The 72,089-nt window shown below is 44.5% G+C and overlaps 2 protein-coding genes across 2 annotated transcripts; one reads left to right on the forward strand and one right to left on the reverse strand.

Annotated features, from left to right (window-relative positions):
• Positions 1-29,148: 29,148 nt before the first annotated feature.
• Qdpr (quinoid dihydropteridine reductase) lies at positions 29,149-46,169 on the reverse strand. The gene is made up of 7 exons (XM_041636629.1): positions 45,989-46,169; positions 43,518-43,610; positions 40,433-40,529; positions 39,406-39,546; positions 34,756-34,864; positions 33,029-33,112; positions 29,149-29,746 (listed from the first exon to the last, which is right to left on the reverse strand). Exons 1-7 carry the CDS (start codon positions 46,082-46,084, stop codon positions 29,641-29,643), a joined length of 726 nt encoding a protein of 241 aa, XP_041492563.1. The 5' UTR covers positions 46,085-46,169; the 3' UTR covers positions 29,149-29,640.
• Positions 46,170-49,651: 3,482 nt separating this feature from the next.
• Clrn2 (clarin 2) lies at positions 49,652-56,206 on the forward strand. Its single transcript, XM_041636236.1, has 3 exons — positions 49,652-49,904; positions 54,781-54,960; positions 55,941-56,206. Exons 1-3 carry the CDS (start codon positions 49,652-49,654, stop codon positions 56,204-56,206), a joined length of 699 nt encoding a protein of 232 aa, XP_041492170.1.
• The last annotated feature ends 15,883 nt before the right edge of the window (positions 56,207-72,089 follow it).

The raw sequence follows: 72,089 nt of genomic DNA on the forward strand, positions 1-72,089 counted from the left end.
TAGAATGGACTGAACTAGCCTTGAACTCAGAGATCTGCCTGCCTCTGCCTCCCAAGCACTGGAATTAAAGGTGTGTGTCATCACCCCAGCTCAATAGATACATTTTTAAGAAAAATAAAGAGAATAAATTTAACTAACATCTAGTAATCACAGATAATTCATGGTTATATAACTTTTCTTGGGGAGGCATGATCAAATATCCATTCACTCCAGATTAAGCAATAACAGACAAAAGAAATAATTCCACCCAAGTATACATGATAGTATTACTGTGTGTGTGTGTGTGTGTGTGTGTGTGTGTGTGTGTGTGTGTGTGTGATTAAAATACAAATACAAAGATTTAAGTATGAAATGATTTTGGCCTTAATTGAAATTATCTTCAGGAGAAATACTGAATCTCTAGAGAAAGAAATGACCCTGTCCTGATGCAATTTTGTTAATTATCCAAGAACCTTCCTGTAACTTTTATGTTTGCTGATGTGCCAGATTACCATGGTTCCTTTGCTACTTGAGGGGAGTTCTCTATCCTCAGTCTTTGCTCAGGGGTTTGTCTTATCACCTATATGTCAAACTATAGTTATTACATACCCTTCAGTTGATACTGTATGGTTGTGAACTTTAAGAAGACACACACTTCTCTGATTATGCTGTGTAAACCATCCTGGTGCAACAAGCTCTTTATCATAAATGAGGTCAAGGATTAGACTAATAATGAGTTTAGATAAAATAACAACAACAGTAATAAGAGTAATAGATACTTGGAAATCTGTCAAATATTCTGTCCTCATCTGCAAGTATCAGGGCTTCGCTTTCTAACAAATGTCCCCACTGATGACGATGATGGTAATCAATAATAAGGGCCACTTAAACAGCACAAATAAGAGTCGAGAAATGGATGAGGGAACTTCCAGGCTGCCATTGTGTTCCTTCAGCCATTCAATGAAACTTTACTAATAATTTACCAAACACTGGGTACTAAGCTAGGCAGTGATGAGCAAGCTAGATGTGGTTTATCGTCCTGAGTTTTTCAATTGTACAAGAAATCGTCACACAGAATAATAATCACAAAGTCCAAAAAGACCTATGCCAAGAGCTAATAGAAATAATAGCCAACATGAGGTGGGATGTGATACAGATTTGGAGGATAAAGAGCATGTATTCAGGCTATAATCAATAAGATTATTATGATCAGAAACTAAGTGTGTGTGTGTGTGTGTGTATGTATGTATGTGTGCGAGCATGTGTGTGTGTGTTAGGGGCCCCTTTAAGAGAAAGGATGACTTCTAGGGACATTCAGAGAGTGAACACTAGTGCTTATGAAATGACTCAGCATAAAAGGTATGTAACACTTTCTGCGGTCAAGGATGGACTGGAATCTTAAGACCCAGCTCATGGCTCCTCACATCTTCCCTTTGACATGGCAGTCATCAGTATTCCAGCAGCAAGCCGCTTCACATCCTGAGTCCTGGAGTGCAGATGACACAGAACAATCAGAAACCATCCCATAATGAGCAGAAAATATGAGCGGGAAGTAAACCCTGGTAGTTGAAGCCCTTAAAGCTCCATAGTCTATCATTATCACAGCATGACGATAGTAGTGGTTGCCAAGTGTGGTCCTCAGACTCTGTCGACCCTTGTGCACCTTCAGACCTTTTGTGAGTCAAAACTACTCTCATGGTGATGCTGAGACACATAGACATTAGTGGGAGAGAACTGTGACATTAGTGACATTTATATTAGTGGCAGAGAACTAATTGTGGTTAAATTGTCGGCCCTTACATGTGTCAAAACAGCAACAACTGTTGTAGGAGGCCGCTTGTTTCATTCCCGGCTGCTCAGTCCCAAGATAATCACACAGAAGCTATATTAATTAAATCACTGCTTGACCCATTAGCTCTAACTTCTTATTGGCTAACTCTTACATATTAATTTAACCCATCTCCATTAATCTGTGCATCACCATGAGGTCATGGCCTACCAGCAAAATTTCAGTGAATCTGTCTCTGGCGGAGGCTCCATGGCTTCTTCCTTACTCTGCCTCCTTTCTCCCAGCATTCAATTTAGCTTTCCCCGCCTAGCTCTGTTCCCCTTTAGCTTGCTATAGGCCCAAAGTGGTTCCTTTATTAACCAATGATATTCACAACATACAGAGGGGAATCCCACATTAAACAACAAACTGTATTTAGCACCATTGTCTTCTTCATCCTCGGCTACAGTTGCAACAATAGCATCTTTACTTCATAGGTTAGAGAGGCACAAGAAATGACCACTTTGACTAATTAAAAAATTTATTGATTCTTTGGGAATTTTGCATCTTGCACCCCAATTCATTTTCTAGTCTCTTGGTGTCCAACTTTTACTCTAGGAGCTTACCCACCCCAAAAGAAAACTTAAAAAGAAATAATAAAATTTTTTTAAAATGAGAAATAAAAAATAAAAACAAGAATATTACTTTAAAAACGAACAAAAAATCCAATCAAACAAAAATCATTTAATTCCTCCATCGTTCCTGCCTTCTTGCCTCTTCATTCATCTCAGCGGCACTGGGAGATGCTGCTTCTCATGCAGTAGTAGATCCCTTTGTCCAGACAGCTTTGCTTGCAAATGTTCACTGTGAAATGAGCTGTTGGCCTGGTTCAAGTCCTCCGACTTCTGGTACACAGCCAATACTGAACCCTCACCAAAACTCTTCTCAGATAGCTTGCTGTTAACCCTCTTTATGGAGATCTGTGGCTATGGTTCTTCAGGACCAGTCTCTTCACATCCTCCAGCAGATCACAAATGGGATAGATGCTGGAGAGTGGCAACTCAAAGCCCTGGATATGTGCATAAGTGACAGGTGAGTTGGTCAGTCCAGCCCACTGGGACAACCACCACCCCCCCCCCAGTCGGGCTAGGGGCAGAGCCAGATCTCCCATGCCTGTAGTGAGGGGTAAAACCAGCCTTCTCAAGTGTGGGAGGGGCAGCTCTCCTATAAGGGACAGGACCAGCTCTCCCAGATCAGAGTCATTGGGGTCACTATCCCAGGGCCTGCAAGAAGATGTGGTCAGCACTCCAGTGAGGTATGGGACCAGCTCAGTACGGCCCTCATACTTCAACACATAGTTCCATACATGGCTCACATGGGTCCCTGTGATAACACAGGCAACAGAAACCAACAAAGGCCCCAGATGGGGCAGAATCTTAGATCCAGACATGGCCTCCAGCAGCAGTTTGTGCCCAGATGTCACCATGGCCCCAGATAGCAGCACAGGCCTCCAAGATCAGCACCACCCAGCAGCAGCATGGTCACCAGACTCCGACATGGCCCAGGTGGCAGCCCAGATCCTGGACACCTGTTAGGCCTTCAATGGTAACAGACTCTATGATATCAACACAGACCCTGGCTATGGCAGGGCCATGGACCCAGACATGGCCCTAGGCTGCAGCTCAGGCCCAGACATCACCACTGTCCAGTGGCAGCATGACCCTCAGGCACCAATATGGCCTCAGGTGTTGGCCCAGACCCCAGGCATCTGCACAGCTTTGGTGGTAACAGGAGCCAAGGACATCAATGCAGACCCTGGCTACAGTAGGGCCACAGACCCAGACATGGCCCTTGCAGTAGCTTGGTCTGGATGGCACTGTAGCACCAGATAGCAGTGTATGCCACTCAGATTGGCATGGCCCCAGCAGTGGCTCATCCCTCAGATCCCAGTATGGCCATAGAAGTCGGACATCCTTGTGGCCTTTGGTGGCACCACAGGCCATGGATATTAACACAGACCGTGGTTACAGTAGGGCCACGGATCCAGACATGGTCCTCAGCATCCTGATGTCACCACAGTCCCGATGGCAGCACAGGCCACTCAGATCAACATCACCCTGGCTGTAGGGTGGCCAAGGTGGTGGCCCAGACTCCAGGCATTCACACAGCCTTCAGTCATAGCAGGTGCCATGGAGATCAATACAAACCCTGGCTGTGGCAGGGCTACGTTAATTCTTAAAGTAAAGCTCTCACTGCATATCAAAATACTCTGGTTTGTCTTGATGAGCACTACTGGGACCATTGACTGCAAGACAAATTAGTCATGTTTTCATTTAAAAATTATTTTCATATTTGAGAGGGCCCACTGACAAATGGTGATTATTTGAAATTAATTGTTTGAAAATGTTTGCTTACCAAAAATAAACTACAGGTTCTTGGGTAGTTTGGGAAAAATTACTCCTGCCACTCTAAGACTAATAACTCCAAAAACTTAATTTTTAAAATTATAGCAGTTGTAACATAAATGGATATTGTCTTAGCTAGGGTTTCTATTGCTGCAACAAAACACCATGAGGAAAAAATAAGTTGTGAAATAAATGGTTTTTTTGGTTTACTCTTCCATATTGCTGTTCTTTATTGAAGGAAGTCAAGACAGGAACTCAAACAGGGCAGGATCCTGGAAGCAGAAGCTGATGTAGAAGCTAAGGAGGGGTGCTGCTTACTGGCTTGCTCATCATGGCTTACTCAGCCTGCTTTCTTTAGAGAACCCAGGCCCACCAGCCCAAGGATGGCACCACCCAGAATGAGACGGCCCTTCCTGCATTGATCACTAAATGAAAAAACACTTTACAGCTGAATCTCATGGCAGCATTTCCTCAGTTGAGGCTCCTTCCTCTCTGATGACTCTAATTTGTGTCAGCTTGACACACAAAACCAGCCAGTACAGATATAGTATGTTTGTTATAAAAAGAAGCATAGCAATATTAAAATATCTGTGAAACTCAATGAACCAATATTTTCTAAATGAGCAATGAAAAATATCACAGTTATTAGTGGGCAAAAAGCATAATAAAGTACCAGATAGAGATGAATTTTAGTTTCAGAGTCTATGTTGTATTAGTCTGTTTTCTATTACTATAATAAAATACGTTATACAAGCTAATTTTATAAAGAAAAGAGCTTTGTTTCACTTATAGCTCTGGGAGGTCACAGGGGCATGGCTTCTACATCATCTCAATTCAGCTCTGGCAAAGATCTCAAGGTGGGTGGTAGAGCACATGCAATATGGAGAGGTCAAATCCCAAACAGGAATCCAGCAAGACTCGTAGTAATTCAGTTTTCTTCTTGAGCAGTTACTCCAGTACACGAACATTCCCCAGTGACTGATGCTCCACCTCCAACGTTCCTTCACCTTCCACATTCCCACACTGGAAACCAAGCCAGTACATGAATCTTTTGTTGACAGTCCGTCTCTTTTGCCTTGCTACCAACCTTATAGATACTACCACTGTGGTCTTGTGTTGGATTTACAGCATAATTGCGGGGGGGGGGGGGGGGACACACTTCACAATCAAAACAAAACTCTCACTTGTTGAGTTTTGATGTATCATCAAAGAAAGAGTCCACACTTACCTAATGGGCTATTAATATCCTCCTCCATTTATAGCACATGTCTGTGAAGATCTAGAGATTTCTTACATAAGCATCAAGCTCAACAACCAACCCCAACAGATTGCAGAGAGGCTATGAGAAGCTATCTGTCTCCTATCGCCAGACATGAAAAACTTTTTGCAAAAATGAGCACTACTATTCCTCAAACACCTTTTGTGTTGAAAATGTGCTTTTTTTCCCCAATATTGCTTAGCATGTAATAGGTTTAACTTCTTTAAGGTATTAGCTTTAAAACATTCTTAAAATGCCTTGATTCTACTTTCCTATATTACAAATACTGATAAATTCAACATACCAATAGCTAAATAGAAGCTCTTTGGGGTCTTTAAGAATATAAATGGATCTTGTTACATATTTGATAGTCATTGCTGTACCCTGACTGTTAGTAAGAGCCTAGAGAGACTTTATATAAAGCCTAAGGAGAAACTTTGTATAGAAACTTGAACAGGAAAAGTTTGACACAAATACTTATACACCACAAGAGAGTAAGTATAAAGATGTAAAATGAATGCCAAATATTACTCTGAAGCCAAGAGAAAGTACCCAAGGAAGGACAGGCTTCGAAGCAGCGTTCTTCCTCAAGGCTAGGATTTGGATGTCATTAGAACATGCGAGGTTGAGGCCCTCCAGATAGCAGAAGGTCCTTGAAATGCCTGATCGAGGTAAACAGAAAATCTCCCTAGAATACACGTGCAGGGTTGAGCTGCCATTGAGAGCGCTGTAGGCTGGGAGTGTCTGGTTCTTCCTTTCTCCTGCAATGTCCCTCCTGCGCCCTCTACTGATGAAGTTTAAGTTTGCTGCAAAGGAGAAAGGCTTTATACTTCCTTCTGAAAGGGAGAGTGTAAAAGTGAGAGAAACTGCACTCTGGGGGAAGGGAAAAAAGAAAAACAACTAAGCCTCTCAGCATACAGTGCACCTACTAATATTTCCAAAACCGTTCCACGGAATCACAGTTTAGTAAACTGATCTTTGTGTGACATAGAAGATTGGCTCTCAGCCTCCTGCCTCTCTTACACTCACACATTATTACAGGATTCTAACATATACATGTTAAAAGGCACATCTGGAGAGGACCACCACATCAGGGAGGCGGTCAAGAGCCCAGAGCATGGCGCTGTGGGTGAGTTAATTCCACAGCACTCTTTGTGATAGTGCAAGAAGCAAAGGGATTGATGACTCTATGAGGGCAATTTAGCAAAATATATCAACAAGACGTCGCATTCGGCGACAATATTGTGACTATTTCCGCATTAGTCTAGATCTCTAGTCATGTGGGCTTTGAAAATGCCCAAATCGCACACATGTCCTGAGCTGGTGTATCCATGGCACAGAGTCAAATCTCAAAGCTTCGAAAAAGACTGGCTGCTTTTCAGAGCTCACAGAAAGCTCCCAGGGTCTTGCTTGTCCTTCAAGTACTAGCTCAAGTACTATATAGTCTTATATTTGCCCAAGTCAGGATCGAATCTCTGCTTCCTCTGGACTTTGCATCTTTTGTCTGTTTACATCTCCCCTGGAGCACTCCCCAGGGCTAACTTGTTTTGTCTGCCTGGCCCTTTCCCCATAGGCTGTGAGCATCTCAAGGGCAGGAAGGAAGCCTCATCCATCTCTGTGTCCCGAAAGCCATGCACAATGATTTGATGTGAACTAATCTCCCACCTGTGTTTGTTGACCCAAATTAGCTAACATCAAGTGAATGCGAATCTTGTGCTTATTCCCTGCCTGCCATGGGGTGGGCCAACACACTTAGCTAGTTTTCACTGTGAGCAGCCTTTAAGGCATTTTGAAAACAGCGGTCTTCAGGGGCAATCACTTTGAAATAGGCAAAGTGCTCAGAATTTGTGAATCTGGAATGCAGGAAGATTAGAGGCTAATTCAAACCCCTGGAAAATTATCAGGCGTTACATAGTGCATCTGTTGTCACTTGTCTAAGTGCAATGCTTCTCTTATCTCCCACCTTTAGTCTTGATCGTTCATTTAATACAGTACGATCTGGTAGACTCTTAAGATAGTTAGTAACATGTAGGTTCCAGAGCTTCTTTCAAACCTCCTGGGGAAGGTTACACTGGTTAGGATCAATGGGGTTGAAAGGCAGCCACAATGGTTCTCATGTTTCAGTCCCTTAATTCCATCTGAGTTTATTTCCCATACTTGAAGAGTCCACTGTTCATCAGGGCAGCTCTCCAGGGCTGTGATTCATTTGTCTCAGTGATGGAGATGACGCTCACATTAAGACTCTGACTTCTCAAGACAAAATTGAAGCATGTAGGGATGCTGAGTCTTTGTGTCCTCTGCTTAGGCTCAGAAGTGACATTATATAAGCCATAGTACTGTAGACAAAAGCAGACACAAGCACACACCTCTGCTTGCCTCACGAAAGCTGAGAAGCATATTCCTCTGTGGTCCAAGAAGAGAAGGAAGCCAGATTGGTGAGCTCTTAATGTCCACTTAGAATGGGTCACTCAGGTTTTATCAGTTAACGATGCACAATTGATTCTCCCTTGAGCCCACTCACTTGGACAGCAGCCCGCATATGCACCTAACAGAAAGAAGCAGGCAGAAGAAGCCACTTGCTGCTCCTGCTGAACGCTCACCTGAGCAGAGGACCTACGGCAGGTCCCCCGACATGTCCTGAGGCAGAAACCCTTTGCACAGAGCAGAGGGGAGGTGTAGACACCCAGCCTTTCTCACCTGTGACCTAATTTTTTAATTTTATTTCATCTCTTTTTTAAAAGATTATTCGTTTGCTGTGTGTGCACAACTGAATGGACATATGTGCACCACATGTATGCAGGTGATCATAGAGGCAAGAAGAGGTCATGCCCCCTTTACCTGGATTGGTTGCCACCAATAACTGGAGTTAAAGATGGCTGTAAGGTGGATGATGCAACTATTTGGGAACCAAACCAAGGTCTTTGGCAAGAGCAATGGTGCTGTTAACCACTGACTTTTCTCTCCAGATCCTCATTTTTTTCTTTTCTTTTTTCTTTCTTCAATTGGCTTACAGAGTAGAGATTTCCCTGTGGCATTTTCGTAAGTGCTTAGCTTTGGTTGACTCTTCTCCCACCCAGTCTGCTCTCCTATTTCCACACTCCCATCCCTGCTGAAACCCTTCCAGTCATGGTATTTCCCCTTCCACACTCAAGTCACATGTGTTCTGTTACCTTCCCTCATCTCCTCTAAAGGCTCTTTCTTCTCCTCTCATGGACCCTTAACCAAAAAGCAAAACAGAAGTCAACTCTGAGAGGTCTCAGTTCTCTCCCAACCTGTCAGAACACGGGAATGGGGCTGCATGGGGAGGATGCTCAGTGCTTGCGGGAACACTCCGAGAAAGCAAGACAAGAGTCTTGTGACCTCGGACCTTCAAAACATGGAATTGTTCTTGGAATGTGTTTTCATGCTCCTACCACGTGTAGCGGAGAGGAGTGATTTTAATTCAGATTATTCATCATTGCTTGTTGTTTCAAAATTAAATGTTTAAATGTTCTCTATACGCCTCTACGGAAAAAAAAATTCTTCCCAAGTGTGGCTTGTCCTGTGATTGTGCACAGCTTGAACTCGTAAGAACTTTTGCTCATGTGACTTCTCCTAACCTTCAGAGTATAAATTGTCTGATACTCTGTTTGCTACTGCATAAGACTTCAGTCTGCCTCATTGGCTTAATTATCCCAGGTCCCACCACCTCTGGAGTGGTACAAAAAGCAACTAATTTTATTTTTCTGTTTGGTTAATAATATTATAACTCAGCATCTACAGCAATTCTCTTAACAATTCCATAAATCCTTAAAAGAAATCCAAATGCAAAAAAAAAATGGCAGCTCAGGTACTCTTATATAACTACGGTGCTCCAAGTTTCACACTAAATCCTCTTTCCAAAGAGATGGCTTCTTTTTGTAGCCTATTGAGATTATTATTACTCCAGTTTTATAGTCAAGTAAACGGAGGCTCAAAGAGATAAGTCAAATGAGGTAGCCAGTGGTTACCTCAACCCTCCTCTGTCCCACTCACAGGAAACCCCACACAGTCACTTCACATCAAGTAGAACTTGCACATGCTGGCTGGCAGCTAGAATTAGACTCTGTATTATGTGAGAAGTGTAACCAGGAAACCAGTCATCAACATGATCACAATACATGAGGACTAGTGTACAAAGGACGTGACTAGAACTGGTGGGCTTGGTCACCAGACCCAACTTCATTTCCTAGTAACTCACTGATCAAAATGCAGCCTTGTCACATGGTCTAGCCCCTGATGAGATAAGCACTCAAAATATTCCCATAACATTTAAGGAAGTGTGTATATAAAAGAGCTATTATTTTGCTTGATAAGTTGTAGAATACTTGTTATTACTCTATTATAAAAAAATGAAAACTTAAAAGAAAAATGCTAATGAATATCAGACAGCTAATAGAACCGAGGTAAACAGGAAGATAATTCTATCCATATGGCTGAAGTGACAGACCCTTAGCTTCAGATGAATGCTCATAGAACTTTACATGATCAATTGTGTACAGCTATGGAGAAAAAAACTAAACGGAGACATTCAGGAGCCAGGGTGGTGGCAGCACACACCTTTAATCCAACACTTGGAAGGTAGAGGGAAGTGAATCTCTGTGAGCTCCAGGCCAGCATGGTCTACATAGTGAGTTCCAGGCCAGTCAGAGATACACAGTGAGACCCTATCTGTAAAACAAGAAAGAAGGAAAGAAAGAGGGAATCAGGGAAGAGGAGAGGAGATAGAGCTCTTAAAATTATGAGCAAACAGAAAGGCCAGTTATAAATGGTGCTTTCTAACGATTTTAGTTGAGAACAAACCCTCTCTCATCTTATATCTGATTTTATGCATATTGTCAAGCATTACTGTACACAGCGTTCATATAAGCAGTGTAGGTTTATTGTTGCTGCTGCTGCTCTGCCCAATAAACTGCTTAGTTAACAGTGCTCCAGGACTCAGCGCAATGGCTTGCAGGCAGTCTCTCGGGAAGTATTTATTGAATGAATAAATGCATAGGGAGTGAGAAAAACAATTCCAAAACTGAAGCTGAACCCCTCTGAAGGGGAGATCTCCTTTCCCTTGAATATTACACTGTGGTGGTGAATGTCACATATCAGTTTGACCTAGCCAGGGAAGCCAGGCATTTGGTCAAACATTCTTGTGGGTATGTTCGCAATGGCACCTGTGGGTGAGATGCACATCCCAAATGCACAGACTAAGTAAAAGCGATGTTTCTCTCTGAAGTGCTGGGCCTCCCACAGTGCCCTGAAGAGAACCCAACAGTGGAATAAGACAGGACTTGTGGCAGGCCGTGGGCTGGCAGATGTGGCTGAAACATTAGCTCTGCTTAAGTTTCAATCCTGCAGCCTTGAGACTGAAACTCCCATTGGATCCTGGACCTCCAGCTTCCCCACGGCGGATCTTATGCCTTTCAGTCTTCACAATCACGTGAGCCAATTCCTCTCTACATCCTGCTGGTTGTGTTTCACCGGAGCAGCCTGACTAGTCCCTAGCTATAAGACATATTTCCATCAATACAGTGACTGAGTTATTTACCCATCCAATGGAGGGGGGCACTGATGGACCCAATGTTAAAATGAAGATGCAGATGATTGTTGGGGGAGATTGCTGGCTCATTTCCCATCTGCTCAGACTCGAAATAATCACACTGAAACCATATTAATGCAATACTGTTTGGCCAATAGCTTAAGCACATTTCTAGCTAGCTCTTACATCTTAAATTAACCCATTTCTAGCATTTTATATTTTACCACAAGGCTCGTGGCCTACTGGGAGGTTCCAGCTGGCAGCTTATGTCTTTCTCCTCTGGCATCTGCATGGCATCTCACTGGCTCCACCTTCTTTCTCCCAATATTTGGTTTAGGTCTCCTACCTAGTTCTACTCTGCCCTATCACAGGCCAAAGCAGCTTCTTTATTCATTGCCAATAAAAGCAATGCATAGACAGAAGGACCTCCCACACCAGGTGATTTAAAAAGAAGTAAAGAAAAATGAAACAAAAAATGTAGGCCACTGAGCTGGCTGGAAACTGTGACTCTAAGTCACCCAGTAAAGATCTGTAGACTAGGAACATTAATGCGTGTTGGGTTGGAGTGTGAGAAGGGCTGGGAGAGAAAACTGAGGGTCATCCCAGGGTGTCCTCCTCTTCTTGTTTTTTTTTCCCCTTCTGATGCCAATTTTCAATTCTTACCCTCATTTTTGCTGAAATAAAAGACTCATACTCCAAACGGCCATACTTCACTTGTTAGGAAGGAGTCCTTCTTGTTCAAAAGACTGAGCACAAGGGCTGGTCTGTCCGGCCCTTTCTGAGGGGCACTTTCCGACTCTCAGTTCAGAACGCCTGCAGGGTCCCTGTTCACAAACAGTTCAACCCTTCAGTCAAAGGACCACAAAGCACAACAGTATCTTCTATTTAAGGAAGCTAAACTTTATTACAAATTCTCCTTCTTCACTCAGTCATAAACTGTAAAGTACTACCTGCTCGGGGTTCTTTCTATGTAGCCAAGCTGTGCTGCCCTTGACTTGAGTACGGAGGAGCTTCCTCAATAATGAGTGTCTGCCAGCGTGCCATGCTTGCCCTGGCATCATGATCAAGGTATGTTTGAACTCAGCCCTGAGTTTGGCAAGTAGTTTTCTCATTACAGTGGAGAACTTCCATCCCCATAATGTGAAGCTGACTCGGTTGGGACTTCTGAGACAAGGGTTACAATGACCATTTCCTCCAAACAACCAACTTGAAACAAATAACAGGGAAGAAATGGCCATGCCAATGGCATTTTTGAAGGGGAATGAAGCTATATTTTCAAGAAGCATCAGAAAATAATGGAGCTTTCAGTTCAGCTGAGATAATAAAGTATCTGATACAGATCTGCAAGTGTAGGGGCAGGACTGGACACCTAAGAAACAGAAAGACAGTCAATAGCCATATGCATCTTCCCGTATCTGATTCTTATACAATGATCAGGATTACAACATCCAATCTCATTTCTGTGTGAATGTTCTTATTGAAGCATATCCTTCACACAGACACCTTCATGAAAGCATAACTCAGTTTGCACTAAATAGACGCAACCTGACTCAAGAAATAAAAGTGTCAAAATCTGCTACTGCCTTGACCTTGATGCCTTCAAAAAGCTAATTTTGAAAATAGTTTTTCCAGCTTTTATACTTTTGACATTGGAAGGATGGCCAACTCTCCCCTTCCCTTTACCCAGAAGCCCACTGTGAATTTTCCCAAACACCCGTCTAACAAGAGCATCCCCAGCACATGCCTTCTCCAGACTCAACATTTTTTCTCCCACTTAGGAAAGGCTGTTCCCCTTCCTACACAGCCAACCTGTCCATGGATGTTGCACATAGGAAGATATGATGGATTGAGTATCAAACTGCCCTCCAGGAATATGACTTCCACTTGGAATCCACAGCTCGGGAAAATGCCCAGCCTGCTCACATTCTCTGCCTTGATAGAGAAGCTCAAAGAAAAACAGAGACAACATAATCCCTTCCCTGGGCTGATATCCTCATTTATATCCTCACCATATTAATTTTCTTTGTTTCAACTTGATCCTAAAGTCAAGGAAGGTTTCCTGCACAGGCTGAGGCATGCATTGGATGGCCTATCATGTCTAAATGGTCTAATACCATCCACTGATAAAGTCAGTATGACACCAACACTAAGCTGTTATTTTTCAAATAACAACAGTAACATTTAATTAGAGTTTAACCTGGCAGCCTGCTTTCCCCTAATGACGTACAAGACACCACGGTTCCCTGAAACATGAAAGATCTACATCCAGAGTAAATACCACATGTCAAAGAACTGAACAGTCCTAGTGACTAATTATGCATCTCACCGTCATTAATTCGATGCCATTCAAGTAGCTTGGGCAGGGGGGACAGTAGGATTTTGGTCCTTCATATATGATAAAAAGTTAGATGATGTCTTTGTTAGGCTATCACAACTGCTTTATAATAATGATTTGACTGAGTGAGGTGAGGCCCCAAAAATTATCTCCTCAATCAGTGAAATGACTGATTATGTTTCTTGATCCCATTTCAACAAAAAAACATAATAGAAGAAAGCCTAGCATCATCTCTGACACATAATAAGTTCCTTGTAAACTGTAGTTATAAGAATAGTAAATGTCCACAGTTTTAAAATGTCTATCTTATTTTTAATTATATCTGTGTGGTGGGGTGGAAGGTGATGACCTGAGTACAGGTGCTCAGAGAAATCAGAGATGTCAGATCCCCCTGGAGCTGGAATTTTAGGCAGTTGTGAGCTGCCCAGCATGAGTACTGGGAACCAAATGCTGGTCCTTTGAAAGAGCAGTCTGTGCTCTTCCCTGCTGAGTCATCTCTCTAGCCCCAAATGTTATAGTTATAAATTCAATCATCGCCATAGCCCAGGCTACCCTGGACTGTGGGGGAAATCGTCCTTCTCACTTTAGCCTTCTGAAGTCAGTCATCTATTACACGCACTCATTCACCCAAGCCACACACATCACAGGGTACTTGCTCAGTGCTAGGCATGGCTTTCATAGATTGGGACAGCCAAAAAACTCCCTCCTGGCTACTACAATGTACAGTATTAGAGGCTCTGAGAAATTCTTCAAGGGAAAGATTGATACATACATGCAGCTAATCATACACACACATATTCATAATTATACTCACATGCATACATGATAAATAATTACAAATAAAAAGATAACATGATACATATTTGAAGCTCAGACAATATATAGATATAGATCAGTTCACAGATGATAAATGATAGAGATTAGATAGGTAGGTAGATAGATGATAGATAGATAGATAGATAGATAGATAGATATTAGATAGACGATAGATAGATAGATAGATAGATAGATAGATAGATAGATAGATAAAATTTTGGTATTTTCCTTGGCAGTGATACCTTGCTGTCACAGTCTTCTGTTCCCACTATGACACAATGGTATATTAAGGAACACTCTCAATCATGGAGCAGGATCACACTGAAAATACCCTGACCAAGATTTTCTCCCTACCTACACTCTAGCCAAGATCTGAAGCCTTTCCTGACTTTATATCAAGCTTGGCCCATAAAGACTTGAAAAAAAAATCACATAGTTTCTAACAGCTCGAGGCTCCATCCTCAGGATTACTGACCCTTGACCATCCTCAGGTGCCTTCCAGAGGAAACTCGAAGCTTCCAGAAGAATGTCTTGTCTGTTTGAAGAGTCTCTATAGACAGTGTTCATCTCCCACACCATATGGGAGGGAGGAGACTGATTTCATTGGGTATCACTTAGCAAACCCAGGCAGGTTTCACAGAGGCCAAGTCCTCCATTCCACCTTCTATAAACTGTCACTTTCCAGGCTGTCCTGATCCTCCCCTGACTCCTTCCTACTCCTCCATCCTCCCTTTAAGATGTCTAGCCAGCTCTGCACAAAGTTCGGTTTTTCCATCTATTGCGCTAGCACATGGTTGACTGGATCTGTGCTTACCACTTCGGTGTCTGTTTTGTTGATCATTCTCCACACCAAAGCACCATCCGACAACACTTACCCAGCTTGACCCCAAAAGATTAACTTGATACAATGCTGAGGCTCTGGCAAGGTTTGAGATTAGCCTGTCCCCCAAAAGCAGTCACCAATATAGGCTTGTTACAAATTCCAGAACTCTCTTGGAGTCACACAGAGCTAGCTAAAATTCTAGCTGGTCCTTTTAAGGTCACTGTAGAATCTCTGTGGATCCAAAGGGTCATGGTACGAATTCCTAACTGTGAAGAAGGTGGGGGTTCCCCCTGATGCTTACTCTCTAGCTCACCTCTGTCTGTGTTGCCTCTCAGCCTTGTTGTTGCTCTCTGTCCCTCAAGATGCAGATATAGAAATCAGCCTTCCCTTAACTGGGGAAAGGAAGGGACCAGAGAGAGAAACCTTAGCCAGCAGGAATCAGTCATTTCTTTGAAGCACATATGATGTGTGTGCAGAGACACACACATATACCCTAAATATTTTTCCAAGCAAAGGAAACATTGTGTGGCAAAAATGGACACTCCAGACAAATCATGAATGCCCTAAGTGTTATTCACTCTTGTTCCACCTCAGCAAAAGTGAGTGCTGTCTTTACTATAATTCTCAAATTTGTGTGGACAGGTCAGCTCTTTACACCTTTAACTTCAGGGTTAAACTCCCGGTCACCAGTTCTCCAAAGGGGATCTCATGGCATGACCTACGATCACTAGCAAGTGATTACACTTTTAGACACCGAAATCTTCCTCTGCCTAAACCATATCCACAAGGATCCCAAGAAAAATGGCCTTAAAAAGCAGCTGTGAGGTAAGGAGGTATTCCCAACCTTCACCTGGCAGTCCGCCCTATATATTCATTTCTCTCTACTGTAGTATACAATAATGCCCCCAATGTATCATTGGAGCCTAACTCCTAGAGTCTGAGTATATGATGTCATTTCACGAAATAAGATCTTACAGATACAATAAAATAGGAATAAAATGGTGAAATTACTCTGAATCAGACAGTTGGGCTTAATACAACTATAAATAAAAAGACAATAAGAGGCTGAGGAGATGTCCCAGTAGGTGAAGCATTTGCCATACAAGCATGAGGACCTGAGTCTGAGCCCACAGCTTACGTTAAAAACATAACGGGTGTGTTGAGGCTGAAGAGATGGGTCAGTGGACAGAGCCCTTATAGTTCTTACAGAGGATCCAGATTTGAGTCCCAGGCCCCAGGCACCCACAGCTCCAGTTCTAGGATACACATGGTACACAGACATACAAAATACTAATACACATAAAATAAAATGATAAAAATGTTAATGGTGTGGTGGTGTGCATTTGTAGCCCCAGGTCTGAGATCGTGTAGGCTGGCAGACCTTAGAGCTTACTGAATGTACAACCTAGACTGAATAGCAATGAAAGATCCTAGGAATGTAAGATGGATAGCATTTAAGGAATGATACCCAAAGTTGACCCACCTTCCACACATATACATATGAGAGAGAGAGAGAGAGAGAGAGGACATGATCTAAGCCAGAATAAGGGAAGCATGACAACAGAAGCCGAGGTCAGAATAAGATAAGGGAGAGGCCTCAAGCCAAGGAAGGCAGAAGGGACACAGCCCTGCTGACATCTCCTTCATAGCTGTGAGGCAGTAAATTTGTAAATCGATATCCTTCATAGAACATACTCTTTTTTATATTTAAATTTATTTATTTATTAAAGATTTCTGTCTCTTCCCCGCCACTGCCTCCCATTTCCCTCCCCCTCCCCCAATCAAGTCCCCCTCCCTCGTCAGCCCAAAGAGCAATCAGGGTTCCCTGCCCTGTGGGAAGTCCAAGGACCACCCACCTCCATCCAGGTCTAGTAAGGTGAGCATCCAAACTGCCTAGGCTCCCACAAAGCCAGTACGAGCAGTAGGATCAGAAACCCATTGCCATTGTTCTTGAGTTCTCAGTAGACCTCCTTGTCCACTATGTTCAGCAAGTCCAGTTTTACCCCAGGCTTTTTCAGACCCAGACCAGCTGGCCTTGGTGAGTTCCCAATAGAACATCCCCATTGTCTCAGTGTGTGGGTGCACCCCTCGCGGTCCTGAGTTCCTTGCTCGTGCTCTCTCTCCTTCTGCTCCTGATTTGGACCTTGAGATTTCTGGCTGGTGCTCCAATGTGAGTCTCTGTCTCTGTCTCCTTTCATCACCTGATGAAGGTTAATATTCAGGAGGATGCCTATATGTTTTTCTTTGAGTTCTCCTTCTCTAGGATCACTAATTATAGGCTCAATGTCCTTTGTTAATGGCTAGAAACCAAATATGAGTGAGTACATCCCATGCTCCTCTTTTTGGGTCTGGCTTACCTCACTCAGGATAGTGTTTTCTCTTTATATAATATTTAAATTTATCCATTTTTAAACTTACTATCTATTTCAACTCATCCAAAAAATGTTCATGGAATTGGGGCTTTGACAAAGTTGTTAGTGTATTTTTCTAATACACATCAAATGAACATTATTATTAAGTCTATTATCATTACCCCCTAATGTCATGCAAACGGCAGTGTGTGTCTTGCTTTAGAAAGCTCTGGACAAAATGTCCAGGTCCTCAGGATGGAGAACCAGAGTTCTACATAGGCTCTCCCTCTCACCTTGGCTGGACTGTATGATGTGGATTCCCATCTGTATGCTATTAATATGCTTTATTAGCATTGGATAATAAAGAAGCAACTTTGGCCTATGGCTGGACAGACTATAGTTGGGTGGGAAAACTAAGCTGAATGCAGGAAGAAAGAAGGCAAAGTCAGGGAGACGCCATGTAGCTGCTGAAGGAGAAAGTTGTCAGAATTTTACCAGTAAGCCACAGATTTGTGACAATATACAGATAAATAGAAATGGGTTAATTAATTTAACTTAATTAATTTATGGAATACGCCTAAACCAATGACCAAACAGTGCTCTAATTAATATAGTTTCTGTGTGTTTATTCAGGTCTGGGCAGTCAAAAACCAAAAAAGCAGTCTCTGTCTACAAAATGGCTCCAACATGGTACAACTACATCCACATAAAACCTGAGAGAACTTCAGAAGGGATTCCAGACACAAAACAGAGTTAAGCAGGAATTCTTAGTAGAATTATTTTCTCTGGTGGGCTCTATTTTTCTAGGGGAAAGCAGAGACACAGTTCCTTTGAGAGAGGCTTCCTGACTCAGCGTTAACAGTTAAAAAGTCCTGCCATCAAACACTTAAATGGTGTTTATATATAGTCACCAGCTTGCTTCTCCACCATGAAGCTAGACTCTCAGGAAGTCAAGGTGTGGGGTGGATCCAGCCACCAAAGCCACAGCTTTAATTCTAGCCATATTGCTTAACAAATAAGACTCATGTGGCCAGAAAAAGAGAGATACACAGTAAAGACAGATTCAGATGAAAAAAAAAAAAATAAAACCTCTAAACGGTTTATAGTGTATTTAAAAATATATATTTGCTTGGAAGAGAAAAAGAAAAAGGTGACCCGAATCGGGAGGGCAAAAGGGAGGGCGGTAGTTCCTTTGTCTCCATAGCCTGCCTGCAGCAAGCAGGGTGGGCCCTTTGTTTGCGAGCTACCCAAGCAGCACAGAGTTTCAATCTGGGAGACCATCATTGGGAACCTTCATCTGGTGATGGATGGAGATAGAGACAGAGACCCACACTGGAACACTGGACTGAGCTCCCAAGGTCCCAATGAGGAGCAGAAGGAGGGAGAACATGAGCAAGGAAGTCAGGACTACGAGGGGTGCACCCACCCACTGAGACAGTGGGGCTGATCTAATGGGAGCTCACCAAGGCCAGCTGGACTATGACTGAAAAAGCATGGGATAAAACCGGACTCTCTGAGCATGGCGAACAATGAGGACTGATGAGAAGCCAAGGACAATGGCACGGGGTTTTGATCCTACTTAATGTGCTGGCTTTGTGGGAGCCTAGCCAGTTTGGATGTTCACCTCTCTAGACATGGACGGAGGGGGGCGGACCTTGGACTTTCCACAGGTCAGGGAACCCTGACTGCTCTTTGGACTGGAGAGGGAGGGGGAGAAAAGTTTGGGAAAGGGGGAGAAGGGTGGGAGGAGGGGGAGGGAAATGGGAGGCTGGGAGGAGGCGGATACTTTTTTTTTCCTTTTCTCAATTAAAAAGAAAAAGGTTAGAAAAAGTCTTTAAAAAAGAAATATAGTTGGGTATGGTGTCACATGCCCTTAATCCCAGCACTCTGGAGGCAGAGTGAGGCAGATCTCTGTGAGTTTGAGGTCAGCCAGGTCTACAGAGTGAGTTCCAAGACAGCCAAAGAAATGCAGAGAAACCCTGTATCAAAAAAACAAAAAATAAAATAAATATAATAAATATTTATATATAAATAATATAATATATTATATAGTTACATATAAATTATATCTATATATTGTATTATGTATAATATAATATATAACTAAATATACATAATAAAAGAAATAGAGGGTTTTTTTTAAAAGCCATGTAAAGATGAAAATACACAGAGTCTAGATACTGTGTTTTGGGGTTGTCTTTGAACTGTTTGACTGTTGGGAAAGGAAGAACAGCTGCTAAAAGACTTTTGATTATAAATGCTGCCAGATTAATCTGATATACATATTTTGAAAATGCCTTGACTTCAAAATGTAAGTCAAAATATATGCTACTTTGGAGAAGAGGTTTTGCTTTTGTTTCTAAAGGAAATGAGAGGCTGTGGATTCATTCTGGGTTAAGAAAATAAGGTTTGCTCAAGGAAGAGCCCCTGAAAATTTTCTAAGGGGAACAGATGGCCCAGATGATCCAACATTTCAGAGCACCCACCTCTGTTACAGTTTCCTCTGAGTTCTCCATCCAGAACAGCCTCAAGACTTCTCGCTGAGATGATCCAGGCTCACAGAATACTCCAGTCAGGACTTTACCATAATCCTAAATTTCCTTAAATCCCCATAAGGTTATCAGTGCCTCCAATTACCATGAAGTAGCCTAGAAAACTATGGCCACATTCCCCACAAAAAAAAAAATGGACTATGGATGTTTGTCTTTGTTTAGATTGTTGGTTACAATTTATTATTGATATTGGTCAGGAAAAAAACAAAGGAGATTTGATTCAGAGTTCTTGTTTTGAAAAGAAAAAAGGGGAAGTGCTGTGGGATAATGCTCCTGTAGGCTGTAAAGACTTGTCATCGTATTGTTTTAATAAAACACTGATTGGCCAGTATCCAGGCAGGTATAGGCAGGGTGATCAGACTAGGAGAATTCTGGGAAGAGGAAAGGCTCAGTCTGTAGTCACCACCCAGAGAAAAAGGAAGCAAGATGAAAATGTTGCACTGAGAAAAGGTCCCAAGCCACTTAGCTAAACATAGATAAGAGTTATGGGTTAGTTTAAGTTGTAAGAGATAGTTAACAATAGGCCTGAGTGAATAGGCCAAACAGTTTAAAATTAATATAAGCCTCTGTGTGTTTCTTTGTGACTGAACGTTTGCGGGGCCAGGCAGGACAGAACCTTTCATTTATACCTGCACACAGACTCTCCCACTCACGGGGACTGGCCTTGAACTCGGACTCACTTTGATACTCTTGGTTCTTTGTTTCCTCCTCTGAACAGGTCAGGTAGAGCTGCCGATACAAGGACTCTGTGGGACAATCATGGCTGAGCAGAACACAGACCTGAGTCTAGTACTAAGTATATCCCTTTCAATTTCATTCTCGAGCAGGTGTGTGACCCGGGAAGCTGAGCTTGACAGCAACAGCAGTAGCAACCCCGTTTTCCCATTCTCGTGTTTCCTGTGGTGGTTTTTATGTGTTGGGTTTAGTGGACATTAAAAACAGCTGCTTAGCATGTCACTCCTCTCCTCATGGACCACTGACTTATGCTCCTAAGGCACAATGATAAGTCAACAGTAACCACCAAGGGAAAGTCCAAAACATGTGTCTTAAATGATGCCTCCAGGAACTGCCAATGGGAGCATTGAATGTTCCAGGACTCAATGACTTCGTCTTTAAGTGGTGAAGATTCTAATGCATTCAGAGTATTTGTCAAAAATGCCATATGCTCACCTGATGATGTAGTTCCATATAAAGAGTGTGCCTAGCATATGCAGGGGCCTGAACAGTTTCTTCAATATCACAAAAGAGGGGTGGCGTGTTAGCTCAGTTGGGAGAGTGTTTGCATCCCAGGACCACAAAAACTGGACATGGTTGGGCACACCTGTAATCTCATCACTAGGGAGGTGGAAGGCAGGAGGATTATGCTGGAGGTCATCTTTGGCCACATAACAATTTTGAGCAGAGATAGAGAGGGAAATGGGGAGAGAGGGGAAAGGGGAGGGGAGAGATTTCTGCTGAATTTCCCAGCACCAAGCCTGACACTAATTAGTCAAAGAATGTTAACTGAGCCTAAACTGGGAGCAACAGCCATTTTCTAAGTATGCAGAATGACAGAGCCTATACCAGGGATCCTGATACAAACAGCAGGGGACCAGATCTTTTTCTGGGGCTGGGGTGTGTCCTTGAGGAGTGCACTGATGTGGAGGATAGGACTGTTGTCTGTGCTGTGTTGTGTTTTGTTTTGTTTTGTTTTCAGGGATTGAACTCAGGACTTGCAAGGGTGATGGTTTAGAACAGTGTGGTTCTCAAACTTCCTAATGCTGTGACCCTTTAATACAGTTCTTTGTGTTGTGGTGACTCCCCCCCCCAGCATAAAATTATTTTATTGCTACTTCGTCACTGTAAATTTGCTACTGTTATGAATCATAATGTAAATATCTGATATGCAGGATATCTGATTTGCAACCCTCAATGGGGTCACAACCCACAGGTTGGGAACTGCTGGTTTAAAGGCACTATTTTGAGATATTTAGGAAGCATTTACTGTGTTTTCAACCAGTTTTCATTTCAGTGAAAGAAGTAAACATAAGGAATGTGGTAGGAGGGCACAGGGACAAGAAAAAGTCCGCAGGCACAGGGAAGGGTTTCCAGCGTGCGAGCTGTCTTAGGAACCCCAGGTCTGCATAGACAGCTTGAACAGGACCTTGTTTCTCACTGCACTCCCCGACGCTAATGTGCATCTGCTGCCAACGCCTGCCCCCTTGTGGAAATCTTTCAAACTGCATGTAGCCTTCACAATGCTTTTGAGTAAATGGTTTCAGTGATGATTCAACAAGCCCTGTGACTTACAAAAATCACTAGCCCAGGATATCACAACCAACGTAGCAGACAGCAAGGAGCGGGGCCAGTTCTCCTGCTCTCACACCCTCGATCCCGCTCACCTGCACCGACACCACCAGGGCTAGCTCTTCTACTGTTTTGCGCAGGCGAGGTGCAGGACCTTTCTGCATGGCTGTCCTTAGTGAGGGGCAGCACCAGCTCTTTTGTTCTCGTGCCCCCGCCCCCCGCGAAGCCGGCTCTGCTGCCTGTCAGGACGGCAAGGGGTGGGAAAGAGGAAGGCATATTTCCCTCACCCTTGCCACCCCATGGCATATGAGGAAGGGGGTAGGGCCTGGCTCACCTGCCCCACGCCCTCCCCGCCCCCTCCCCAGCCCCCTGGCAACAAGGTCAGCTAGTGTGCTGCCCCAGCAAGGTGCAGGATTCTCTCTCCCATATGCTGCAGCTGGTGAGGGGCAGGGCCAATTCTCTCATGCTCATGGCCTGTGGCCAGCTCTCTCACCTGAGGGAGCAGTCCTGGAGAGCTCTCCTGGGTGGTGAGGTAAAGCTGAGGGACTGACCAACACCGCTACCGCTCAGGCCCAGAACCGGAATTACAAATTAACCTATCCCAGCATCCACCTTGTCTATAAACTGCTGGCGTGTATGAAGGGACCAGACCTGCAGTTCCAAAGCTACAGGACTTCCATGACACAGGACAACAGCAGCAAGTCCAGAAGGAGTCCCAGTGAGGGCCCAGGATCAGGGGTGTAGCTAGTGGAAGCCAGAGGCCTTGAACCAGGCCAGTGACTCATTCAATTAACAAGTAAAGATGTGGAGTTTGACTCACTGGGCCACACTATAGCTTCTATGCTGAGATTTTTGTTTGGTTTTGATATTTGTTTGTGGGGAGGTTGCAAGGCCAGAGGGTATGAGAGAGGGGACGAGGAGATGAGTGGGATCAGGATGCTTGATGTGAAATCCATGAACAATCAGTAAAAAGATTTTTTTTAAAAAAAAATCACTGAGCAAACACATTTCGTGATGTGGCACCTGCCTCCTGAGTGTGCTCCTCTGGCTGTATTTCCATCAGCCTGCAATCTCCCAGAAGACACCGCCAGGGGTCCTTGGTAATTAAACAGATGAGGTAAACTTGGGAGTCAGACTAGAGTTCAGAACTGAACCAATTCATTCGCAAAGCTGTGAGATTTGGGGGAGGTGAACCAATCCCTCCCTTCCTGTTCCTCGCGTGCTAAATAAGCACTTAACAACATCTGCTGCCTAGAGTCGTTGCAGACTCAAGGGAGAAATCTCCCCAGGAAGGTCACGGCCCCAGTGCCTACCCTGCTGGCTACTACAGACTCTGGAACTTTCAGCTTCTGGATTAATCATTTGTGAGCCACCCCACAACCGATGAAGCTGCCTCTGCTGTCGAGACCCTGCAGTCTGAAGCTACAAGAAAACAAAAACTTGGCGCACACACACAGTTTGACAAAGACAACGGTAGAGTTTTAAGCCAGTTCACCCTGCACCCACCTGTGGTTGTTTTTCACTCGTTTGGATCTGTCCTCTTTTAGGGGGCCCGCTACGCAGCTCCCAAATAAATCACACATGGAGGCTTATTATTACTTATGAACGGTCAGCCTCGGCTTGGCTTGTTTCAAGCCAGCTTTTCTTAAATTATCCCATCTATCTTTTGCCCCTGGGCTTTAATCTTTCTCTATTTCTGTATACCTTTCTTTACTTCTTTCTCTGGGGCTTGCTGTGTAGCTGGGTGGCTAACGGCTGGTGTCTTCCTTGTTCTATCTTGCCCGCCTTTCCTTCTTTTTCTATTTATTCTCTCTGCCCGCCAGCCCCACCTATCCTTGCTCCTGCCTTGCTATTGGCCGTTTAACTCTTTATTCGACCATCAGGTGTTTTAGACCGGCAAAGAATCAGAGCTTCGTAGAGTTAAACAAATGCAGCATAAACAAAAACAACACATCTATCTTTACCTCCTTAAACAAAGCATAAACAAATGTAACACACCTTAAAATAATATTCTACAACACCCATCCTTCAAAAGGAACACTAAAGATAAGGGTTTGGGGCCACTGGTTTATTTGGAAAACTGGTCCGAGGGAAAAGGACTGGGGACAGAGAACCCAGGAAGAAAATTGGGGAGGCAGCAGGGAGCCGACATATTTCACTTTATGCAGTTGGGTCAGTCCTAGGCAGTTGACGAGGCTCCCCCACCCCAGGGTCAGCAGACAGTAGTGGGGTTGCCTCTCAATTGTTTAAACCTCTGCATGGAGTTGAAGCAGTTCGGTGCGCCCCAATCCAAAGAATCCCTCGAAGGGAAAACTCCAGGAAGGAGAACAGAGAATGCGAGATGGTCCTGGGAGGAGTGCATTTTGTCACTCACAGGAGCATGCCAGGTGTGTGGCCCACCCTCACTGGACCTGTCCTCCCATCTGGAAAATGGGGAGTTGACAGAGCCTATCCAAAAGGGCCATTTTGAGGATGAGGTAAATGGTGTGAGGAGTTAGAATGGTGCCTGATGCATGGTGGTCACCATGTGATTTTCTGTCGTTTCTGAGACCCACGAGTGAGAGTATCAGTCCCCGAATCAGCAGCTGTGGCACCTGGCCTGCCAGCCCACTTAGCCAGATCCCCCATAACAGGGTGCAGAGTTTCATCAAAACAGACAAGGTCTGCTGTTTGCTCAACAGCTAACAAGAAAGATGGACAATATACAGATGAGGACAAATAATTAACTAAATAAGGAGAAACTAAATGAATCTGATTTCTCCAACAGAAGACGACGGCATTGAGGATTAACTCACACGCATAAACTTAACCTCCACAAGGACAGGAGAGACGGCTCAGGAGGTAGGAACACTGTGGCTCTTCCAAAGAACTCAAGTTCAAGACCCAGAACTGACTTCAGGCTGCTCTCATCTGTCTGAAACTCCAGCTCCAGGGCCATCTGGTGCCCTCTCCTAGCCTCTGCAGGCACTGCACTCAATATTCACTCAGACAGACAGGGAATATAAAATAATGAAAGCAGTTCTAGCTTTTTCTACCTCTGCATGCACAATATTCCACAACTATGTTGTAGCCTCACAAATCTCAGAGCACTGCTGCAGTGACCATAACAAGACAACAGCGGTTTCAGCGATGGTGAAATCTTCAAAACCGTGTCTTCATGATGATACCATGTGTAGTGTAATTGGGATGACATCACCTGTCATGTGTACCATACAACATTATGCTGTGAGGACTTTCTGGTATCGCTAAGAATTATTTCAAAATGAGATTCTTTTTTAAAATGTTTTCTTTATTATTGATTATATATACAGTATTCTGACTGCAGGTACACCTGCAGGCTAGAAGAGGGTATCAGATCTCTTTACAGCTGGTTGTGAGCCACCTTGTGGTTGCTGGGAATTGAACTCAGGACCTCCAAAAGAACAGTCAGTGATCTTAACCTCCGAGCCATCTCTCCAGCCCTCAAACTGGGATTCTTAATAGCACCATCATGTTTATTATCAGCACAGATGTGCTGATTATCTGCACTGCGTATTGGCAGTCTGATGGAGCGCAGTGCTCTGGAAGCTCACCCAAATGCTGGCCTCTACTACTTCAGAGCTGTGTGACGTGGGGTCAGGAACTGTCCTCGGCAGAACAGGTAGAGGAGCAGCATTTCCTTGTGGAGTTGTGGAGATGAGGGAGGCTCACGACGTAGATCCCACACCAGAGAATGCCAGTGTTGTGCTTATTCAACAGCATTACTGTGGGTCCTCAGGGCTATTTCCAAGATTCCAGTCATTTATAACACAGAAATGACATTTGTTACCACTTTCCGACCTGGTGTCTGGCTCTTACCTAGCATTTAGTGGGACTTTTAGCTCAGGTGATGTGAAGTTTTTAGAGTACTGATAGGAACCACTGAATTACTACCCAAAGAATCTCTGTTAAAATGCCTTTCGATACACACACTAAAATAGAAATCGCCCTACTCAGACATCTCCCACTACTACTGCCTCCTTGTTTCAGGGCATAGCTCTGAGGTGACTGATGAGATGGAACATTCTAGATTCACAGCCCGTATTACTTATCCATGGATAAAAATAATTTGGAAAAAGTAGTGTAAAATTCTCCCAGAAATAAACAATACATCCATAAACTTGAGGAAATTAAAGCATAGAATCTGGTTTCTTGAGAAACTTAGGAAAGGGACTTGATTAACTCAAGAGTGTCTTAGGTCCCACAGATGATTTCTTAATGCTAAAAATATTGTAGAAAATTATCAGGTTTCTACCCACAACCCTCTTCCCAGAAATGAATCCAGAGCCCCCCAGACAGGGGATATTAACATTCTCATTTCACTGACCAGCCTGAACACATGCCAGCAGAATTTAATATAAGTGAGTCATGGCAAAATACAGAATTCAAATGAGATGAAATACCACATTTAGCCATGGCCAGAAGCCCCTACCACCCCAGGCTGAGAGTTAGAAGGAAGAGTAGACACCCCAGAGAGCGGCTCCAGAAGGAGGTGCTGGCCAGTAGGAACTGGGGCTGGAGATGCCACCACAGCAGGAGGCACTGCCAGTGAGCAGGGTGCAGGGCACAGGGCACTTCGTCTCCACCCCTCTCCCTCCACTCTTCCACCAGGGCTCCCACCCCAGCATCCTGACGATTAGACAATGAAAAGTAACATAATTTACAATGGGCAAAGGAGAAAAACAGACATTTCACCAAAAAATATATCCAATGGCCACCAAGCATATGAAAAGATAATATCATCAGCGAGGGAAATACAAATCAAAACTGCAGTGAGAGAACGTATGATATCCACTAGGATGACCATAACCAAAATGAAAATGACATGTTAAGTCTGGTGTGTAGTGCAACAGAAGTAAGTGCAAGATCTAAGTCCCACGCACGCTGACTTCTTCAGACTCCCTGTTTCTCTCTCCCACTGCTGTGGGTGAGTTAGACTCAAGCTGAACGCTGCAAGACAAAGGTCTCAATTGCCCACCACAGGCTCCTTCCTAGCCTTCTACAGCCACGCCATGCAGCTCTGACCATTCCCAGAAGCTGTGAACCAGCCCGGATTCCAGAGACACGCAGGCCAACCTCCCAGCCAGCAAAACCCATTTTGAGAACAACCAGGCTGAAAATGAGCACCTCGCGGCCACAGTCAAGACAGGCTGAGAGAACCTGAAAGCCAAAATTCAAAGTACATCTATCAGTCCAGCTCCTCTTAACTTTAACAGTAGAGCCTACCTGTGAGAACAAAGCAGGGCCCAAACCTGATAGAGCCTTCTAGTTTACATTCAAGGACTAAATGCACAAGACTCCATCCACCAAGAGTTCACAGTGTCTGGACAGCAATTGTTCTCCACCAATACTAAGGCTCATTTTCTTATACCTGCTGCCCTACTGAAGCATGCCAGTGGCCACTAGCTGGTTCAGCCTTCATTTCTCTTCTTGGCAGCTTTTAACATCCCCATTCACCTCTCCTTGACACATGCTCTTCAACCCTAGCACACTGCATCCTTAGTTCTCCTGCCTCCCTGCCTGTTCCCCATCAGTGCCTGCTGTTCTCTAGATATGGACAGTGACCTCTGTTGATGTGCTGAAGCTTTAACCCCTCATTGATGATGTGGGCCCTTGAGTCTCCGGAAACGTGAGCAACATGAACCTTTTTGTTTGTGGTTACCAGCCTCCAGTATCTCCAGCGCCGTGTCTCGGATTGGACTAATGTTGTTTATATTACTCTCTCTGTGTTTAAGCTCACTTTTATGTGTATGGGTGTTTTGCCATCATGTATGTCTGTGCATCACATGTACCTGGTACCCACAGAAGGCACCAGATCCCCTAGAACTGGAGTTACGGGTAGATGTGAGGCACCATGGGAGTGCTGGGAATCAATCCCAGAGCCTCCGAAAAGAGCAGCCAGTACTCTTCACCAATGAGGCATCTCTCCAGCCCCTCTATACTTTAGCCAACTCAAGCCTTGGTCTTCTCTGCCTAGCTCTAGTGCCAGTTACCAGCTTGTTTCCTTGCTGCTGTCGTCACCTTTATCGCCTGCACTGGCTGAAGACAGACATACAAGGACTTCTAGATGGGTGTTTACAGCACGGGTTACAACAGCCTAAAGGAGGAGCCCAAGAGTGTACACTTGTCAACAGGATGAACAAAATCAAAATGTCTTTTGGTACAAGTGAATAGCATTCCTCCATCAGCAGGAATACACAGTCTGCAAGGGAGACTGTGAAGACCATGCCATGTGTGAGCTGGACCTAAGATGTCAGACGTTAATAAAATACCAGAAGAGGAAAATCCACTGAAATAGAATGAAGATGAGTGGGGACCAGGAGCCAGAGGGAGGAAAGCACTGAGACCTGCTTAAGAGCCCTGGATTTGACTTTGCCAATGAAAATACTTTGGGCCAGGTGGTGGTGGCACACACCTTTAATCCCAGCACTCTGGAGGTAGAGGCAGGTGGATCTCTGTGAGTTCAAGACCAACCTGGTGTACAGAGCGAGTCCCAGGACAGCCAAGGCTACACAGAGAAAGCCTGTCCCGGGGGCAGGGAGGACCTCTGGAATTAGAGGCGAGGTGATGGCTGTATGCCAGAGTTGTATCTTACAAGCTGAAACTCTTGCCTTAAATTAGCTAGTGGTATATCATTTCATGAAAAGAGAAAGCAAACTAAAGGTCTTTATAGTAGGTGACTCTCTGTTGAGGGGATTCTGGCCTTATGCAAGTCCTAGCAGCAACGACAATGCTACTTATCTCTCTGGGCCTCAGTTTCCCCATCTATAATCCAGACTGGATTATATCACAACTCCTTCACCACAACAGTCTGAATCAGTCACATGGAGAGTTGCTCTGACCTCACATGCGCATATGGCAGACTGGGGCCTGCTGCCTTGTGGCAAACACTCGTCTCAGATCGACTCTCCCCTCTTAATCCACCAGGAGAAAAGACCCCCATATCTCACGGTTCCACTCTCCTAGGACCACTGTGTATAAATCAGGACTTGAACCAAAAAGACAACACAAGACATGAAGTGTGTTTATTAGGAAATACACACTAAACACGCACAAGTGGTTCTTCTGCATACCTAGCTTAGGCTGGGACACAAACGGACATCATGACAGAGTCCATTGGGTTTGTTTATATCACAAAACAACTTTCAAGGCAGTTCAGTTTCAGGCCACAAAAATCACATCTATGGCACCAACATGGAATTCAAAAACAGGCTTGACTTCAAAGTGCCCCAAATGCCAACAAACGAGAGGACTATCAAGGGTCGCCAGTGCCATCCAGGATGCCGTGACACAGGCTGCGCACACACCTCTCGAGGCCTCAGCACTGGAACTGCTACTTACAGTCCTCTCTGCTCATTTCTCATAACCATACCGTCCAGGACAGCAAAGGAACACTATGTAGGAGACAAACAGGACCAAATACAGAAAACGTGGGGCCAGATGCAGCCACACCCAGGTTAGTGATGTTTCAGGAGGGCCCTCCCAGGCACTGAGATGAGGCTTAAAAGTATGCTGGTGTAAGCTCTGTCTTCCCTTCTGTGGTTACCACCTGGATTAGGCTTCCTGAGTTCGGCCGCTTGTTCCCAGTGATCCAGTCATGGAACGTTCTAGAATAAGAAGAGATAGTTTACATTCTTAGAGAAAAACTCTGGGTACATGCTAATATTCATCTGGTGGCCTTGGATGTAAAGGGGCTTCTGTGGGGAGCTACAAGAAGGCCACTGTACATAGAGATATATACTATGACTGACAAGGAATTAATGTAATCTCTGCTTTTGTTTTTGTCCTTTTCTACATGGTGAAAATGCTCCACAATACAGTAGTATGGTTTTAACTAATAAACAGATTTTAGGTGATTAACTGTAAGAGAAAGATAAATGTACCATACAGGCATCCCTGAGTAACTATGGAGGTCGAGATTCCCAGACTGCCAAGGACCCCAGCATCCCAGGAAGTCACCCAGGCCTCCTTTAAGTAAGGACCATGCTATCTGCATATAACCACACATTCTCCCATGTACTCCCACATCACCCCAGACGAATGACAGTAACTCACACCACACACATACTACATCAGCTGTTAAAACTGTGCTGTCTTTAGGAAATAACAAGGAGCAGTCTCCACCGACTTAGTACAGAAGCATCTCTTCCAGTGTTTTTATGTGAGGCTGGTTGAACTGGCACATGAGAACCCACAGTAAAGAAAACCAGCTTCTGCTTTATTCCTTCTCAAGTTTAAAAGGATGAAAACTCATTCTTTAATTTCAGCAAACACATGTGGGGTAGCCAAGACGAGATACAAAAAGCGGGCTACTATCGTAAAATATATTGAGACTTAAAACATCTAGCTGTTTGTGGAGATGGGCAACTAAGCCTATCTGGAACAAAGGAAGACCCTGGTTATGAAGTTTAACAACCAGGGAGAAGCCGGACAGTGGTGGAGCACACCTTTAATCCCAGCACTCAGGAGGCAGAGGCAGGTGGATCTCTGTGAGTCTGAGGCCTGATCTACAAGAGCAAATTCCAGGATAGGCTCCAAAGCTACAGAGAAACCCTGTCTCAAAAAAACAAAACAAAAAAAAAAAAAAAACAGGGAGAAGACAACAACAAGCAGGTAATGGTATCTAACAGTGAAGCATTTATTTACATTTGAGTACCCTTAAGTACCATCCACCTGAGGATCCACAGCCAGGATCTCAGACTTCTAACTGGAAAACACTCAACTCTTAGGATGCTCTGTGGTCCCAATGTGCAACCCTGCGGACCAGATTTGACAGTCATCTACTAAATTTTTAGGCTCCTTCTCTGGCTATTGTACAAGCCAACAAGGTATACAAGGGTCTCAAAACAATTGCTAAACCACCTTGAAATGCTGCCACTAATCAAGGTCGCATCCCTGGGCTAGATGAGCTAGGTACCTTTGAGAGAGAGAAAGGGGTCTCTGTGTTCATCACACATGTCTTTCCTGTCTTTGGCCTCTCTAGCAGTGTGGAGTGGATGACAGACAGGGCATGCTTACCACAGCAGGTAAAGAAGGTAGTGTGCTCACAAGCATCTTAAACAAATTTCACTCTAACTTGTCAACTGAGCTTCAAGTGGGTAAAGGGACTGCTAGAGCAAAGGGTGTCTGACAGCCCTTGTTGGCTGACTTGTGGCTGGGTGTGAATTCAGGCCCAGAAGCCTCAGTGCTGGGTCCAGAGTCTAGATTCTAGGTTAGTACGTCACTCACTCATCATGGGCACATTGGCTTTTAAAGAGAAATGTAAAAGCAATCACAAACCAAAGCATGGTGTCTTCTGCAACCTCCTTTCTCAATCAAGTATCAAAGCATGACCTCCAGGTTACCATGTGGTTAGCAGGCCCACAGGCCCACAGCCACACTGCCTAAGTAAAAACCTAGGTTTGCTACTCTTTGGGCAGATTGACTACTCAGCCCCAACTCTTAAATAATGAAAATAATTTCCTATGTGCATTAAATAAGGTAAAAGGATTGTGAGCTAGGGAGATGACTCATTCAGTAAAGTGCTTGTCACAAAGGCATGAGGATCTAATTTAGGTCTCCAGAACTCGCACAGAAAAATATTTCTGCACATCCTATAACCCCAGCGCTGGGGAGGCAGAGGCAAGAAGCTCTCTGACGTTCACCTGCCATCCAGTGGAGTGGAAACTTGAGTTTCTGATTCAGTGAGAGGTTGTCTCATAAAAAGAGGTGAAGAGGATAGAGATACAGCTGTCTCAGGGGCTAAGAATGCATACTGCTTTTGTAGAGGACCTGAGTTCAGTTCCCAGCATGCCATCAGGCAGTTCCCAGCCCTCTGTAACTTCAGTTCTGGGGAACTCAAGCCTCTGGCCTCTTCCAACCCCTGCACTCATGGGCACACACCTACCATCAGACACATACACACAAATAACTAAAAATAAAACACATCTTTAAAAAGAAACGTGGAAAATGACTGATGGAAACACCTGATGTCAATCCCCTGACTTCCAACGTATGCACACACACACACACACACACACACACACACACACGTAAGTATTTAGAATACTTATTTAATAGCACATAACTAGAACTATGTAGGTACTTATTTCAAACATAAATACAAGTTTTCTCCACTTAATTTAAATGAGTTCTAACATCAGCTCAGAAACAAACACCCACTGCAGCCGTCAGAGCAGCTATGGCATTGGCACTCTGGGGAAGGCCATCTCCTGTAGGGACTATGACCCAGTCATCCCATGCCAAGGCAGCACATGGCCACAGTAGGCATCCAGCGACCCCAAACTTACTAAATAGAAGGCTTTGGGAACTGAGTAAAGCATCACCAAACAGTAAAACCAACTCCCTCTCCAGTGAGCTTCCAAGCTGTCTCTAGATGACTAGGAAGTGTCACTTCCTGGTCAGTGACTGTTGACTAGGACCTTAAAAATGAAGACCAAACATCTGGGGCTCAGCATTGGTTAAGACATAGGACTGAGACTTCCTCCCTGTCTTCCTGCCACAGAGTTATCCCTGGATACATTGCTGATTTATAACCCAGAGATGGGGATTACTGAATATTTGCTATGGGTCAGACACACTGCCAAGCACTTAACACACTCTACCACTGTTCGTTCTCTGCACCGTCATCATGGACCTCATCACACACAGGCAAGCTCTGTGTCCGAGGGCAGTTTACAATCGTGCTTACTTTGGTCAGACAGGGAGAGGAAAAGACATCCAGATTCATGTCAGGGCTATTCATCCCTCCACACAATTGCTGCTCTCCAAATTCAAGTGCATCAGGACCTCAGAACCCCAGAACCTCACCCAGGATCACGGAGAGTCCCCAAAGGGCAGGGGACAGAACCTGCAGGCTGCTTAGTCACTGCCTCTCCTGTGATACTCACTCAACCAGGAACTCTAAGGGTGTCCAGGAGCTGAAGTCTGCCTCAGGCATTGATTTCCTGTTCATCGGCGTATCCAGGGTAACCCTGCAATGTAGAGATAAGTGTGTCATTTGTGCATCGCCTCTGTAATAACAGGAGTCTGGTCCTTGGCCATGAAAAGACAAACACAGCAGCACCACTGGGAGCCTCTGGCACTGAGCACGACATTTACATGGAGTGATCAGACAGGATAATCCGAGAGCAGCAAGCTGTCCACATTAACAAAAATCACAGCTGAGGGAAATCCAATAAGGCTCTTTGTGGCTCACACTAGGGCAGGCAAGAACAAAACAGGGAGAGTCACACTTTACCTTTACGTCAAACACAGCCTTTGTCGAAGGCAAGGGCTTTATTGAGTTCTCGTGGACACTCTGAAATGCGGCAGACTCATTTCTAAGCATTTATGTGAAATAACAGTCCTCAAAATATCAAAATTGCAAAGCATTATTTTTAAGTATATGGCTGCCTTCCAGGAAACTTAGGATTTTCAGGGAGAGAATATGAATTGGCACAAAACATTTGGGCCTGAGATATCAGTCAGAACAGCTGGGAGGCAGCTCAGTCATAAAACCTCACCAGTGAAGGACTGGAAAGCTAACTAGTTCCTGAGCTGCCCCAGGGTCCTTTACAGACTGGAAGCAAGAGGCACTGAGAAAGAACACGCCAGGCCCAAGGCAGCAACCTCTGCCTCTGCCTGAAACAGCTGACTAGGGATTCACTTCCTGGTCAGCTAGAAATGTTCCCATAGGACATTTGTATGATCTCCTACCTATTCTCCCCCACACTGTTCCCATGCCTGGCTACACATACACACACACACACACACACACACACACACACACACACACACACAACTTTAACAATGTGAAAACAGAAAGAACTGTATAAAGTAAAATAAAGTGTGTGGACACTTTAAAAGTAGGATTAGGGAAGAAAACACAAAAGAGGCAAAAAGGTAGATGCATCCCTCAAGACAAATCATCAAAACCCTGAAATACTGCCCGAGCTGAATGTACCTCTCAGCCCAGATCCCTAGGTTGAAGCCTAGCCTGCAGTATAACAGGAGTAGGGCCTTTATGAGATAATTAGGTTGGGTGTGGCTCCATAGACGGATTGGGACACTTACAGAAGGCGGGCTAAGGAAGCCCATCTGTCTTTCTACCGTAGGACAGCAGGTACCACCTACAGCAGCAGTTCTCAACCTGTGGATCGCAACCCCTTTAGGGGAGTCAAACAACCCTTTCACGGGGGTCATCTAAAACTGATCAGATACTGATCTAAAACACAGATACTGACATTATGATTTATAACAGTAGCAAAATTATCATTATGAAGTAGCAACAAAAAATTTATGGAGGGGGTCACCACAGCATGAGGAACTGTATTAAAGGGTCGAAGCATTAGGAAGGTTGAGAAGCACTGCTCTATGGAAACAAGCTCTCACCAGGCACCAACCCTGCTGGCATCCTCAACTTGGACTTTCTAATCCATACAACCATGATCAGTACAATTCTGTGGCTTATAAAATACCTAGTTTAGGGTACTGTGAACAGTAGCAAGTATACATAAGATAGGAGCTTACGCGCCTTTGGGGACATACACTCAAAGCCACAATAGAAAGGGACCCTCAAAATGTCAACACTAGGCGGCAGACAAGGTGTAAGCAGTGGAAACTCCTAAGCACCTACGGGAGCACAGCAATGGCAGCAGCCCCGGGTGGCATGCCACTGTTCTTCCCAGCAAGGCTCTGGCAGAGCTGATGGACGGCGCCCTTGGCCATGCCGTAGCCGATCATCCCTGGGAAAGTGAAGAAAACAGTTGGTTACACAGACATTAGGTGCAATATCCTCAGTTCTCCGTTCCCTTAAGACTTTAGCCACATACTGGGTATCATCCTGCAAGCAGGGCACCCTCACTTGTCCTACCAAAATAGCAGCAAACAGAGAAAGGTGATGGGACAAGTGGGCAAGGTGTGGCATCTGGGCAGTTCCCAAGAATGCAGGTTTTTAAAGGGCACTGTGGCCAGGAGCCATTCCACTTCAGAAGTGGGGCTCTCATGCCTGTTTCCTATGACTGTAATGGTCAGATTCTCTAGCCTGATTGTTCATGTGCACACCTCAACCCGTCAAGGCTGCACCAGGACCAACCAGGAAGAGCCAGGAAGGCCACAGAGGTCAGGTGGTGGGAGGGACTGCTGAGCTGACCACGGCACGGCTTTGCACAGGACCAGGCTGACAAAGCCACTTGCCCAGGAGCATAAAGGAAGGTGTTTTCCCATCTTACCCCCACTCGTGGCATCTTCACTAGTGCACAGTTATCCCCACCGTGGAGCAGGAGTCTACTATCCATTGGAGACAGCATCCTCTTCCCTCCAGCATACACAGCAGCAGACTGTGCGTTCTGACAGGGCTGCCTGCTACAGCCTGACCTTGACATTATTTCTCTATGCTCTTCATGCCCATCCTATGAAGGCTGTCATTGCTTCCACACACCAAACCCCCATTTAGCCCTCATATGTCATGGAGCCTCCTCTGACCACAAATCCCCAGATTCAGTGCTAAGCATGTGAAAATACAAGGTAGCTCCCTGACTCCAAGGGTAAAACCCAGGATCCAAGTTGAGGGTCAGGGCTAAGGACACACAGTGAGTCCTCAGCACTGTGACTCAGGGAGAATCAGCAGCCCTCCAGCCACCGGCCTTCACTACACACGAGTACAGGTAGCCCCGGAGCTCCGAGACATCAGTCCTCCTGGAGCTGGGTTACAGGTGATGTGAGTGCTGGGAACCCAACTCAGTTCCTCTGCAAGAGCATCACGTGCTCTTAACCACTAAACCATCTCTCCAGCCTCTGTTTGTTTTCTGAGACAGGTTCTCATTATATAGCCCTGGCCGGACAAGAACCAGCTATGTAGACTAGGCTGGGCCTCAAACTTGCAGCAATCCTACCTCTGCCTGTGGGTTACTGGCATGAGCTACCACACTCAGCCTCAGAAAGTAGTATCTAATACATTTTGAAATTATATTTATTTATTTATGTATTTACTTTGTATGTGTGTATGTATGTGGGACTGGGCAAGTGTGCACATACCATAGCACATGTATGGAAATCAGAGGACAGCCTGTGGAAGTTGTTTCGCTCCTTCCACCACGTGAGTCCCAGGGATCGAATTCTGGTCATCAGGCTTGGTGGCAAATGCCTTTACCCACAAAGTCCATCTCCCCAGCTCTCAACACATCTTTTATTCTTATGAATGTGACGGTCATGGTGGCACACACTTGCCATCCTAGCAACTGGAGTATGAATTCAAGTTCATTCCAGGCTACAGGATGAACCTCTCTCCAAAAAAATGCTTCTAATATAAAAACATATGAATTCAAACAGAAGTGTGGTATGGGTGCACATAAGAACACATATAGAATGCTTCCAAAAGGCTTCCCAAGGTCTGTGGCCAACTACCTTCAGATTGCCATAGGGATCAGGCACTTAAGCAGTCTCCCCAAATGTATGTCTTAAAGTGCCATGTGAGTGTTTCCTACATGCACTGGTTAGAATACGCTAATATAAAAATACGTGAATACAAATAATACACAGCCATCCCATTTTCTCCCATAAGTTCTGCTCAACAGCTCTGAACCCTTGGTCACATTAGCTCCTCCACAGACTGTTTCCAGGGACAGAATCTTCTCAACACTCTCATCTTCTGCCCTTGAGTTGTCCAGGACATTTGCTTAGACAGTAATTTACCAAGAAGTAACGATATGGGATTTCTTTCTGTACACTGTGAAAATGTATGGCTCTCATTGGTTGATAAATAAAGCTGCTTTGGCCTATGGCAAGGCAGAATATAGCTAGGCAGGAATTTCAAACAGAGATATCGGAGGATTAAGATACCAGAGCATTACCGGTAAGCCACGGGACACATGGCAACATACAGATTATTAAAAATGGGTCAGTTTACATGTAGAGCTAGCCAGTAATAAGCTTGAACCATAGGCCAAACAATTGTAGTTAATATTAAGCCTCTAAATTATTATTTTCTAAGTGGCTGCAGGGAGCAGAGGGTGAGAGAGAAACCAACCCAATGGGACCGGGTGAGACAGAGAAAAGACTTCCAGTGACAGTGTAATGTGCATAAGACGCTGCACACATTCAGGGCATCTCATCTGAGCACATCCTGGCATGAGCACATGGGCTGGCTGCCTTAAGCTCCCTCTCCCCTGAGAATGAAGTCTGATGCTGTTGTCATGGAAGGTCTGCAAGTGCAATAGCAGAAGAGGCGACCTAAGTCCAGGGAGGTGGGATTCACAGCCCAGCCCAGCAACCAATCCCTGACCAGCTTCAGCAACAACTGATTGCCAAAGCGGGTCAAGGTCTCAAGAAGTTACTTAGAGGAGTATTTCGCCACCCTCAGCATAAGCAAATGGTGGTTTAAAAAATACAACTCAGCAAAGTACAGGGCGCTGTCTACCTTTTCATCCCAACACTGTGAGGGCCAAAAAGCTTTAGGAGGAAAGAAATGAGCAACGAGCAACCCATGGCTTACTTCAACAGAACAACACAGATACAAGATCATTCACAAAATATTAAAAGAGAGCATACAACTATGCTGGACACTTTCTTCCAAATTATAATGTGATCATACCGTACCCTCAAGGGAGGCTTCCAACCACAGCCCAGAATGGCTGCAGAGCAGGACCATTAAGATGAACCATCACATGGAACCACCTGTACTTGTAAAACCAAAGAAAACGGGAGCCTGCTTTGTCCTTTAAAAAATTAGTCTTTCAGTCCTGGGGTTTTGTTTTTGAAATGTCAAACTATTACTCATTTTTCTGTTTACTCTCTAGTACCTCTGCCGTATGCCACCTTTAATAAAAAGCAACTTTCAACCAGACAGACATCTAACATTTACACAGTTTTAATTATTGCAACAGCCACAGACCTGCTAGATCTATGCTCTGTGAAATGCGATGAGCAGCAAGAAATTACTAATTAACAAGAGCCTCATGGCTCAATGAGTTTCATTAAAACTGGAAAGTACCCCAAGATCTCTACCACTTCCATTCGAAGAAGTGTACCTCTTAAACCAGGTATTACAGCTGAGACTTAGTGATCACCCCTCTGGGCCCCTTACTTAAGTCCCTTTATCCTTGGCCCTAAATGAATGTATGACTTGATATGCACTCTGCTCCCCAAATTTGTAGGCTGTCCTAATCCCTCTATAATTCAGAAAGTTACTATATTTAGATGTTTAAAGTGGCAATTAAGTTAAAATGAGATCGTTAGGGTACAACCCTAATCTAGACGGGCCAAGGCGCTTCTAAGAGGTAGATGATCATCCTTCTGTGTGTCTTGGTCCTAAGTTCTACCCCATAGAAGCATCTTGGCCCATCTAGATTAGGGTTGCACCCTAACAATCTCATTTTAACTAAATTACCACCTTAAAGATCGTGTAAGAAAGCAGCGATCCACAAGTCAGTGAGAAAGGCCTCGAAACCAACCCTTCCAACATCCTGGTCTTAGACACCTTGCCTCTGGGATGGTAAGGAAACATGTGTCTGTCCATTGAGCAAGCCAAGGCATGGGAGCCCCAGCAAAAGAATACAGGGAATAAGAAATGCAAAAGAAGAGTCTTCGTGATGGAATGGAAGCAACTCACAATTTAGAAATAGTCAGGGGTTTAGTTCAAAGTATATTCATTACATATTCACCAAATAAATCTGGACAATTTATTTAACTCTCTAAATCTTGTTTTTCTAACCAATGAATTGGAAAGGTAACAATGATGCCTACACCATGATTCAACAAAAATAATGGTGAAGTGTTAAGACTATATAACAATATTTGATACTAATGTGAATATAGTAAGACCTACTATGTGCTAGATACCATCTATGTGTCAATAACACTGCAGTTGCTCTTACGTTAGGTAATACGGTCGCTGTTTTACAATTAAAGGAACTGTGGCAAACATTTGACCAGAGAATCAGGGTCAAAAATTCACCTGCCAAAACACTTCCCTGGCACCCACGGTTACAATGTAATGATAAGATGGGATTGTTAACTAATACACATCTAGTTTGCTGTTTGATCTCTCTATTGGTCACTGATCACAAACCAGGCAGGGGTGCCAGATTACAGAAGCATGAACCAGGGACAAATGCAAATGAGAAGATTAAGATTGCTCCCTATAAGATGACTCTGGCATAAAAGGAATTACACCTACCCAATAAGAAAGCTCCTAAGGGCACAAAGCGAACTGCACCTCCTCAATCCAAGATGTACCCAGTAGCCCCACCAGGAGAAGCGTTTACACGGCACAAAAATGAAGGCTTACCAGGAGTGCCATCCAAGGCAGCTTTGGCCCCAGCCAGGGTCAAGAGGCCTCCTTCCTTCAGGTGCTTTGTGGCCAAGTGGCTGGAGATGGTGGACGTCCACATACTTTGCTTCCACATCAAGTCACAGTTTTTAAAGAGTGCTGGGAAAAGGGCAAAAAAAAAAAAAAATGTGAACTCATCACTCCCAGAGAATAACCCAGAAGACAAGCTCAAATCACACTGCCCTGCACCACAAGAAGTCCGCCAGACCCTGCTGGTCTACCACGGGGATCTAATAAAGACAGCACAGGGCTCAGTGGTCAGAGGCACAGGGTTAAACACAGGTCATGCTGTCCCCTGGGTCTCAGCTTCCTCACCTGCTAACTGCCAAAATTTCAGCCAGTAAATTTTAGCAAATAAACCTAGGGTCAACAGACTCACCAGACAGTCAGGGCTTCAAAAATGGCTTTACTTTATGAAGGCTGTTAGGCTTATAAGAGGAACTTCTATCCCTATTCTGGCTTCTACCCCTGGTTTAAAAAAAAAAATCCATGAAACGATCACCCTACGGCTATAAAGAGGGTTTTAACAGAGTTACATTTTCATGGATAAAGTTAATGCGAGCCTTTAAAAGTCTGTAAAAGAGCTGAAACATCAACCATTTCACAGCTGTGTTGGCCCTCCAGCCATTCCAAAGACTCAAAAGGAACAGGTGGTCGCACATGTCACACTGTCAGGCTCCCCCCACCACCCCAGCTCTCACGTTTTCTTCACCTCCCACCTTCATCCATGGGATGCTGCTGAGAGAAAACCCTCACCAGACAGCAGACGTCGGCTGTGTTTTCCCAGCCTACGGAACTGTGAGCAGTCAATTCCCACCAATTACCCACTTCCATCACCACAAATCAGATGAAGGAACAGAGCTATGGCAAGGATCCCGAGGGACCAACAGAAAACCAGCTGGCCTGGTGCCCCATCTAGACCAGAGCTGTGTCAGCTAGACAAAGAGCAGAGCAGAAGCAATAATTAACTAGGAAAAAGACTCACACTTGGATTTGGCATTGCCCCCAGCCCATCCTCCTGCCACACAGAGAATCGCGTCCACCTTCTGATCACCTAGGAGCTTTCCAACCTCAGCAGTGACCTTAAACAAAAGAGGCAAAGGTGAGCTGAAACAGGCCGTGTTTTCTCTTTCCCTTCTTCTTCAGCCAGTTTATAGTACCTTCAACCAGTAACTAACCTAGCAACTGGCTGGGGAAATTAGATGGAAGAAGTTTCATGTATTTTGGATAGTGAAGCCAACAACTTCAATATGGATTTCATAAGGTTGAACCTCTACATGAACAATTCTAAAAGGCATAGGTACTTCCTGAAATCCAAATACAAAAAAGTGGGGGAAAGAGATTTAAGAAAATAGCTGGAGCCTTGTGATAGGCAGGTGAAGCTCTGGTGTGCTCCCTTACAAATTTTCTTCAGGAACCATGGACTCGTGATCTGAGAAGGTTCTATTCCACTCGTCCTATCCCACCCCCAACAAAAATACCCCCCCCCCGTTTTTTGGTTCTTTTTGAGACAGGGTTTCTTTGGGTAGCCCTGGCTGTCCTGGAACTCACTCTGTAGACCAGGCTGGCCTCAAACTCACAGAGGTCCACCTGCCTCTGCCTTCCGAGTGCTGGCATTAAAGGCGTGCGCCACCACTACCCAGCACAAAAACATCTTAAACAAAGAAGTATCATTAAGAAACACAAAAGCAAGAAAGTGACAGCCACTGGCAAACCGCTAGTAAGATGCTGAGTACATGGAGTTCATTTCAGTGGTCTCTATGTTTGAAATGTTAAAGCCCTGAGACTATATCCACACGTTATCTCACATTATTATTCATTAAAAGGGCAGTCTGGCAGACAGGCCATGCTCACCAGTCACTATGGTTCTTCTTGGCTAGAATGTCTCGGTAATGCCTCTCAGGTGCTCAATATCCATTCGGTACGAGTTTGCAAACTCATACCAAAACCCACAGTCTCTCCAGCAACAGCTCCTTCAAACCATTCCTTCTTTTCTGAAAACTCAAACCGTTCTTTCAGAGGGACTGCTCGGCCAGTGGAAAGCAAGCTCCTGCACATCACACTGAATGCTTTCCTCTTAGGCAGATTCTGGAATCCTGTGCTTTCTACCTTCTCTGGTTAGATTATTGTTGACCTTCCTCCTACGACCCTGAGCAATCCTAGAAGTCCCTCCCTTCTTTCAGAAGCCAAGTTTCTCTGACCAGAATATAGACTAGTAGTTCTCAACCTGTGGGTCATGACCCCTTTGGGGAGGGGAGTGTCAAACAGCCGTTTCAAAGATGTCACTGAAGACCATAAGAAACACAGATATTTATATTATGATTTATAACAGTAGCAAAATTACAATTATGAAGTAGCATCGACATAACATGAAGAACTGTATTAAAGGGTCCCAGCATTAGGGAGGGTGAAAACCACTGACTAGACCCTGAATGCCAGAGGTTACATCAATTCCTCGCATCTGGATGGGCACAGGAGCCATGCCACCCTGCCTGCTTTTCAAGGAAGCAGAGAACAAGCAGCAACTATGGACCACCACACCTTTGCTTCATTCTTATAATAAAGTAAGACAATATATAATAAAGTCTCAGGTGGGGACAACTCCAACACTGAAAAACGGATAGGGTGGCTTGTAAGATGATTCAACAAATAGATGGACCTGTTAGTTTGACCCCTAAATCAAGTGGTGGAGGGCAAGAACTATCTATGAAAAGTTGCCCTCTGACCTCTACGCATCGATTATGGCATGTACGCCTACACTGACATTCTCATTCATTCGCCTCCCTTTCTCCACCCACCCAAATAAATAAACCCACACTGCCATTGAACTTCTACTTAACAAGGACTGAGGGGCACTGAAAGCAGAACCCACACTCGGAAGGACCGGGGCTCTCCAAGCCCTCCCACTGCTCTTCTCCTGAGGTTTAGCTTTTATTGCTTAATCCACATGACTGCTTTGAGACACAACCAGAGCACAAGAGCACAACCAGAAAGTCCGCTGCCAGGGCTCAAACCACAGCTATGGCACTCTCCTACCTGTGGAGCCTTTAAAGACCAGGATCTTTCTGTGTGTCTTTCCCTCATCTGTGATTCAAAACAGCCAAGGAGCATGAACTATCAGCTGGTGTTGGGACCACGGGAGAGAGCACATCGAGGCAGACCTGCTCCTTCCCTAACCCTAGCATCAACTAGCTTCTCAGACTGTCACAGACTAAAACCTAGTGACTGCACTGTGCCGTGGCCCACCAGCCTGCCTACCCAGGAGTCCTGAACACAGCACACCATGCAGAGAAGGAGGTAGGAATTTCCTTGGGAATGAGGGTGGGAGCCTAGGCCTGAGTCTTCCAGGAAGTTGATCAGACTCCTCCATAGGCAAGACTGCTTAAGAGCCTCTAAGATACTCAGACTAGGACATCCATTCAACTGGTAATGGGGTCCTTCTGGAGAATAGCATTATGTTGAGGAGAAAGGTGGTATTTACCATTCATTGGCATATTTCTAGGTTTTTATTGGTTTTCCTGTGTTATAATCTGCACATAATTTCATAACTGCAAATAATATATTGTTAGTAGTTATGCTGTGAACTAGGTAAATTTTACTTTTCAAAATATATGAAATATACAAAGATGTTTAAGCTCACTATTCTCGCTAAATAGTAAAAACAAACAAAAAAATGAACTTAAATAAGAAAAAAGTCTGAGACATACATAAAAAGAAACTAAGTAAGCCATAGCCAATCAACAAAATAAAATATTGTATGTCAACAAAGTGTTTAAATGAGACAAAGTACTTAAACTAAAGGGTAATGTTTTAAAAATCTAACCATCAATATAAACATAAGACATGCAAAAGCAGTTAACATAAGCATGCAAAGCTAAGACAAGGAAACATGCTAAAAAAAAGCTAGTCAGAAGTGGATTCTAAAGTTTATCTTTGTTTTTGCTTTTAGTTTTGATTTTTACTTTTTCTACATTTTCCTCTGGAGGATTTTGGAATTGGCAGACAAAGAGCACAGCCTGAGAACCCCCACTGGGCCTCTCCTGTCACAGTGAAGGACCTTTTAAAATTACCTGGTCAGCCTGCTCTGTAAACGAGTCTGTCATTTTAACGATGACACTGGCATTGGCCTCTTCATTCTCCACCACGTCGATGCTGGCGACCCACTGGAGCAAGGAAAACAGTTTTAGTTAAGAGTCAGAGTTGCTACTTCTCTAAAGAGCCACACCCAGAAATGGGAGCAATCGGGAAAGTGACGAGGCTTAAACTGAAAGGCACAGGACCAGAAACGCTTCCAGTTTGCAATGTGGGATGCGGAAATATTTGCATATAGTTATCTTGGAGATAGAACTGGAATCTGAACACAAAATTCACATTCGGTATGCATATTTCATATGCATTGTATACTCAGTCTAAAAAAAATTTTACACAGTACTTTTAGTAATCTTGAACATGCAATAGGTTTCACATCATGAAACTTCCCAGCTGAGGCATCACATAGCCCTTAAAAAGCTTCAGATTTAGAAACATCTTGGATTTTTTGGATGCTTAACATGTAAATAAGAAAGGAAATAACAACTGGTCTCCCAGGCATCCTTCAGGGACCACTAACTGCGGTTGATACACCTTCTACCACACTTCATTCCAGGCCATCGTGTTCCTTCCTCTTCCCCGCTGGACTCTCTTGGCCAAACTCTACATGTACCTAGAAACACCTGAGGTCAACAGAGCCTCTGTGAAGAGCCCATAGTGAGAATCAAAAGCTTTGCTAGCCTATAATCTCTGCCACAAATACTTAAATCTGCTAGTGCAGAAGACAGTCACAAACAATACAGCTTAGAAGGGGTGTGGATGAGCCACCCTTGCAAATGCCAGATTCTAAGATATAAACTACACAAGCCACACATTATTATTCTTTTCATTTTATAAATCCATTTAAAGTGTAAAACCTTTCACAACTCTTGGGTACACAGAGATGGATAATTGCCCGGTTGTCCTACAGAAGACCCCCTGCTCTGCAGCAGACAGACGGGCAGGCCTTCGGTGTAGATGTCCAACTCAGTTATTAATGCTGGCTCAGCCATAAAGTGGCAATCTTCTTCATCAAAGAGAGCGGGCTAGTAAAAACAAAATGAAATGGAGGATACTCACTCCAAGCATTATTGACTTTTACTTCAAAAACCTCCAGGGTCCTTCAGGTTGAAGACCCCAGAGGCCAGTATCTATCTTTAGCTGCAAGGACAGCATCACTCAACAACACTCATTACCTATATACCCACAAACCACGGGGAATAATACTGAGACAAAAATCAGCTCCACCCCAGCCCTCCCTAGGGTGCCAGGAAAGAAAGGGAAACAGATTTTGGAGTAAATCTGCACCCCAGACAATGCCAAGGAGAAAGACTGCTTAGTAGCTGGCTCCCTGGCTCATGCTCAGCTGCCTTCTTATGAAGCTAAGACCCAGCCTGCCTAGAGACAGTGCCACCCAGAACAGACTAAGTCCTCCCGCATCAATGATCCCTCAAGACAAGCTCTCACAGAAAAGGCCACGGGCAAATCTGATCTGAGCAGTGCATCCACTGAGGTTCCCTCTTCCAGGGTGACTCTAGGTTGTCAATGTGACCATAAAAGCTAACCAGCAGAGGGGAGCTCAATGAAATTTGAGTCAGAGAAAACTGATAGGTAGTACAGTTGAGGTAGACAAAGCCCACACTTTCAATGCTGCCTTTGTCTTCACCCTTCATCTTCGCAGATCGTGGAAGAAGACACCCCAGTCTCCGAATATTCTAAACAGATAGTGATACTACTCTTGTACCACACTTAAGCCAAAACAAAATCCTGGGCCCTTCTCTCTCGTCCCAGGGGATCCCCTGCCCAGGCTGCTGCTTCTGCTAACTAAACTCTTAGGAAGGTGCTCCAAGCCCCCGGGCTGACTCTAGAACAAGTTTCCTGTGCTGAGCCACACTGATCCCTGCTAAAAGGCTGGGGTCAAGTTCAGCTCTGTGTTCACTTGTCCTCTGGGAGTGGACACCGGACTATACAAAGTAGTTGAAATATCTAAGCAAAGATGACAGCAGCTGAGGGACTGAGCCTTCGACTGCCAGGTCCAACCGGGCTAAAGCAACACGGGTAATAATTATTAGCTGCCATACTGATGACAGCTAGCATTTAAAATGCTTTTTACCTGTTATCTCATTTAATCGTCACGATCGATCCAAGAGTAAACAGGAATATTATCGCCATTTCACTTTACGGGGGAACAGAGGATAGAGGCCATTAGTCCATTCAAGGTCACTGGGCTAATAACTTAGGGCAGTCCAATTCAGAGCCTCTCTGCTACCTCTCCTCTCCCGAGTCATGCTGGACCTTCCTGGCCTGGAGGAGGCCTAGGGAGCTCCTAACACCACACACTCCTTGCAGGGCAAAGGCCTTACACTTGTGGCCCAGAACAGACCGGAGTGTAACCTAAGGGTGCTCAGGGCCGGTAGTTTCCCCCGTCTCCCACCCGACCCACTCCAAGTGTCTGGCTGTCCCGCAGCGTTACCCAGTTGCGGGCTCGGAAGGCCTGTACGCAGCGTGAGCCCAGAGCGCCCCTGCCGCCGTACACCAGCACCCGGCGCGCCTCGCCCGAAGCCGCCATCCTGCTCCCGATAGGCTCCCGCGGTACAGAATGACAAGCGGGAACGCACTGCCGTGCCCGCCGCTACCCAACGCGGAACTCAAGCGAGTGGCCCGCCCCTACCTGCGCCCCGCCCCTGAAGCTCCGCCCTGGGGTGGAGACGGAGGCATTGCAGAGCCACGCCTCCCATCTCGACCAATAGGAGTGCTTCAGATGGAGCGCGTGATCGAGACTTGCCCCGCCCTAAGGCTGAGATACATTAAACCACGCCTCCAGGGTACGTGCTCCTCTGCACCCCGCCCATCTGCCCCGCCTCCGTCGCCCGTGAGCCAATAGGAGCGTAGCTAGCTCGGCCCGTGCTCTAAACTGTGCCCTGTGGCTCGCCCATGCTTATAGACCAGCAGGCGGGCAGCACCTCGCCCAAATACTACCTGGTGTGCAGACCGCAGGAGAGTTCCGCCCTTAGGCAGTGGTCTTTTAGGAGCATCAAGCCCCAGCCAGGACAAGAGTTCAATAGTATAGGTGCTGCAGGGTGCTGAGCCTCTTGGAAGTCTGTTACATTTTTTTCAAATGGAAGGCAATTATCTATCTGGGGACACACTTAAAAGTGAAAATCTGACAAAACAGTGATACAAAATTTGTCATGCTCTGTAGTTTAAATGTTTCCATTTCTGGAATTGATACCTTTAAAACGGAGTTGTCACTATATTTAAAATAGTATATTGTACAACAGGTTTCATCTGGTAGAAAAACAAATTTAGCTATGACAAGTTGTAGGCCTGTCCTTACACCTCTCTGTCTGCATGTAAGCGAGGGTTATCCTAGATCTACAACCCCAGGAAATCCTGCTGTCACCCCCACTTGTAGGTTAATTATTTCTGCTCAAGAGCACAGAGTCTCTTAACACCTGCACCACTGACATTCAGCATCAGATAACTGAAATTGAGAATGGCATGTTTATAATATCCAAAGAATCTCTGGACTCTAACCCTAGAAGCCAATAGCAAGCCCTGCCCTCGGTCATAAAGATCAAAAATATATCTGTGGTAGCACAAGCCTGGAATCCCAGATACTGAGGCTCAAGCAAGAGGACCGACCACAAGTTCAAGGCCTGCCTGGACAACAGGCTGAATTCAAGGCCAGAGTAGGTAACTTAATGAGACCCTGTTTCAAAATAAAAAGAGTATTTAGGATGTAAACTAATGATGGAACATTTGTCTAACATGCCCAAAGGACTTAGATTCAATCCCTACAGCCAGGGGGAGGGAGACGAGGGGGGAAAATACTCTAAATATTGCCTAAGATCCCCTGAGAGGTATAAAAAAAAAATCCCCTTTAGTTAAGAGCCATTATCTGTCTCTGTTGTGGCCTTCGGAAATAGATACTATATTGAACTTCTTTGTGCACCTCCAGGCTACAGGTGCCTGATAGACAACGGACAGTTTTGTCTGTAACAGGTCAGACCTGCAGACTTATGTCAGTGGACATCAGGATGTGTCTGGCCGAAGAGTCCACTGGCAGGAGCTGTATTATCCAAAGGAGAAGTGTTAAGAAACCTGATCGTGGCCTCCTCGTGCCAGGCAGTTTTAAGCAATACGTGTGTGCCAGTTCACTTTTCCGCTCACAACAGACCTATGGCTGGCTGTACATACAAGGCGTGGGAGTCTCAAACACCTGCCTAAGAGAGTGGTCTTCCATAGCTTGAGTTCCTCTCACCCAGCGCTTCAGTCAGCACGGCGTGAGCTGGCTCGAACTCTGGCATTAACTCCGAAAGATTTTTCTCTGAAAGCCCTCAAAACATTGCAAGTTAATATAAACCCATCATCTTAATACAGAACTGTAACTCCAAGACTTAAGCATATCATATCTTCTAAATCTATCCTTAATGCTAAAAGAAGAATGTCAGCTGATATTATTCGTCATGTATTAATATGCCAAATAGTCTTCAAGCGCTTGTATATGCACTGTATCATTTGTTGGCTGATAAACATTTTCTGTTTCCAAGCCACTGAGCTAAAGATAAGCCACTGTATTTCAAAGGCCTATATGCCAGCCCAGTGGCACCACTGCTTTGCAACAACGGCCTGGCCCATGGGGTTGCTGGAGCATCAGAGATGCAAAAGCTCACACTACAGCCCTTTGTTGTTTAGTAGAGCTCCCCACAAGCTTCAGAAATGCTGCGCTTGATTTTCATTATGGAGAGATCACTGTAGTGAGTCCCGTCGTGAGCAGGGATCCTGTCTGTAAGAAAGGGTCTCGGGTTCTGACAGTGCAGCTTCAGAAGCCCCTCCAGATACAGGAAGCATCTGAAAGTTTACTGCACTGCCTTTGCTCAACTTTGCTCCCCACAACACTCGCAGAGTGGTTTTTGCCAGTCTCATGGGACCTTTGAGTTGATATTCAACACAACAGTAAAAGTCACAATTTTAAAAGTCACAGTATGAAATGGAGACGAGGAATGATTCGATTCTGGGATCTAAAGATTAAAAGAAAAGACAGAGAGAGGGACTTTCTGGGAATAAGGGATCCCAGAGAGAGTAGAACGGATGATTAGAGTGGGAAAGCTGTGAAGAATATGATCAAAGTAACATTATATGCATGTATGAAGTCATCAATGAGATACCTAAGACATACAGAGAGAGAAAGAGAGAGAGGATACATAGATGACAGATAGATAGATAGATAGATAGATAGACAGACAGATAGATAGATAGATCTTGACTTTGAAATGATAACGAGTGTCACTCCTATAACCCTAACAGTCAGGTAGCTGAGGAAGGAGGACTGCCTGACAATTTAAGGCCTGAGATGCATAAGGAAAATGTACCAAAAAAAGAAAGAAAGAAAGAAAGAAAGAAAGAAAGAAAAGTATCTGCCCCATGTCAGATGCCATGGAAAAGTGGGAGCAGGGGATACGATGGCCCTGCAGTCACAACAAACAGATTTTATGTTACAATTCAGCCAGCAACAAATTCATACAGTTCTAAGTCATATATTTCGATGTAAGCCTTATGAACCAGGGTCAATTCATAGTATTAGTAACAGATCCAGGGATTCTGACAGCAGTGACATTTTAGAGAAAGAAATGCCAGGGCACGCCTGGAAGAGATCGACATTTGATCCTGCACATTGTTGCTAATACATGCGCGTGCTAATGGGTCTATTTCTGCTTTGCTTCTACCGTGCAATTTTTTTTAAGTCTAGTTAGCATCCTTTGTCAGCAGCTGTCCCTGGGTTGGCTTGGTAATGACTCTCTGGTCATTATGATGCCCACAGCACGATGACTTAAATACTTGAACGGAGGAACAATTAAAGCCTCTGCTGAAACCCTAGTCCAGTGGGAGATATAGGGTTACTTCCTTGGGTAACACACTCGGCTCTGTCGAGTCAAGGGAAGATCATCTGCAGAGGCTGGGGATGTGCTAGTAGTAAACACACGCCGAGAAGGCAGGCCCTGAAGGAGGCTGAGAAGACAGACTGCAGGTCTTGGGTTGGTGTGTATGGAGCAGGCTAGTGTTGAGTGTCTGAAAGATGTCCCCTTGCCCTACTGTGGCCCAGAGTCCTGGGGGATGATCTGCACTCACTAGCATGCCTGGATGGTTCAAAAAGGCGTGGTACGGGCTGGCCTCTCTACTCAGTTTCTCTTCCTTCCTACTGATCATCGTTGCCTTGTCTGTGCCCCATTGGTTAAGTGGGAAGATCCTGTGTCAAACTGGAGTGGATTTGGTCAACGCCACCGACCCAGAACTGGTCAAATTCATTGGAGACATTTACTATGGGCTCTTCCGAGGTTGTAAAGTACGGCAGTGTGGGCTCGGAGGCCGCCAGTCACAGTTTACAAGTGAGTATAGTGGGGCACGTGAGCATACTGGGGCACGTAAACTGGTGTGTGCATTTTTTTGCTTTGCAGGAGTGCTTATGTTTAAATGAGATTTGACTGTTGTGTATCTAAGACATAACACTGAGGTCTATAGGCCACCAACAGCTCCTGTGGAGCAAGGCAAACAGATTGTTCTCTTTCTTTTCTAAAAAAGATAAATAAAAATTCTAGAGGTAGGAATTTGTATAGTTTGCAGGTTACTTCTAGTAATAATGATTAGTAAAACATCGAGTGCTCGTGTGTCAGGTCTCCCACTAGAAGCGGCACATTGCCTGGTTCTTTTAAGCTTTACAACGCATTTACAATGAAGGCATCGTGAATGCTCCCATTTTTCAGCAGAGTACATTGAGGTTTCAGCATTAACATAATTCATCTGGGGTCATTCATTCTGCCCAGAAACAACAGAATCAGATGCCAGACCCATGTTGTGGGACTCTGGTGGTGTTCACTATGACAGGTGCAGAATGCCTGCAGAAGGGGACCTCCAGGAAGCATGGTAAACTGTCCCCACACCCCTGTGCGTGGAAGCTTCATACCCTGAGGAACAGCACAGCGACTTTGCAGGGAATGTACTTCTAGGGTTTGAAGAGCCACTGACAGGTTTCAGGCAAGAAGACTGAGGAAGGCACTTGAGGGTTTAAAGATGAGCAGCCGGCAGCACTGGCCTGAGTTCAAAGCTCAGAAGGCAAAATAAGTAGGCCCACAAAGACCTAAGACTAGAGTCCAAAAAAGGGCTTGGGGGAAGATCTTCTGGGAAAGAGAAAGCAAAACAAGCAAAACAGTCAATTAGATCAGTAGTAAGAATAGTGTCCCACAAACCTATAGTTAATCAATGGCTTGTTATCACATGGGGATCAGAAATCTCACCCAGCACTTGTTTTCTGTATCTCAGAACTGTGGGAATGTTTAAAAACCTGGCCAGGACATGCATCTCATTAAATACAGAAAATTAGTTGTTGTTCCCCTTGACAAACATAATACAAACGGTCTTCATTTCTATATAGAAAGGAAAGACATGTTCATGATGTCTGAGAAAAAACCTCTGAGTATATTTATATTCACCCAGAAATTAAAATGGACTTTAAGTATTGGGGAAATAACTCCATTACTTCCACAACCTAGGGGGCTGGAGAGGCGCTCAGGCATGGTCACGTGCAAGCTTGTAACTCCAGTGCTGTCAAAAGTAGAGACAGGCAGATTGTTGGCTGCCAGTGTTGCTCTGAATTCAGTGAGAGACCCTGCTTCCTCTAGTGAAATCAGGTCTCAAGCATCAAAAACGTGTGAGATGCACAGAAGGTGTTTCATTTTCATCTGTGAGTCACAAAATATTTAAGGATGTTTTGTTTTCAGCTGCTGCCAGGTCATCCCAGAGGGTGTATAATGTGTTCATTCATGGTACCTTGGAAGAGACCAAGCTTGAAAGCTCTCAGGAAACCTGAGGCAGCTTCTTCCTGTGATCATGTGCTGTAGGGAAATTGTGTGTGTTACTGCTTCTCTAGAGACAACCTAATTTCCTTCAGAGCATGGCTCTCAAGGGCAGTACCCTGTAAACTCAAAGTAACTAGGGGTGTATTAGCATTTCCCACCCTGAACAGGATTTCCCACTTTCTGAAGGTCCACAGAAAAAGATCCCTATTCACAGGGCTTGCGAAAGTGCTTAGACTAGGGGATTTTTATTGTGTCTCATTTACAAACAGCTTCTGAACTTCTGAAATAAAAGCAAAGCTGGAGTGGCTGCAGAAAGAAAGCAACAAGCATTAAATGCATGACACACATGCATTCAGGTGTCCTGCTGAGTAGATACAAGCCAGGCACCACCAGGAAAAGAGGGATGAACTGATCAGACAAGTGTCTGCCCAGAAAAGTCTGCTGTGCAGCAGAGAGACATGGAGCTCACTCAGACTAAACTCTAGTCACTGGAGAATCGCTGAAGCCACCCCTGTGGTTCATTTTCTCTGTCCTGATTTTATGATGACATTTTATTAAAGGAGAAATTGTGGATTAGAGAAATCAATACCTGAAACAATTTCTGTGAATGTACCTACCATGCAGTGTGGTCATTTTAGCTGTCCAGTCCCCTCCCTACTTCTTACCCCAGAATAACCTCCCCAAGAGCCAAAACCTGGGTCTGGCTTCCAATTCTGGGAACATTTGTTTGTCTCACCAGGGCAAAAGATCACATGTCTCTGGAATCAGGAAAAAACAAATTATCTAAGTTTAAATACTAATGTGTGGCCATGGTGGCCATGGGTCTGCTGTGTTCATCGCTGTGGATTCCAAGCTGCAAAGTTCAATTTCATTAAGTTGGAGATGCCTAAAATTCTTGGAAACAGTGGAGGAGTGAGCCACAACAGCTTTCTGGGGGCAGCACAGTGCAACAGGGTAAAACTAATGGAAACCCAAAACTGAGGAGGCAGAGGCAGGCATATCTCTGAGTTCAAGGCCATCCTGGGCAACATGGTGAGATTCAGGACAGACAGGACTACAACAGAGAAACCCTGTTGAGGTTGGGGGCTGCTAATGGAAAGAACTGTTGAGTTGAAACTCTTGAATTTCTAAGGAGTGACTATAAAAGGTAATTAAAACCTCAGTTCCCTGAAGTCCTGAGTCGGGTGTAACACATATGAATGTGAGCGTTAGAAAGAGATTCACCCTGTGCCAATAGGCTATATATATATAATTAAGACGTTCAGCTGGAGGCTGTGGATTGCGTACTCTTTACCTCCTATCCCTCATCACTCTTTGTGCCCCAGATTCCCTCTTCTTCATCATCATAACATGGTGTGAATTTCTAATCAGCTCCAGTTACAGGTTCATATCATCATGTACATGTGGCTGGTTCTTTCTAAAATCTGGATTGTGACATTATAACTAAATTTACTCAACCAATTTGTTAACTGGAGGAATTAATCTATCTCCAAACATTTGCTACTGTAATGAACACCCAATCTATGTATACAACTTTGAATGCATTGGCCTATCTGGACAATAATGACTAGCAATGAAATTGCCTTGATAGACGTTGCCTTTGATGACGTTGCCTTTTAATGGGGATGTCGGACTGAGCATCCCTATGAGATTCGAGAGTGGCTTTTTCCTATACCATCATCAACAGGAGTTCTTAATTTTGCCAATCATGTGAGGGACTGTTTTGCATTTTAAAGATTGAGTAAGGGTTGCTATAAGAGTCATGCTTGCGATCCTTAGGAAGAAAGGGAGTAATGAGCCGGGTAATTAGGTTAAGCTACTACATCTGGAATAAGAAGAGACTCAGGGTTTGAAAAGTGGATGTTGAGTTTCAAGAAGGGAGTTGGAATGGAAACAACGGGAAAAACAATGCCTGAGCAAGACAAACTCCTTGGAAAGGAGCCCATCTCCCAGCTGAACTTTCCAAAGCCAGGGAGATGACCACGCAGAGATAATGACAAAGGAAAACACAGACGTGGAAAGAAAGTTGAGTAAGAATCCAGGATGTGGGAGCTGGAGAGATGGGTCAACGGTTAAGAGCACTGATTACTCTTCCAGAGGATCTGGGTTCAATTTCCAGCACCCTCATGGCAGCTCACAGCAGTGACTACAGTTCCAGGGGACCCAATACCAATACACCTAAAATAAAAATAAATAAGATTTAAAAAAAAAAAACAGGATGTAAATGTGGGTGGTGCCTGGAAACATTGGGCATGACACAGCATATGAAGAATGAAGGCTCTCACTCTTGCCCGGCAAGGGGGTACATGCTTCAATTCCAACACCCAGGAGGCAGAAGCAGGTGAATCTCTGTGAGTTGGAGGCCAGCCAGCTTGGTCTACTCAACCAATTCCAGGCCAGTCAGGACTGTATAATGAGGTCCTGTCTAAAACAATTTAAAAAGAAAAAAAACACCCTCTAGATTTTAGGCTTGAGAGGTGCCAACCTTGGAATCTGCTAAGGGATGGGATTCTTTTGTATTCATTATTTTAAATTTCTAGACAGAATTATTAAAGCTAACCTTAAACTCATTATACCTCATAATACACAGGACTGTATATTCTATATATATTCTAACTTCTATATATAGTTCAGGGTGCTTTACCCAAAGACAATGAACTCCATGTCTCCAAGCTTGTGGGCGAAGGGAGTTGACAACCTCCAGATGCCTTATCGTGATCAGCAAATGAGATGATGACTCTGAAGAGTTCAGGCCATAACTGTGCTCAGCAAACGGCAATCACCCTTCTCTCACACAGCCATTGCTAGCTTCCCACTGAGACCACGTGCCTCTCCCACGTTAGAGAGTACAGTTAACAACAGCGATACCCACAGATACCATTTCTGAGAGCAGATTCAGATTGTCCTGGACCATATTTGAACTCCTCCTAGGGAATCATTTCGTTTTCTCTGCTGGTACCAGTGGCAAACCTAGAGAAACAAATACAAATGTTTCACTAACCTCTTCAGCCACCTTCTTATGGAAAAATTGATATTTTCATGAAATATTATACAATGTGAGCATTAAGTGTCCGTGACACGTGGCAGCAATAACATCTGCCCCGCCTAGCCAGTGTCTGAGGCTTGTGTGAACAGCAGCGATCAACATCAGATCCCAGGACTGCAGGCTCAGTCCACTGTGGGGCACATTCAGGATCTGTGCTCACTCCACCACAGCGAGGATTTCCAGCCAACTAACAAGTGGTAACTCTAGGGTCCATGGACCCATCTCAGGAGGTCTCTTGGTTTTTGGAAACCCAGCATTTTTGTCTCTTTCCCTTATCCTTTACTTACTTATCTTGGGATAAGTGAGTCCTGACGTTGTGAAAGGAGCCATGACCTGACCTTGAAATACCACCTCTCTCTGCAGTCTTCCCGCACCTGGTAAAGGAGCTCAATGCAAGCCTCCACGTCACAATTCTGCTGCTCCTCTTCCTGGCCTTGGCCCTCGCTCTGGTCAGCATGGGCTTTGCTATTCTCAACATCATTCAGGTCCCCTACAGGGCAGTCAATGGCCCTGGTGGCATCTGCCTTTGGAATGTCCTAGCAGGTAAGAAGCCCCCAAGGGAGGGAAACTGGTGGCCACACCGTCAGGCTGGGCTCCCAAGTGTTAACCAGGGGAACCTGAAGCTCCTCTTTTGGGCTAACTTACCTTGTTAATAAAAGAATCTTAAAACAGACTCAGAAGGATGCTAAGGGACCTTGCTATTGGAGTTTGAGAGAAAAGCAAGATGTAAATCTTGGCAGCTGCCAGGAGGAGGGGATGGCAAAGAAAAGGTCCATGACTTCAGGACAGCAGGCAGTTTCAGCAAGGGAGGTCAGTAAGCTGCTAAGCTGCGTGGTGAAAAGGGAGGGAAACTCCAGTGAATGAATGAGGAGCTCACAGTGTCCCCGAACGCGTGCTTAGTCCTCTGGTCGGTATCTAAACAGTGATAAAGAGAACGCTTTGTGAGGGTCAATTGTCCTCAGACTTGCAATCCTCCTGCCTCAGCCTCTCGAGCCTTTGCATTACAGACCTGCACTACCAGACTCAGTTTAGTGTGTGTTGTTTTTGAGTGTCAATTTAAATTAAAACAGACCCATCAAAACAACTTCCAAGTTTTGCTCAGTTGTTAGGGAGATAAATGAGGTTTGGAATTCCAGAGTTTCCTCACTACTTCCCCACCTTCTGTAGAATAGTGCAGCGGGCAGGTGAAACCTCACCCTGCAGAATAGGATCTTCCTATCCAACACTCATTCTCTACACAGAAGGCGTAAGCTGTCTAGAGAGTGGTCCTCTAATGGGGATACTACCGGAAAGAGGAGTTAGAGGCATCCAGATTCTAGTCTGTCTGTCATTAATTTATTCTTTTTCCAGAGGACTGTCCCTTTTGCCTTTGATACTATGCATCATCTACTGCTTTTAAACACAAGTTCAAATTTGTGTTGCTCTATTAATTCTCCAAACCCCAAATTTTCACTCCAAACCCCAGTGAAGACCTTACAACTGCCAAGAGGAACAGGAAGTAAAGGCGCTGTTTTGGCTTTCAGGTGGAGTCGTGGCTCTGGCCATCGGCAGTTTCATGGCTGCAGTGAAATTCCACAACCTGACAGAAAGAATTGCCAACTTCCAGGAGAGGCTCTTCCAGTTTGTCGTGGTAGAAGAACAGTATGAAGAGTCATTTTGGATATGCGTGGCAAGCGCCTCAGCCCATGCCGCAAACTTGGTTGTGGTGGCAATCAGTCAAATTCCCCTCCCAGAAATTAAGACTAAAATGGAAGAGGCCACAGTTACCCCCGAGGACATCTTATATTGATAACTGGCGCCTGCCCATTCATTGCCCTTAATCAGTCTGGTATATCAATGGGGGCCTCTCTGTTTTCAGTCTTCTAGTTCCATAATGCTGTTTTGGGTAGTAAAAAGAAGGCTGTGGGGGTTATAAAGGGAGGGCCAGAGAGGAACAACTCCCAATGGCCAGGGTGCTGGCGCTTCTTTGTGAATACCTTGGAGCTGAACTCTGGGGACTCTGCCTTCGTCAGCTCTGTCTGACCCTGAACAATTCACTTATTGACTAATTCTCAGTTCCCTCGTCTGTCAAAGGGGGCAATAATGACTTCGCAGGCTTTGTTGTGAGGTTCCAAGAGTGCTGTCGGAGATGCTACAAGCACGGATCTCTGCACACAAGGTCGCATATAAATCCAGTAAGAATCATTGTTCTCTCTAGTTTTGGAGCTGAGCAAAGAAACTATGATCATGTCCATATCCTCAAGAAGTAATAATAATGTATCCACATGACACAGAAATGAACTAGTAACAATAGCACTAGGAGTGGAAATGACTGTAGGTTTCTGAGGGACCACTATTGTGCTGGGCACAGGCTTATTTGTTTGGCTGCTTGGTTTTTCTCTTTTCTCATTTTTTTCCTGGTGGTGCCAATCAAATCCAGACTTTGCCTATACTAGGCAGGCACTTTACCACTGAGCAACAGCTCCTCCCAGAACACCATTCCAAGACTTTTCCTCCTATTGACAGCCTAAACCCTCTTCATAGTCCCAAGTGGCCAGAGTCATTCTAGCTCCATTTGACAGATGGAAAAAAGTCAAGGTACAGACAAGTTGTGTAACTTGGTGAGATGAGGAATGAAATCTAGCAAGTCTGGCACCAGAATCTATATTATTTTAGATCATATAAACTTTTTACTTCAATTATGACAGAAACTGCAAAGACAGAACAAATTCCAGAAGATATATGATTAGGTTAAGTAGCCATACTAACAAAGCAAAGCAAAAATACCTTAAAATTTCCCACCTCCAGACACTTGTGACAGTTAAGTAAGACGTGGGGAGAAGCAAACAGGTGATGCCCATCCCTGCTGGGGTGGGATCTCTTGCCCATGCAGCCCATTCAGCAAGCTCACATAAATCAAATCCAGGCCAACAGCGGCCTGCAGTCATTCAGCCTTATGGAACCCTGCCTCTGAGCTTCTAAGTTTTCACAGTTCTAATGTCTTCCTTTTGTTCCTCCTAGGACCAGTAGTTCCTTCCAACACATGCCACCTCTGGAAAAATCCCCCTACACTTTTGAACCCTTGCTGCTGATCTGCAGTTTGATATACAAGCGGGGCAATGTAAGGATGCTAAAATAGCCCCGGCACAGAGACAGGGAGGAATGAAGTCTCCTGGATGGAGTGTGGTATTAAAGTTTCTCTGAGCTAACATTTGATCTGAACTGTGAAAGATGAGGAGGCTTTTTCCAGTGGCGAGGCATGCAGGGTTGATAAAGAATCCCAAGATGAGTCGGTAATGAGGGAACACACAAGGCCCGGAAGGCCACTCAAGAGAGTGGTGAGAGAGATGAGAATGTGGCCTTCTTGGGCCTGTTCTGAGGGACATTTTCTAAGCAGTTGGTGAGAGCTCGTCTACTGTGTCAACTTACATAGGCCATAACAGCCAGGAAGTCGGTCAGTCAAAGGTTTAATGTTTCCATGAAGACACTTTTTGATAAGTTAATGTTTGCATCTGACCTTTTATAAATTCGAGAGCATTATCCAACCAGTTGAATATCTTAATGGGAAAAAAACTGACCTACCATAAGGGAAAGAGAATTCCACCTTTGCACTAGATCCCCAACTCTCCATCCAGTCTTTGGTGTTACCTGGTGAAAGTTTCTCCTCAGTTCTTATCTTCTCCAAAGGAAGAATTTAAGGTAGAGAGACAGATAGTTTAAGCAGGTATTCAGTTAGCAAAGCAAAGTAAAACATATACTTCAAAGAGAGAATGGAATATGCAGTCCCAAAGGAAGGGCCAGTCCATAGGCCAAGCATTGAAGATATTTATGAAGGTTTATAAGTACCTATGAAATGGGTGTCATAGTTATGAGGGTAAGGTGACTTTTTTTTTCTCTCCTAAATCATGGGAAAACAAAGCTCCCTTTGCAGGGTAATTCTTCCATGATACTAAACAGCTGGCAAGGAAGACCAAGTGCAAATGATATTACAATGAGGTTAGACTTTTTTGAGGATGCAGACTCCCTCGTTATTGCACACATATAGTGACGGAGAAAGTGTTCAGTGGCTCAGGGTTTGGTATAGAAGGAAGAACACAAGCGGAGTTCTTACTATTAGGAGACAGCTACCAGGATCTGTGTACTTAGTTTCCTTGGCTCCCTTACATCTAATTCCCTAACTGCCCAGGGAACCAAGCTACCAAGATTCGGCTGCAGCTTCCTTGGATCCCTCACTTCTAGCTCTATGCCTACTCCGTTCCACCAGCTGACAGCGCAGAACTTGGACATGTCATCCTCCACAATCACATGAACTAACTCCTAAGAACCAATCAATCAAGACCTCTCTCAGATACCCAGATCCCTTTCATGGACAGTCAAATCCCCTGTACGAAATGGCATGATGTTTGTGTGTAACCTGCTTTCTTTGCATGTACTTAATTACCTCCAGGCAACTTCGAACACCTAATAAATGTGACTACCCTGGAAACACTTGTCATGCTGTGTGGCTTAGGGAATAAAGATGAAGGGGAAATGTGTACATGATCAGTACAGACACAACCATGCAGACTCAAATCCATTTATATGACTACTTATATGCATTGTTGCTGAACTGCACATACAGAGAGTTAACTGAATGCACACACACACACCCCCTATTGGCTCTGTTTTTCTGGAGAAACTATTAACTATATTCATCCATTTTGTCAGTGATTCCAGCTGACTGTGAATGGTGCCATCCCTGGGTGGGTGATCCTGTGTTGTATGAAAAAAACAAGCTGAGTCAGCCATGGAGAGAAAGCCAGTAAACAGCATTCTTCCGTGATCCCCATTCCAGTTCCTGCCTCCAGGTTCCTGCCTTGAGTTCCTTCCCTGACTTCTTTTCATAATAGACTATAAGATGAAACAAACCCATTTCTCCCCAAGTTGCCTTTGGTCATGCGGTTTATCATAATAGAAAACAAAGTAGGACCTCCTCATGTGTAGTAATAAGAGTGGTGGGGCTGCGTTCCCAGCACCCTGGTTGCCTGGCTAGCTTATGCCCGAAATAACAACACACAAACTGTATCCATTTAAACACTGCTTGGCCCTTTAGCTCTAGCCCTTACTGGCTAATTCTGATATCCCGATCAACCCATCTCTAATAATCTGTGAGCACCGGTCTTACCGGGAAGATTCTAGGTCCATCCTGGGTCGGAGCTTCATCGCATGCATCTTCCCAGGAGCGGGGAGCATGGCGTCTCTCTGAGACGTCTGCTCCCGAGAGGAGAGCTGTGGAGTCATATTAATACACTCATGCTATGGTATTCTCTGAGCCCTGGGAGATGGGGTACAGGTGATAAAGGTGTTCCATTTATGACTGAACATGAACTCACATTTCTTCCATCTCAATGGCCAATGATGAAACTCATTGCATGAAGAAGTGTCTCTGACCAAAGTTGGCAGCATCAGTGGTCTGCAGGTATAAGCAGAGTTATTTAGAAAGCAATTTGATGAGCACAGCATGTCCATTTAGTAAAATAGTATTAGTAACTTCCCCACTAGAATTTTTAACATCGCAAGCCATGGTGTTTTGAGTAGGGCAACTGAAAATCCCCTTCTGTAAAGAAGACTTAAATTAAATCACTGAGTGGTTGGTTACCCCTGGAAACATGGCCTTGCCACTATTGTGCCAGTGGGTACATTTTGGATAGCCTCTCAGTAGGGTTGCATGTGGGAGTCCTTAGTTGGGTTAGACTGTTGAAGACAATTCATCCACAGAAACCTAAAACACCTTCCAGCATTTTGAGAAGTGCTGGAATAATATACTGTGGGAGTATATTAATAATATGGGAGTAATTAATAATCAAACACTATGGGAATATATTAGTCACTTTTCTATTGCTGTGATAAAACAAAATAGAGAGAGCAACTTGGAAATGGCACAAGGTCTTGAAACCTGAACCCCTGCACGGTGATGTACTTCCTCCAGTTATGCCACATCTCCTAGACGTTCCCAAACAGCACTACCAACCAGGAATGAAGTGTTCAAACTTCCAAGCCTACGAGAGACAATCTCAACCAAGCCACCATAGGGGGCTACCTGTGAGGAAGGAAGCATCCAATCAACTTCAGCTTGATTTCTCTGTCCCCTGAAAGCACAGCACATGGAGTCTTTAGGAGGAAGATTGCAGGAAGATTTCATGGTGTCTTTTCTGTCCTAAAGGCTATGATTCCTCTCCATCCCTTCATCCCCATCCCAGGCGAGACCTCAACGTCATCCATGGACAAGTAGGTGGTGCATGGCTAGACGAGACAGTTAATCTGACGAGAGAAGAATCCAAAAGAAAACGATGAACAGCTATGCTGAGCTGAAAACAAGAGGAAATATTATATAGATGGCAAAGACCCTGAAAAATGGTTTATGTGGTATTTGAGGGTCTTGGAACATTTATTCATTCAACAAACTTGAAACTGATCAGCACTCAGGAGGCAGAGGCAGGCAGAGCTTTGTGAGTTCGAGGCCATTCTGGCCTACAAGGTGAGTTTCAGGACAGCCGGGACTATACAGTGAAATTCTATTTCAAAAAGCAAAACAAAAGAATCATAGAAGTATCTTTAACCTCTTGGAAGTTTCAAATATTCCAAATCAGGTTCAGTCTGAAGAGCATCTCACAGAGACACTATGGGGGAGATACCTAAATGGAATTTAGCAGAGCAGAAAGAAAGGAGTTTAAATATCTGATTCTTAAAACTCCCTTGCATTATGTTACTTGATTTAATACATATGTAGAGAAAATAGAGTTCCTTGATGTTGACCTGCGTGGGCTAAGTCAGGCTCCATCTTAAACCGTCCCAAACACACAATGTCGGCAGGCACCATCACAAGTGATGGGAGTAAAATTTTATCCTAATCAATGATCATCACATGCCAGGTATCACAGGGGGAGGGGAGACACCAGGAAATTGTGCCTCGTTGCCAGATTTTGAATTAAATAACAAAAGGCATGGTTTTCTCACTTATGAAAGAAGGAAACTGCGTAAGTTGATCTCTCCTTTCCCTTCATACTATAAAAACTTTAAGGCGAGTGAATGCCATATAAAATACACGGGTTATAATGCATACTACCTCCCACGTGATGGTGTCGGCCATTTCACGATCTGATTACTAATGTGACAAGTGGAATTTCAACACTGTGAGATTCCCACCATTCTTCCTATTTTATCTTGATTAAATATTCTATGATATTGATTGTTGTGTTCTTGGCTCAATAAAACTAATGTTAAAACATGGAATGTAATTGTTCTTCCCAGAACTTTGTTTGGGCTGGGGAATAATAATCAAAATGACAAATGACTGTCCTGCAGAATCAGCCTCTTTTTGCTCTGAACTCTTGGGGAAGAGTATACATTTGGTGGACATGCATTTTTTTTTCTCGTTCCTTAGCAATTTTCTCAAGCTTAAGAGACTTCAACAGGTTGGAGCCATAGAGCTGTGAACAGATGCTCATGGGAACAGCAGGCTTCCTGGCACTGCTGGAGGGAGAAATGCACTGTCCTTGTGGAAGCCTGTGAGTGCTGGAGATGCTCCTCCTAGGTGCCCCCCACACTGACCCATCTAGAGGGATGCTCCTCCTAGATGCCCCCCACACTGACCCATCTAGAGGGATGCTCCTCCTAGGTGCCCCCACACTGACCCATCTGGGGGGATGCTCCTCCTAGGTGCCCCCACACTGACCCATCTGGGGGAGATGCTCCTCCTAGGTGCCCCCACACTGACCCATCTGGGGGGATGCTCCTCCTAGGTGCCCCCACACTGACTCATCTGGGGGGATGCTCCTCCTAGGTACCCCCACACTGACCCATCTGGGGGGGATGCTCCTCCTAGGTGCCTCCACACTGACCCATCTGGGGGGATGCTCCTCCTAGGTGCCCCCACACTGACCCATCTGGGGGGATGCTCCTCCTAGGTACCCCCACACTGACCCATCTGGGGGGGGATGCTCCTCCTAGGTGCCCCCACACTGACCCATCTGGGGGGATGCTCCTCCTAGGTACCCCCACACTGACCCATCTGGGGGGATGCTTCTCCTAGGTGCCCCCACACTGACCCATCTGGGGGTATGCTCCTCCTAGGTGCCCCCACACTGACCCATCTGGGGGGATGCTCCTCCTAGGTGCCCCCACACTGACCCATCTGGGGGGGATGCTCCTCCTAGGTGCCCCCACACTGACCCATCTGGGGGGATGCTCCTCCTAGGTGCCCCCACACTGACCCATCTGGGGGGATGCTCCTCCTAGGTGCCCCCACACTGACCCATCTGGGGGGATGCTCCCCCTAGGTGCCACCCACACTGGCCCATCTGGGGGGATGCTCCTCCTAGGTGCCCCCACACTGACCCATCTGGGGGGATGCTCCCCCTAGGTGCCCCCACACTGACCCATCTAGGAGGTGCCTCCTTATGTGTCTGCCGCCTACCATCTGTGTTGATTTGTGCTTCTCCATCCAACTATCCAAAGGTCTGTACTGACATCAAAAAAATAATGTTTCTCATATCATGGGCCTGGACACCAACACACACATAATTTTTTTTTATCGAACCATTTGAGCATTAAGTGCAGACATCCCTTACTCATAAATAATTCCATCTATATTTCCTAAAATCTAAATAAATACAGTGCAATGATCAAACTCAAGAAATTAATATTGTCACAGTCCTGTTCTCCCATCTACAGACCTTACTCCAGTTTTCTGGTGATTGTAACTCAGGTCTTCAGGCTTACAGATTGTGCACTATGCCCACTGAGCCATCCTCTTGGCCCTACAGTTGTGGATTTTAGTAGTTTCTCATGATGCAGGGCCCAGGTTACATTGAGGCTGTGCAGTTCTTTCATTTCTTTTAAACTAGGAAGGTCTTGGTCCATTATTGCTGATTATCTTGCTTAATGACACAGATTTCCTTAATTTAATTTCTCTCAGTTTAGACTTCTCGATATCCACCTTCAGACTTGGATTGCATTCTTGGCACAGGTCAGTAACATGATTTCTGTCCATCCTACAGAAGACCCACAGAACCCTCTCCTGTTCCTATTGGTTCCTATGGGTGGCTCCCAACCATATGCAGTTCCAGCTGCAGAAAATCCAAGACCATCTTCTAGACTTTAAAGGCAAATAAACTCATGTGCATGCACCCCATATAGACCACATGCACACATATAATCAAAAACTTCATTTAAAAATATAGTGGATGATTCAATGGTTTTCAGTATATTTGTAGAATCATAAATCATCACCATAGTTCCAGTGCATTCTCATTACCCGCTCCCCAACAAACCCTGGATCCATTAGCCTCTCTCTCTCTCTCTCTCTCTCTCTCTCTCTCTCTCTCTCTCTCTCTGTGTGTGTGTGTGTGTGTGTGTGTGTGTTGCACAGACATTAGCAACCACTCATTTTCTAGATGTTTCTACTGATATGACTATTCTGGATATTCCAAAGAAATACAATAATAAGTGCATGATTATATGATCATAATTTTCCATTTAGCCTAATGTTTGCAAGCTCATCCATGGGTGTAGCATTGCACCTCAATCTTCTGACCTTTGTAGATAGACCATCACACTGTTCCCCTGCTATATACCCACCATGGACTTACTTTTAGTCTATATTTTTCACATAAAGAAATCAAATCTATTTCCTTTTTTGTAAGTTGCTTTCATCCTTGATTTTTTTTAATGGCTATATTGGTATCAAGTCCCATGACATCATCCCCCTGTGGTGGAAATTTCCAGGCTTCTCACATCAGACCATGCCATCAGTTCCTGTGATCTCGTGTTCAGGCCATTGTTAAAGAGGAATCAGTTTACAGGATCTGAGCCAAAAGGTGACGTGTAACCATACCCGCTTTATGATCCAATTGTTACTTCTCGTAGTTGAATGGGGGTTTTATCCCTGAGAAACTAAGGCCCATTGCAAGGGTTGGCAAGTCAACACAGTCAGCACCCTCATCTGGGCTTCTCCCCTAAAAGAGGCGGGTGTCCTAGTCATTGTTCCCCACAGAGGGACAATGTGACAGAAGGCTAAGTAAACAAGCTTTTCCATGAAGAAGTAACAGCCTGGTTCCTTACCACTCTACTGCTTCCTTCTTGCACTGTGTATCTCAAACAGATGTGGGTCTGTTTCTACTTCTCTCCAGGGAACAGTTCAAATATGTTTAAAAGCATAGAGACTACAGCGATGTAGTCTATGCGCCGATTAGTGTGTTTCAAGATCACCAGCTTGTTCTAGTCACGCTTCGACCAAACCTTGAACCCCCTCTCCTTTGACAAGATGATCTTAATGAAACGCTGCCACCTGCTCTGTGCTCCCGGGACCCAACTATTTCAGCTTCACTCTCGGTAGAAATCACGGGAGCATTACACTATCTCTCATGCTGCTGGGCCCTGGGCACACACAGATAAATATGACATTGTTTGGAGACAGAAACACAAATAATTCATTGCATCATAATGAAAGGTTGGGCACAGGACCAATCGCATCCTGACACAGCCTTGCTCTGGCGGTGGTAGGCTTATAAAGAAAATCATTAGCAGGAATCACATGCCGGGGTGAGAGGGAGTGTCTAGACTGACGTGGAAGTGCTTAGCTGACATTGTTCTCAAAGTAAGAAAGGGATGGACCCAGTTTTTGCAGTGAGGTTGGAGTTGACCAAACATGTGAAAAGTGGACCACGTCTCTGAACTTGGCCAGGTGTTCTGGGCATAACAAACCTCCCCTAAGAAATGCCTGCTACCAGGCAGAATGGGGAAGGAGAAAGATAAGGGATATGTCACAGTTCAGACTTTCTTCTCAGATAACCAACTCCACGTCAAGTTAACAATCCCAGTAAGTAGGACAATGAGTGACATAACCCAATGCATTTACTTCAGATTTCCTTACAGCAAATCAGAAATAATTTGTTTCATGAGTTGAAATGGTGAGTCAGAAAGAAAGTAGACACGAACTTTGAATATTTTTGGATATTGCTGATTTAATTTTTAAAATAACTGTGCAGCAGTTTTAGCATTGTGTGATAGTATCACAAATATATGTATTGTCACTGTCAGAGCAAAGTCAATCCATGACACTAATTCGGATTAATTCATAAGGATTCTGATATTAAGTACCTGTGAAAACTGAGGTACTGCAACCGGCTTCCCCACTAGGGGGAAGCAGTCTACCGGCAATCTAAAGCCTAGGTTCCAGGATGGCTGGCTGAACAATAGACATTAAATCATAATTCTAACATGCTAAATCCCACTTTCTAGTCTTAGTTGAGTATGAAATGCCCCTTTCACATCCCATGTGATTTTTCTATGTATATTCGGAGTCACTTCTCAGGGTGTTGCAGGACCCCAGAAACAGAAAAAAAAAAAATTGTAGAGGTCTGACAAATCACCCGTCATCAGTGGGGTCACATAAGGAAGTCTTTCTGGAGGCGAGCAAGAAACCTGGCACTGGAGAAACTCCCAGGAATCCAAGAGGAAGACTCCAGCTAAGACCCTGAGCAATAGAGGAGAGGGTGCCTAAACTGGCCTTGCCCTGCAGTCAGACTGATGAATATCTTAAATATCACAATAGAGCCTTCATCCATCAACTGATGGAAACAGAGGTAGAGATTCGCCTCTGAGTCTTTCTGATCTTCTGCAGCAATAAAGGGATCTCAAATGACAATGCATCAAACATAAGGTAGATCCCAGGCTGGGTACCTCTGAAAAATGACAGGATTCATTTTGCCTACTAATGTCTATCTTTCTTGAGTGTTGTTATCATTCTAATAACATTCTAATAGCATAAAACCTGTAAGATGCAAAATTATGAGAAGAAAGCAAAGTTTAAAACCCTGATTGTATTTTTATTTATTTTCTTAAATCTCTATGACTAGTCAATACCTTACGTCATTCGGAGGAGTAAAAGAAGTGGAAGGTGTGTACAAAGACTTATTTCATTTCTAGGAACCAAACACAAGGCCTTACTCATGTTAGACAAGGGCTGAACCACCATTAAGTTCCATCCCAGGCCAGCTGAACTGTCGCAAAAAATAAATTCAGGTTCACTGAGAGACTGTCTCCAAAACTGAGGTAGAAGTTGAGAGAGGAAGGCCCTGGTCTCCCTGCATGCACACAAGGGCACAATCAACATACACCGCACATGCACACACATGGAGGTGGGGGTCGGGGTGAGGGAGGAAAGGAAGGAGAGAGGGTGAAAGGAGGGAGGGAAGAAGGAATGCAAGAAGGAAGGAGAAGCCAAAAGCAAGGCCACTACTCAGTGAGGTCGTGAGCTCCCAGCAGCAGCAGACGACCTGTAGACAATCACACATCCTTGCAGGCAGGCATTCTAGATCTCCCTGTGCCTGTAATGCCCTAGTGCACAATGTGGTGCTGTGTGAGTCACATCTAGACTGACTGTGGTTCACTTGTTCCTTAGCCCAGGAGGACCCTCAGCCTCCATGTTCCAATGGAAGTGCAGAATTACCTGCATCTGTAAGTTGATCAGTAGACTCTTCTAATAAGGACACTAGCCAACCACACAGATATCAAGGGCTCAGGAGGGAAATGTGGGGTTGCATTCTTCTTACTTGAAAGCTATTAAAAAATGGAGTCTATTTATTTTCTGAGTCATTCTCTTCTCAGAGGCCAGGTAGCATGCCCCTGTGCTAACACACTCACGCCCGCCCCTGCCAAGTGTGTACTACACGATGCATATCCCCTACACCTTCCTTTTTCCTTGGGTTCAATCTATGAATAGATTCAAGTGGCCGCTTTCGTCTATGGCTGTATTCTACTCAACTGTTTGGAATGGACTTTTATAATTAGAACCACACTCTAAAGAATTGAGGACAGAGTTATCAAATACTAAATTGTCCTTAGAAAGTAACTCATAGTAGCAGATTTTCAGAGTAAATGTCAGAGGTTCTGGGAGAGCGGGTCTAGGGTGAAACCTAGATGTCAGTATCTTTAATACACACTCAGTTGAATTGTGCTTCTGGCTTTAGCACACTCTGAGAAATGTGGTTCTGCCTATTAAAGATCACGCCAACATACACCTGAATCAGCTCCCAAGGAGTGAAGATGAATTAATTAACAACCTCAGAGACATGCTGGCTTTGTAAGCATTCCCATTGCACAAGCAATGCCCGTGGAACCCAGCCAGAGTAGAGCACAATGCAGTGTAAACCGCCTACTGAACTGCAGCCAAGGAAAATGCTCCCCTGGTGTGGAGGCTTGATCTTTAGTCCCTGCCACCCACAGTGGAGAACAGTGACTTCCATGACAGGAGAACATGTTCTCAAGACAGAGAAATGTCTAAGTTGCTGCAAACCCCTAGCGTTAACAAAAGGCCAGCAAACTCTATTCCCTTGTGATTCTGAATGTACCTATCTATAAAACAACCGTCCAACTGTAATACTGGTAGAAGCCTCCATTGTACAAGTTTGCCAGTGATGCCATAGTTGCAGTTAAGGATATGGTGAAGGTATCCATATGATTAGGTGGAGGAAGGTAATTCTAAAAACCAATTCTCAGCTACTGGAGAAAGGATGAGCCACAGTTAGCAGGGTTATATCCACACCTTCACAGACACTGTGTCAGCTACACCCACCATGTTCTCACAGAAAACAAAAGTATACCAAACACTAAACTCTGCATCGGCCTTTGAAGATTGGGAGGAATCATAGCTATTGCCAGTTTGCTTGAGCCCTTTTGATGTGCAAATATGTACACAAAGGGCTTTTGATGTACTGATTCATTCTTACACCCTTTATAAAGTAGGTATGCTGTTCTCATACCGCGGTGAAGACTTGGAGGCACATTCTAACAGGAATGGTAGGATGATGTTACAAAAAGAAGAGTGGGAATAAGGATGGCACATTCAGAGAATCTGTGACTTAAATAAGTGGCTACTGAGCCACACTGAAAGGTCATATTCAGGAAAAAAAAAACCTGTAGGAGGCAGAGATGTGAGTTTAGCAGAACCTAAAAGCATCATTTTTCCCTGAGCAAACAGCAAGTGCAAAGACCCTGTATCAGGAAGCTCTGTCTTTTCCAGCAACTGTAAGGCATCAGTGTGGCTGAGCAAAGGTAAGGTTACTTGAAGGTGGAGCGGTCAGATAGACCCAGAGTCGTGTGAGCTACTGTAATTCTGTTAAGCAAGTGGCGGAGAAGGCCTTGAGTTTTAAACAGAAGAGTGGTACACATCTGCCCTCCTTTTCTACAGGGCCTGTGCAGATGACGTCAACCATGGCACTCTCTCTTGGTGAGATAAAGATTAACCTCCACACTGCAAACCTGCAGGGTTCTTCAGTTGCTGTTCTTGCTGGGTGGCTATTTCTCACCCTCCCACCCTCTCATCCGCGTCCTCACCACCTACCTGTCTAGACCACTTCCCACTCTTTTCCTCACCTGTCCTTGTGGTTATTCAAGGGGGTGCCCACAGCCTGTGAGGGTAAGTGCTCTTCCTTGCCAATCTCCCTGCCTCCTTTCCAGCCATGTGCTCATGCTTCAAGCATTGGCACCACACCAGGATGGCTCCCCCGAGCTGCCGCCTACTCATCTAGAAGTCTATTGCATACTCCCTCTTGGGTGGCCCAAGGTCTTTCAAACTCCCCAGCTTTCCTGAGAAAATCCTTGTCTCAGATAAAGGCAGGATATGTAGGGCCCGAAATACAGCTCAATGGATGGAGTGCTTGCCTAGTGTACACAAAACCTGGAGTTCAGTCTTCAGCACCACATAAAGTCAGGCCCAGTGGCACATGCCTGCAATCCTAGCATTCAGAAGGTGCCAGCAGGATAATCAGTAGTTCAAGATCACTCTTATATACAAAGCAAGGTTGTTTGTTTGTTTTCTGAGATAGGATTTCACTGTATAACAGCCTTGGCTGTCCTCAAACTAGCTCTACACCAAACTGTCCTCGAACTCACAGATATCTGCCGCTTCTGCTTCCTGAGTTCTTAGATTAAGTGTTTGACTCCACAGCCTGGCCATACATAACAAGTTTAAGGCCACTCTGAGAATTAATGTTTAAAAACAAGGCACCTGCCTTGTCACTTAAGCTAGATGTCTATGACTTATCTTTATTTTTTTATTGATTTTCATTGAGGTTGTTTCCTAACTTTCTGAGAAATCACCACAAGCTATTGGCTTGCTGTATATTGCCTTTATTATGTTTAGATAAGTTCCTTGTATCCCTGCTCTCTCCAAGACCTTTATCATGAAGGGATGTTGTACTTTGTCAAAAGCTTTTTTGGCATCTAATGAGATGATCATGTGGTTTTTATTTTTCAGTTTGTTTATATGTTGGATTACATTGACAGGTTTTCGTATGTTGAACCATTCCTGCATCTCTGGGATGATGCCGACTTGATCATGGTAGATAAAGGTTCTGATGTGTTCTTGGATTTGATTTGCCAGTATTTTATTTAGTATTTTTGCCTCCATGTTCATGAGTGAGATTGGTCTGTGTGGTTTGGGTATCAGGGTAATTGTAGCCTCATAAAAAGAGTTTGTCAATGTTCCTTCTGTTTCTTTTGTGTGGAACAATTTGAGGAATATTGGTATTAGCTCTTCCTTGAAAATAGTGTAGAATTCTGAGCTGAAACCATAACCATTTGGTCCTGGGCTTTTTTGTTGTGTTTTGTTTTGTTTGGGAGACTTTTGATGACTGTTTCTATTTCTTTATCAGTTATAAGTCTGCTTAATTTGCTTATCTGGTCTTGATTTAATTTTGGCAAGTGATATTTATCCAGAAAGTTGTCCATTTCTTTTGTTTTCCAATTTTGTGGAGTATAGGTTTTCAAAACATATTGATGATTCGAAACCTGATGATTCTCTGTATTTCCTCTGTGTCTGTTTTTATGTCCCCCCTTTCATTTCTGATTTTGTTCATTTGGATATTCTCTCTCTGCCTTTTTGTTAGTTTGGATAAAAGTTTGTCTGTTTTGTTGATTTTCTCAAAGAACCAACTCTTTTTCTCGTTGATTTTTTTGTATTGTTTTCTTTGATTCTATTTTGTTGATTTAAATCTCAAATTGATTATTTCCTGCCATCTAGTTCTCAGGCCTAATCCCTCACAAGTTTCAGATTCATTCCTGGACCCACAGAGGTCTCTGAATCCTGCCTACTCTCTCAGAGGTCCCAGACTCACAATTAGACCCACAGGGGTCCTGCCTCAGGTCTACTCCCTCGAATGTCCTAGATTCACACCCAGACCTGCAGAAGTCTCTGGCTCTGGCCCACTTGCTCAGTTCCCCTGTACCTGCTCCTGTGGAGTTCACTGTCTCAGGCCTGTTCTGGCCTAGCTACGGCTTATCTTTAAATCTCTTTCTCTCACTCTTCAAATTCAGTCCATCACCAAATCTATCTTCCAAACAGCAGGACTGTTTCTCATATCTCTTCTTTGCTTCAGCCACCATTAGCTCTTCCCAGAGTACCACCAAGCTCTTCAGCCACTGTGTTCTGCCTACCAGTCCTGCCCTATGGTCCCACATCCATCCACCCTGCAACCACAGTGACTTGCTCACATTCTTTAGCCTTTCCATGTGACCCTTATCTGCCTCCTCTCTGCTCACTATGTCATATGCACTGTTAAGGGGGCAGCTTCAGGATCAACACAAGAGAAACTTTCTGACTCACACAGATGAGGATCCTTACTTTTACTCTGCAGTCCTTACTCGCTGCACACCATTGTGTTTCCCTTCAAATCTCCTTTCTCCCTTCTTGCATGATGTCCCGAGTGAAGGCAGCAATTGAGTCTTACTTATCTTGGATTCCCCGTGCTTTGATAATTACCTGCCATACAGTAAGTGCTATTGTTTGGATATAATGTGTCCCCCAACACTGTATATATACTGATTTGGTCACCAGATTGTGGCGCCATTGGGAAGTGGTCACTGAGAACATGGCCTCTTCCCATCCCCTTTACTTCCCAGTACCATGGAGTGAATACCTTTACTCCAACATAGTTTCTGTAATGACATTCAAAAACAATGATGTCAACTAATCATGGGCTGAGACCTCTGGAACTGTGAACCAATGTAAGTCTTTCCTCCTGTTGCGTTGATAGTCTCAGGTGTTTCGTTACAGCAATGGGAAACTGACTAGTGCAGCAGGCTCTCAAGTACTTAAGTGAACATATAGCTCTCACATAACTCAGGACATCTTTGTCTGTCTTGTTAACTGCCATACCCTCAGGACTCAGAACAGCATCTGGTACAAAGCAGTTATCCAGAAAATACTTGTTGAACTAATGGAGAATTACACAAAGTGAATTTCTACTCTGGTGGACGGAAGTGTGATAAATTACTTAGTCTGTGATGTGGTTTCCTTGAAAAATATCTTTTCAGTTCTTTGCCCTGATTTATTTATTTTTATTAACTCCTTGAGAATTTCATACAATGTATTTTAATCATATTTAATCATAATGATTCCCTAACTCCTATCAGATTCAGTCCCCTTCACACACACACACACACACACACACACACACACATACACATACACACACACACACACATACACACACACACACACACACACACATACTGGCGTGCAGCCATATGTGTGTGTACTCTTTTATTTTTCATCTATTAGGGCAATTTGTGTTTCCCATATATTCTTGGGTATGTGGCCATCTACTGGAGCATGGCCAACTTACCAGAAGCCAGATCTTTAAAGAAAACCA

This window comes from Microtus oregoni, unplaced genomic scaffold (assembly GCF_018167655.1).
Source record: "Microtus oregoni isolate MIOR12 unplaced genomic scaffold, Mior012 000049F_ref0000343, whole genome shotgun sequence".
Classification (NCBI taxonomy): Eukaryota; Metazoa; Chordata; class Mammalia; order Rodentia; family Cricetidae; genus Microtus; species Microtus oregoni.

Excerpts from the sequence above, each read along its gene's own strand:
- Qdpr (XM_041636629.1), bottom strand. The coding sequence starts at position 46,084 with ATGGCGGCTTCGGGCGAGGCGCGCCGGGTGCTGGTGTACGGCGGCAGG. Across the intron at positions 39,547-40,432 it reads GGGCAATGCCAAATCCAAGT|CACTCTTTAAAAACTGTGAC; the intron begins GTGAGTCTTTTT and ends CCCTTTTCCCAG. Across the intron at positions 29,747-33,028 it reads CCCTTAGAGTTCCTGGTTGA|AACGTTCCATGACTGGATCA; the intron begins GTGAGTATCACA and ends TTCTTATTCTAG.
- Clrn2 (XM_041636236.1), top strand. The coding sequence starts at position 49,652 with ATGCCTGGATGGTTCAAAAAGGCGTGGTACGGGCTGGCCTCTCTACTC. Across the intron at positions 49,905-54,780 it reads CCGCCAGTCACAGTTTACAA|TCTTCCCGCACCTGGTAAAG; the intron begins GTGAGTATAGTG and ends CTCTCTCTGCAG. Across the intron at positions 54,961-55,940 it reads CCTTTGGAATGTCCTAGCAG|GTGGAGTCGTGGCTCTGGCC; the intron begins GTAAGAAGCCCC and ends TTTGGCTTTCAG.